The sequence below is a fragment of the Telopea speciosissima genome, chromosome 7 (assembly GCF_018873765.1).
Source record: "Telopea speciosissima isolate NSW1024214 ecotype Mountain lineage chromosome 7, Tspe_v1, whole genome shotgun sequence".
In the NCBI taxonomy this organism is placed as follows: domain Eukaryota; kingdom Viridiplantae; phylum Streptophyta; class Magnoliopsida; order Proteales; family Proteaceae; genus Telopea; species Telopea speciosissima.
In genome coordinates, this window is record NC_057922.1 from 66,138,773 (window position 1) to 66,210,861 (window position 72,089).

At 38.7% G+C, this 72,089-nt stretch overlaps 3 protein-coding genes and 1 long non-coding RNA gene across 6 annotated transcripts; 1 reads left to right on the forward strand and 3 right to left on the reverse strand.

Annotated features, from left to right (window-relative positions):
• The first annotated feature begins 3,168 nt into the window (after nucleotides 1-3,168).
• On the forward strand, nucleotides 3,169-29,655 carry LOC122668018 (3-oxoacyl-[acyl-carrier-protein] synthase II, chloroplastic-like). 3 transcript variants are annotated; one of them, XM_043864537.1, is made up of 14 exons: nucleotides 3,169-3,929; nucleotides 4,496-4,698; nucleotides 4,777-4,980; nucleotides 6,288-6,398; nucleotides 6,502-6,597; nucleotides 7,009-7,054; nucleotides 7,155-7,234; nucleotides 7,969-8,037; nucleotides 8,157-8,241; nucleotides 9,576-9,730; nucleotides 9,818-9,898; nucleotides 27,645-27,704; nucleotides 28,378-28,524; nucleotides 29,306-29,655. In XM_043864537.1, exons 1-13 carry the CDS (start codon nucleotides 3,542-3,544, stop codon nucleotides 28,492-28,494), a joined length of 1,695 nt encoding a protein of 564 aa, XP_043720472.1. In that variant the 5' UTR covers nucleotides 3,169-3,541; the 3' UTR covers nucleotides 28,495-28,524; nucleotides 29,306-29,655. The 3 variants fall into 3 exon arrangements, with proteins under 3 accessions (XP_043720472.1, XP_043720473.1, XP_043720475.1); XM_043864538.1 differs by having other exon boundaries at nucleotides 28,378-28,509; nucleotides 29,308-29,655; XM_043864540.1 differs by lacking the exon at nucleotides 29,306-29,655 and adding an exon at nucleotides 28,853-29,071 and having other exon boundaries at nucleotides 28,378-28,509.
• On the reverse strand, nucleotides 28,655-28,987 carry LOC122668019. The gene is made up of 2 exons (XR_006333890.1): nucleotides 28,846-28,987; nucleotides 28,655-28,773 (listed from the first exon to the last, which is right to left on the reverse strand). It is a non-coding gene; the product is annotated as an uncharacterized LOC122668019 (long non-coding RNA).
• A 3,561-nt stretch (nucleotides 29,656-33,216) lies between the features above and the next one.
• LOC122669032 (pectinesterase inhibitor 3-like) lies at nucleotides 33,217-33,889 on the reverse strand. Its single transcript, XM_043865652.1, has one exon. The coding sequence runs from the start codon at nucleotides 33,883-33,885 to the stop codon at nucleotides 33,247-33,249; it is 639 nt and encodes a 212-aa protein (XP_043721587.1). The 5' UTR covers nucleotides 33,886-33,889; the 3' UTR covers nucleotides 33,217-33,246.
• Nucleotides 33,890-46,434: 12,545 nt separating this feature from the next.
• On the reverse strand, nucleotides 46,435-47,180 carry LOC122669129. The gene has a single exon (XM_043865809.1). The coding sequence runs from the start codon at nucleotides 47,118-47,120 to the stop codon at nucleotides 46,449-46,451; it is 672 nt and encodes a 223-aa protein (XP_043721744.1). The 5' UTR covers nucleotides 47,121-47,180; the 3' UTR covers nucleotides 46,435-46,448.
• Between the last annotated feature and the right edge of the window lie 24,909 nt (nucleotides 47,181-72,089).

Sequence of the window (72,089 nt, forward strand, 5' to 3'; positions counted from 1 at the left end):
ACGTGAAACAACAACATGCTTGGTGCGGTGGTGACAGTTTTGCATTGAACTAGCATTACACAGAGCTGGTGAGGAACATCAGTATTGCATAGAATCAACGTGTTTGGAGTCATGATGAAGCCCTCAACTTGAGGCACGCCCCAATAAGGGACCTCAACTCAGGGCACGACTCAATGACGACAGGAACAACATAGAAAGAGAGGGATAAAGTGAATAAGTTATGTTTCGTGGCCCAATTGGGAACCAAAGAGAAGAAGATATGGTTAGGAGTGCTACAGTAGCACATCAATGAGTCTGGAATATGGGTATGGGTGAGATGGGAAAAGAAAATAAAAAAATCGAAAAAGAAGAATGGAAGAGAAATAAAAAAAAGAAAAAAGAAAAAATGTAAAATCCGTTTCAAAGGGTTGGGTAGCCACGCGAGAGAGAGATAGTGAGTTTTGAGATGTTGGATGGATTTTTGGCTGGAATTAGAGGCAATTTAAGGGGAAAAAAAGAAAAATAATGAAAGTCAATTTGAGAGGGATGGGCGGTTTCAATAAGAGGGAGTTTAGGGAAAGAAAATATATATATGTGAAAAGAAAAAAAAAAAAAAAAAAGAGAAGAATGGGTAGATGGGCTGAGCAAACTAAAAGATAGGAAAAAATAAAAAACGATGAACATGGGTGGGGGATTAAGAAAGGAATAATGGTATTAAATAGGGAAGGGAAATTGGGATTGGGATTTGCGGTGGGACTGACTGTGGTATTCGGGTAGGAATGATTTGCGAACAATTGCAGCGGTGTTGACGATGCGATGAAGACAGCAGCAACTACAAAGGTAGAGGGCTGCGATTACAACCTCAGGCAGGATAGTGTGATCAAGACCAGAAACCAGCAGCAGCAAGTGGAAGACAAAGATCGAAGAGGACCGAACCTTTAAACTGATACCATGTTAAGTTTTGTGATATTAAACATAAACAATGGAAAAGAGTAAACGACGAGAGAAGAACACAAGTTTTATGTGGTTCAGGCCATAAGCCCTACGTCCACGGATCCAAGACCTACACAATCATATATTTCATTATGCTCGAATGAATTTTACATCAATTGGCATCCAAATATATAAAGGGTGAATGCACAATTACCGGAGGTAAGTATAATAGGATATTTTAGGGTATCACCAACAATCTTGATGATCAAATCAGGAAACATATTCGGTAGAATATCTTAGATATTAGAGATAATTAGGGAAGCCTTATCACCAACGAATCTTGGTGGCCCGGTCATAGACACGGTCCACCCTTATCTTCAATATACACGTTAACAGTAGGGAAAACCATGATGTGGATTCGTTACATGTTTGGGAGTGTGTATGTTTGTTTTCTCTATTTGGTGTGGTTCAGGCATGTGCATCGGAACCAAATCAAGTTTGTGGTGGCCAGATAGATGAGGGGAGATGAGGTTGTTCTCATTATTTGTCTTTTGGATAGATAGGCTCCAAGGAAATTTGAACTCAGGTTGTTCTCATATTATTTATCGGGTTTTATCTATATTTTTATTCTTTTCTTCACTTAGAACTGGCATACTTTATTTAAGTTGGATTTTAAAGGCTATCTTAAATTTTGCCAAATCGAACAATTACAGATAAAGAACACTGTTCCAAATCAAGAACATAAAAAACGTTTATGATAGAAAAAAAGACCTGCTCTTGACAAAGAACGTTACCAAACACATCCTAATACTATTGATCCAAGATGAATTCCTAAAATCGGGATACGGACGGATCGAGCTTCCCATCTTTCCCAAGTCAATTGACCAATACTGACCTGGATCAGCTGAGTTTGGGCACAATAATAATGGGTTAATAAGTGTGGCGTTGAAAATAGTTCCAATATCTCGCATCGAAACCAATTAATAAACGATTTTGGTTTGACAATTCCAGCTGTAGAAACGCTCTAATTAACCTTCTGTCAAAAATCAAAATTGTCCAAGAAAATTAGTTTAGAAGTGGTGAACCCATGGTGTCATGGTTTGAGATATTGGTATTGTATCACCCGTATCGGGTGATATGTACTGGTTTTACAAGTGATCTATTATGATATTGTGCCGATATCGTATTGGTGATATGGTACAAACAAGGAGTTAAAAAAACCTATTTCTAAAGGAGAACCAGGGGCAAATATAATCGATCGATCAATCTGTGCTGATATCGCTCTATTATCATATCGGTTTTTGAGTTGACTGATATCCGTTCCGATATCATGCACTAAAACCTTGCGTGATGTAGTGCTCAACTTTGATATCAAATGTTAGGTACTTGATCAATACACCAAAAGCTCCACACCTGGAACATGTTAAAATCAAACCCTTTAACATTTTTCGTACTAAGTTGATATGATATAACACCTATATACTAGATTGAACCCCATTAGGCACATAACATAGTGTTTTGGACAATACATGTTCCAGGGATCCACTAGAACCAGGTTTTCAAGGATTGGTTGATCCTAATCCTTGCACAAAAACTAGGATTAAGACATTAAAATCTAAAACACTAATTATGGGGGCTGATCTTTTGATCCTACTTGGATTGGTACCGTTTGAACTGACCTGGATCCATGTTTTTAAAGGAACCACAATACCATTGTTTCAAGAATTGGGAATCAGATCGGTGAATCGGCCAATTCGGATTAAAATGGCCGATTTGGATTAAAATCAATCCCGATTCGTGCCAATCCGATACAACCAATTCACGGCAAGATTTCCTTAAACCAGCGAGTTTTTCAGATCAAATGACCGATTTTAGGGTTCTTTGTACCAATTCTGATTCGATCTGGGTCGGATTACGTCCCGATTCCTGGTTTTAAAACTGACTGCACAGGATAGAATATTATAGATTAATTGTTTTCTAGTGTTTTTTTTTTTTTTTTTTTTTGGTCCTCTCTCTCCTCATTCCACAGTCAAGAAGATTATGTTGGTATTCAATTCACTTATTATGATCTGATTCTGATATTTTTGTTGTTTGAGGGCCGCCCTCAAGCTCAAGGTATATATTCCCGAATTTACAATTGAATATAAATGGTTTTTTTTTTTTTTTTGGGGGGGGGGGATCTTTAATGGTGTATTGCAGTATAATATCACTTTTTTTTTTTGGGTCTTTACCTTATTGTGTATTTTGTATTTTTCCCCGTCTGTATTTTTGCTGACTTTTTAGAGTTTGAGAGCACTTGGCGTCATTGTGCCAGGACGACTCAGATTCGCAAATACCAGTCGTCCTGCACTGTTTAAGATCGATGAGAGCTATGATTTGAATGATTTCTTTCTATCGTGGGTTTCCATCGGATTCAAGGTTACGATTACCAACCTACTTGTCTACGATAACCAGGAAATAGCGCATCTTTTCTTATCAATGGAGGTGGCCTCCTTTCTCTTGGTCTAGATTGCATTCTTCCGAAGCTGTGACTTTTGTGTCCATTCTTCAATCTCTTTCTCTCTCTGACCTGGTGCTAGTTTCCTGCACTGTTTATTCTGTGTGTCTGGGTTCTTCTCTCTGTCCTTTAATGGCGTCTTCCTCTGTTGCTTCTCCTCTCTGCACATGGCTCGTCGCTGCTTGCATGTCTGTTTCCTGCGACAAAGAGCATTCGTTCAAGCCTTCTGCCTTTCAGTCCCCGGAGAGATTGGGTAGGAGGGCTCGTAGAAAAAGACTTGCATCGAAATGCAGTGCTGGTGGCCACAATTTCCAAGGGGGTTCGATTTCGGCCTTTTGTGGATCGAGTTTACAAGGCCTCATGAGTTCTTATTTGGCGTTCGAGCCGTGTGAGGAGTATTACAGCTCCAAGGGATTGTCTTCTTTGGGCTTCTTTGGTGACAATGGGTTTTCGCTGTTTGGGTCGAGGGATGGATTGATGACTCGAAGGCAGAGACGGATGAATCGTGCTGCCCCCTCAGGTGATCAGTTTTAAATTCTTTTTTACGTTCATTATGTTATAGTTCTGTTAATATCTTATGCGTTTCAGTTTATACACTTTAAGAATTACTTCCCCTTTTTCTGTTGTTTCATTTTATGTGCATTTGGTATTAGTTTGCATAAGTAAGCTTTCAGTAGTTTCTCTCTTCTTTCTGCTCACGTTTGTCTACGTTGTGCTTTGTTTTTAATCCTTTTCCCTGCAACGTAGGACATCCGTGTGTTTATTTAGCTTTGTCTATGAACTACTACTACTACTGTGCTAGTCAATTCAGTAGCGTTTGTTGCATCTTTTACCCTTACCAAGATGGTTCATTTATGCAAATGATTAGTAATTATTAACTCTTTACCTATACCCTGACCGAAATCAAGCCTTTCTGCTCATTTTGTTAGTTTGATGGCATGCTGATACAGAGATCCCTTAATATAGCTGCAGAAATGGAAGGTTAAGATTAATAAATAAGTTGTCATGCATCCAATATGTTCTCTCAGTTCATTTTCTTTTGCCCATCTTTGGTTAGGGTTTGTGGTTAATTTCTTCTGGTTGCAGGGAAGACCATGGCTGTAGCTGTACAACCTGCAAAGGAAGTCATAAGGAAAAAGCCTCTCACAACGCAAAGAAGGGTTGTTGTGACGGGAATGGGTGTGGTGACTCCAATTGGTCATGATCCTGATATATTCTATAATAACCTACTTGAGGGTGTTAGTGGTATAAGTGAGATCGAGGCATTTGACTGTGCCCAGTTTCCTACGGTAAATCTTCTCACTGATCTCTTCCACAGCAATAAGCCTAGCCTAGCCTTGGATTTTGACACATTTTGATTTTCCTAGAGAATTGCTGGAGAAATCAAATCTTTCACATCAGATGGATGGGTTGCACCTAAACTGTCTAAAAGGGCAGACAAGTTTATGATTTACATGCTAACTGCTGGCAAGAAAGCTTTGGCGGATGGAGGGATTACTGAAGAAGTCATGCATGAGTTAAGAAAAGATAAATGTGGGGTTTTAATTGGCTCCGCAATGGGTGGTATGAAGGTAATTTTTAAATCATCAGTATTATCAATTGGGTTTACAACCCCTGAAAAGGGCTTGTAATCTGGTGCAAGACCTGCTATTGTAGGGTCCTGTGAGGGGTGGATTGGTGGTGATTCTTAACCCTTTGGCATTTTCTTGGGGACAATTTCTTAGATCTCCTAGTTAAGAACAAATATTACAAGATAAGTAGGTTTCAAATTTGTTTTACATCCACTACTTTCCATTTTGAAAAGATTTGCTCAATCCCCAAAGTTGGTTAGTATTCATGCCACACAAGAATAAAATTAAAGCAAACTTCCAAAATTGCCCCAAAAATCTGTTTTAAACCACGATGGGGAAAATAAGAGGGAAGGGGAGCGCAACTTTCTCTACCTGTTTTTTTATTTATTTATTGTTTCTCTAACTCTTGTTTTTTGTTTTGTTTTGTTTTGTTTTTTTTGACGGAGTTTCCTTCCATCCACGGTGAATGATATCCCATTCACTGCGGGGCGGGAGAGGGCAGGAATAGGTATCGAGAGGGTATTTTGGAACAAACTAAAACCCTAGGAAGGGTTTGTAAACCCTAGGATGGTGGGTGAACCATCCTCCTTTTTTTTTTTTTAACACGTTTCTATTGTTTTCTATTCCAACAATTAAGGTGATGCTATAGCTTTGTTTTCATTTTTTTTGGATATTTTTGGAGCAATTTTGGAAGTTTGCTTTTATTTTATTCTTGCTTGGCATGAGTACTAACCAACTTTGGGGATTAAATAAATCTTTTTAAAATAGAAAGTAGTGGATGTAAACAAATTTGAAACCTAATTATCTTGTAATTTTCATTCTTATCTAGTGGATCTAAGTAATTTTCCCTTTTTTTTATCTTTGCGTCAAATGCCCACCCTTTGAAGTGAATAATGCTAACCATTTAGAGTTTTTACTTTTAATGACGGATAATGCCCTTGAACAAGTCTCGTAGAAACTTGGGGCTGCTTTCCACTTTTTGATGCTTATATAGAGGAGTAAACCAACATCAAGCCTCTTTTGTTATCTAGACATTTGACAGTAGTTGTATCTATAGCCGGTGCTTCATTTTGGTACTTTGTTTTAATGCCCTGACTTACTGAGTGACATAAAGAAGCTTCCCTAGGAGGTCTTGTAGGACGAAATGAAATTTTAGAGCTTCCTACAGGCATGCCATGTTAAATGCCGATGAAGGAAGCATGAAGTTGGTTTTTCCTTTTGAAGTTCTGTACCATTAAACTCTACATTAGTTGACATGTTTTATTCCACAAATCACTTCTCCCTCTAATTGGTAGTACTTTGACCAGGTGTTTAATGATGGATTAGAAGCTTTGAGGGTTTCATATAAGAAAATGAATCCCTTTTGTGTCCCTTTTGCTACAACAAACATGGGTTCTGCAATGCTTGCGATGGATATAGTAAGCTTAACTTTATATTTGCTGGAAATTAAGTTGCACCTTTGATGGATTTGTAGATTTGAATTTATCCTCTGCGGCTATTTATTTAGTCATTTGAGTGCAGGGATGGATGGGCCCAAACTATTCAATTTCAACTGCCTGTGCAACGAGCAACTTTTGTATACTGAATGCGGCTAAGCATATTATTAGAGGTGAAGCTGTAAGTGCCTCACTTTGGTTTGCCTTGTCATTGAAAAGGATTCTCTCTCTCTCTCTCTCTCTCTCTCTCTTCTGTAGTTCATTTACTATTCTTTTTATTTATTCTTCATTTTTTTTCTGCCAATAAAAAAAATCTAATAATGAAATCAGGTGAGGGGAATGCTTTCTTCTGCTTGTGCATAATATGACAACAGTGTGGATTCCAGTTGTACAGTGGCCCCAAACCAATTCAGGGGTTCCCATTCCAGTGCAGGGATGGGCCCACTGTACAACAGGAATCCACACCATCATCATAATTTGCACATGTTTTGCTAGCTTTTCCCATCAATTAAGATTAGTTTCACCATTGTTACTCCCTTTTTCTGTGTGTGTGTTTTGGGGGGGGGGGTGTTAATTTGTTGAATGCTTGCAGGATATGATGCTTTGTGGTGGCTCTGAAGCAGCAGTCATACCTATTGGTATCAACTTTCTTCCTTTCTCATTCTAGAAATGTCTGGAGTTGTCAACCTCATAAAGTATGTCATTGTTGTTTTCTATTTTGATTGGCTGCTACTGCAGGTTTGGGAGGTTTTGTGGCATGCAGAGCACTTTCTAAGAGGAACAGTGATCCTACTAAAGCTTCACGCCCTTGGGATATTGTAAGATAACTCATTTTGTTTTAAAACTTTACAAGACTTCAGCTCACAAGTTTTGGAATATCTGGGCCAAAATATGAACAATTGACTTTGAAAAATAATAATTTCTTTAATTGGAAATATATTCTAGTTCATTAAATATAAATGTAACGGTTGGGTTATAATGATTGATATCATGAGAATTTTGGTAATTTAAGGCCTAGATCGTGTATAAGAACAATAACTTAGATCCAAAAGCATTAGACTAGAAACCTACATAAATTTAAATTGGGAAAATGATGGGCATGCTACCCACAATACACGCCCTCTCACAATCACTAATACTCTCTTCCCTCTCTCTCTCCTTAATAACTATGTGGGCTCCCTGTATGATGAACTGACACCCACCGAAATGCTCTTTCTCTCCCCCTATTGGCTTGGCATGTAAGATGCCAATTTATCCTGCCCGTGTGTCAATCGCTCTCCCATTTAGATTAATGTTGTAACAAATTAGAAATTTTGGGGAAAATAATAACAGAAATACTTTGCCAAAGGCTCTGCATTGTTGGAATCCATCATGTTTCTGAAATAGGTGATGCACTCTTTGACTCTTTGTAGACCCATGGATCAAGGGAAATATTTACTACCAACCTAATTTGGATATCGAGTTCATCGTTTTGAGGTTTACTTCTGGTGCTTTATTTCAGTTACTTGGATAGTATCATTTTTGAGGCGAAATGTAATGTGTTCATTGCCAGAATCGTGATGGATTTGTTATGGGAGAAGGTGCCGGGGTTCTGCTTTTAGAAGAACTTGAGCATGCTAAGGTACAGTCTAACCAATTCATTTTTGTAGTCATGTGCACAACAAAAGTCCTATGAGGGTTTGTTACATGTGGCTATGAGTATTTCTATTTTAAATACTATCGTTTTTCTTTATTCTATAGGAAAGGGGTGCAAATATTTATGCAGAGTTTCTTGGTGGAAGCTTTACCTGTGATGCCTATCACATGACTGAGCCTCATCCTGAAGGTATGTAATCAAATCCTATAGCTATGGCACTACGGTTGCTAAATATTTGTTGTGTGGACAGTGCTATGTGACACTGGTTGACCCTCTTATTAGGATTTTATTTTATATATTTTTTCTCTCTTTGCAATTTACAAAATTCTTATAGTTATTTAGCAAGGGACTGTGTCTTGGATTTATGGGCAGGAGGAAGAAGTTGAGAAAGATATAAAAACAGGGGAAAAAGGAGAGGGATCTCATTGGGTTTCTCTCCTTTGACATACCTTTTGTTGATAATATTAAGGTTCACAATTAGGCCCTAGTTGCACAATTGGACTTGTTAGCCTAATGCAAACAACACGCCAATAATATCCTTGTTACTCGTTACATACAAATTCCCAGGTTGCTCAAAATACGATGCCAATGAGAACTACTGATCCTTATTAATTTCCATAAATTGATAACTGGTTCTCCCATATTTTGTTCAAATCAACCCTCCTGAACTTCTTATTAAGTGGCAGTGAACTCCACTTCATTGGGAGTAATGCTAATGTGTTTTCACAATACAGATAACATGGGCATGAAAGGACTATGGAGAAAAGTAACTCCTGAAGAATTTGTAGCTTCAATAACCCACATATGGCATGAATCATAGATCTGAAATTGTTTTTTGGGATGAGTATTAGATCTGAAATTTGCTTCTTCACTTGACCTTGTAACTGTAGAATGGTTTTTTCTTCTCTAAGGCAGCATCTTATGAATTGATGATGTCAGTAAGCCTTTTTTTTTTTTTTTTAATATATATATATCAATATATGTTGCATGCCTTCTCTAATATGAGGAAGTTCTGATGCCGAGTTGTATTACAAGAGCTTGTTGTGTCAAGACGTTTCACAAAGGTGAGGAAGAAAAAGAGGAGAAAAACAAAGAAGTGGGAAAAAAGGGAGAGACCTTATGGGGTTGTCTCATCACTTACTTTTTATCAATAAATATTGGGGTTACCCCTAAAAGTAAAATATGGGACTCAGAAGTCCAATACAAAAAACCTTTATTATAATATTACCGATTATGTTCTCGACGTTATTACCCTCCCTAGACTCTGCAGTGTTGGGAGCCTCATGCACTGGGTACGCCCTTATTATGTTTTCAACAGTGTCTAGATCTATTTGTTTGATACATTCTTTTATCTGCTTCATTTGGTTGGTAGTTAATGCAATGATATCTCACCATATGAAGTCAACTACTAGGATATGTGTGTATCTTGGGTTTGCTGGGAATGCACCTTTGAGATGTGTATTTATGCTAGGGACTGCAGATGGATGCACATTCACTATCAGTTTTGTCATTTGAAAAAACAGGGACTGGAATTGTTCTTTGCATGGAGAAAGCCTTGGCTCAATCTGGGCTAGCCAGAGAAGACGTCAATTACATTAATGCACATGCTACATCTACACCTGCTGGTGACCTGAAAGAGTACCAAGCTCTCATTCGTTGTTTTGGCCGAAATCCTGAGGTAATATGAATGCAATAATTTATATATCTAATGACGTTCGCTTTTATGACCATATCCCATGCTTGATGAGATTTCTAATTTCTGCAGCTGAGAGTGAACTCTACAAAATCGATGACTGGTCACCTATTAGGAGCAGCTGGTGCTGTAGAAGCTGTTGCAACAGTGCAGGTAACCAGTTTCTAGCTTTCTTATTTAAATAAATTTGGTGAAAGCATCTTATATTTTTCAGATATATCAATGAGGTGGAATTTCATGCCTCTGTTTTATGAGGAAGGTTTAGATGATCTATGTTTAACTGTTGTTGCGTCTGGCCTTGGGAATAGTTACCAGTAACTCTTTATGTTCGTGATTTAAGCGGATAGCCTGCTTACATAAAGAATGTTTATTATCTTTGTTTGGACAAGTAAGTGATTTGATCCGTTTTTGATGGTTTTGTAGAATAATTTATTATGTTTTGTATATTGTCACCAAGGCTGGGAATGTTGGTTTCTCTTGGTCATCAGGTGTTGCACAAAAATTCTAGCAGTTCTTGCATCACTGCTTATCTCTATGAAAATGAATTTATCTTCCTTAGTTTAGTTAGAGTCCTATTTTGAGTTTGTTTTCTTTATTATTTTACTTTCTTAGTCAATTTAGGTTACTTTATTAGTTAAGGATAGGGTTAGGTCTTTCCTTTTTAGTGTATAAGTTTATTTTTGAGTATTCTATATAAGTTGTAAGGGAGGCTAGCATTGAACACGAATTTGATTAATGAAATATTGGCTTTAGCCTTTGTTAAAATCCTGAAATAGGTTGGGTGAGATGCCCATTCCCTTCCCCATCCCCTTCCATCGGTTATTGAATCTAAACCCTAATTTTGTTCAAATCGAGTTCAAGAGTGCTACAAGCTGCTGGGATTTCTTTCAACTGATTGTTACATTGATTTCTTGAAGATTATTAGATCAAGATTATTGCCGCTTCAACAGGTTACAAATTTGTGGTTTTTTTATTTGTTACTTCAACCAAGGAAATTGTTCCCCCATTTGAGTTTCCATTGTTCTCTTGTTTCCCTTATTCTACTTTCCATTGTTGTCTTGGTTCCCTCATATGATTTTTGTTTCCATTGCTCTCTTTCTTGTTCTTTGGAGATTTTCTTTTTGATCTTGCCTGGGATTAGACCTATTCTGGTCTAGTCTTACATTACTAGAACCGTACTGGACCACTATTTCTTTCACAACAAGAGAATAACGTCTCCGGACTGCCAACCGATATAGACTTTTCGGAGCCCTGGTTGACAAGAATACCCCTCTTAAACCTAAACATCAAAACTCAACTTTTCTGTCATACCTTCTCTCTATGCAAATTGATCAACCTTGGATGCCTAGAAAACCCGCCTAACCCTTTCCTTACAAGGTTCTTTGTAGACCAGATATTCATCCAAAGTCTAAGGCATTAGGTTCGGAGACACTCATAAGAAGGTTATGACTGTGGACACTTACCAGCTGAGTAAGATGGGATGGTTCCTCTCTCCCTACACTAGTCTCATGTGTTAGACATGGAGAATCTGACGACGACATGTTTTCTGATTGCTCCTTCGCAACAAGAGTTCGGTTCCACTTCTCAGTGTTTACGATGGATTGGATGTTCCCTCAAAGATGTATATGAGCTGATGTGGTCTAGACATTACTGCCCCTTTCAGGGCAACGGGGGATTTGTATGGAAGATGTTGGCAGACCCGTTATTCAGAAATGTGGTAGTGGTTTATTATTTAGAAGATGTTGTCATTGATGCATTCCTATTCAGTAGAGGAGGGAGGTGATGTTCTATGGTAAGTCCTGGCCCATCAGTTGTAGGAGGAGTAATAAGGTTTGAAACAATGAAGAGAATATCTTGGTGGAGGCCAATTCAACTTAGGTAATAGCTTGGATGACTTCTAGGCAGGCGGGTGCTTGGAGATTTGCACATGTGATCAGAAAAACCATTTTTTTTGTCTTCATGAGTCAATGCTTCCCCCCTAATGACTTGGCTGACCTTTTTAGGGATGCGTTTTCCTTGTATCAGTTTTTATTTTTTCTTCATCTGTTTTGACCCTTGTCCTTCTTAGTTTTGTTGTATTATATGCTTCTGATGAAGTTGTTTATCAGAAAAATGGATGCCTTTATTGGTGCTACCAAAAGCTCATGCATCAACAGCCAACTCTGAAGGTGTTATTTTTAACTGGTAAAATTTCACAAAAGCGGGGTCAGACTGGAAACTAGAAAGGTAGATGGTACTGGAAAAACCCAGTTTTAGTGGCTGGTCTCTTTCTTTTTTGCTCGTCTTTCTTTTCATTTGTGTTGTGGGGGTGGTGCTAATTATGCCCCAATCCCAAAGGAACTAGGTTCCCTTGAGCAACCAGCTAATTGAGTTTGATGGAAGTCTCTAATGGGCAGACTGTGATCTAAAGTCAGTGAGATGTTTGAGAAGATGGAATCATCTATATAATTGCGCATGGCAGCATTTACTGGAAAGCCTTTAAATATGTCCTTACCCTGGGTGCCTGGTGCACTGCACTTGTCATGACCAACCAGATAATCCCCTGTACAAAACTGCCATCTGTTAGAATATTTTTGTCCCCGACACTTTAAGAATGCAAGGTATTCTTAAGAATACTTTCAGTTGAGTGTCTGTATTAAAGATAAAGTGAGGACAGTCCGGTAGTTACTTAACCCCATTGAATTCGTAGGAGTCTGTTTACTATTAGAAATTGGGGATTATTAATTATCCTCTATGAAGTGGAGTCAGATCTACGATATCTGTATTAGATATGAACATGGGGGAGTCCTAATTGTACACATTATTTGAATGAATTCAAGGGGAATATCTGTTCGTGTACTTTTGAAGCAAGAGGGTGGGGGAGAGGGCCCAAGGATGGAATGAAAGCAAAAGGGTCTTTGAACATTTATGGTTTAATAATCAACTACCATTTCGTGAGTTGTAACTTCGTGAGAATTCGTAACTATTCTTGAATCTTTTTTATGGTACTGGGTCATTCTAGAAGGCATTTTGGATATGTTCTGATGCTTGTTATGTCGTTTTTAATCAAAAGGGTAAGCTTCTGTGCAGGAGGGTGGTTCTCCCATGGGTGATAATTTGATATGGGAGGGCAACAGTTGAGTTTATTACAGAATATCTTTTGCATAATACATTAGGTGCTACATAGAATTTATAGCTTCATTCAGTTACAGTAACTTCAGATATTCTCGGGGATCTTCTGAACACTTTTACGAGGAACTGACCTCTAGGGGTCAAGTCTATCTTCTCCACCTCTGAATTTGCTCCTCCCTCACCTGGTTAGGAAACGTGGAACCCTTATTATTGTAAAATAGGGTGCAGGGGTAGTTCAGTCATTATGGTCATTATATTGTAACCCTAATGTAACCCTACTTTCTCTTCATTCTATTATAAATAAAGGGGCTAGTGTTACTCTAGACACAAGTCACAATTTCCCAAATCCCAACATGGTATCAGAGCTGAGATCCACCTTTGGATCCCCCCAATGACCTAGCCATTTCTCTCTCTCTCTCTCTCGTGCCGCCGTCTTCATCTCTCTTTCTCTGTTTCTCTTCTCTGCCCAGTGCCGCTGACAGCCACCACCACCTCTTGCCTCCACCTTGAGTCGCCACCACCTCCTGCCTCCACCTAGCGCCGCCACCACTTTCCGCCTCCACCTTCCACCTTCCACCTTCCACCTTCCACCTTCCACCTCTCTCTCTCTCCAGTTCCTTCCTTGGAACTGTGAGTTTGTTTCGCCCTTGGTGGTGATTTCTTTGCTCCCACCAAGGGTCCCTTTCTTGTCCTTTCTTGTTTATTTTCTCTATATTCTAGAATCGATCTGATGTTCTCATTCCAGAACTGATTTTTTGGTTGTTCATGCTACACTTTCTATTGTAGCATGCTTTGGTGATATTTTTCTGGCATTGTTTGTGTGTTTTTTTGAGATCAGCAGCTATATCAGATGGTTCGACTGTATCCACTGCTTCGGATGGGGGAAACAAACGTAATGATTTCCCTACGATTCTTTCTTTCTCCGTTAAACTTGATGGGAGTAACTATTTGATGTGGTCGAAGTCTTGCTTCCTTTCAATCGACTCCCGTGGCTATTCCAAATATCTCATGGGTGAGTTGGTGAAGCCTACGACTGCTGATTCATCTCAATGGAATGGGAGTTCTGACAACTCCCTTGTGATGGCCTTTTTGCTCAACTCCATGCTCCCCAATATTGCTAAGGGGTATCTTTTACTTGATACTGCTGCTTAGATCTGGAAAGCTGCCAAAGAAACATATTCTCAGGTGGGGAATGCCGCCTAGGTGTATGAATTGCGACAGAAAATCAGCGGCATCAAGCAGAGGGAGATGCCACTCTCCCAATATTATTCTGAATTATGAGGTATGTGGCACAAGATTTTTATGAAGACTATCACCCTCTTTGTTCCGGGGATGTATCTGCCTTCCAGAAACGGGAAGACAAGCTCTGTGTATTTGAGTTTCTTGCTGGCCTGAACATTGAGTTTGATCATATTAGGGCCCATGTCCTAAGTTGTGATCCCTTTCCTACTCTAGCTCAGGCGTATTCTCTAGTTCAGTCTGAGGAGAGCCATCGTATTGCCATGTTACTGCCGACTACCCAAGAGAGGTCTGCTTTATATTCTGGTTCTCAATCCCGTGGTGGGGGGGGGTTCTTCTACTCATTCCAGAGATTGCAACCAGCCTGTGAAGGAGCATTTAAAATGCGAGTATTGTGGTAAGAAACATCATACTAAAGATTATTGTTGGAAATTTCATAGGTGCCCCGAGAGTGGTGGACGTGGCCATGGTCGTGGTGGTACTATTGGTGGTCGTGGCTGTGGTAATGGTAGGTAATCCACCCATTGGACACGATATTGAGACTACTACTGAGAGTTCTACGGGTTCTACAGAGTCCCCTTTTTCCCAGGAGCAGCTCTCTATTTTGTGACACATGATGACATAGCTTTCTACTCCGTTTGCTGCCCTTGCTGCCTCTGTGCCAGTTCACTCTGAGTCCCATTTTGCAAATTCAGGTATTTATTTCAGTAATCCTAGTGCTTCGATGGTCTCTGTCCCTTGGATAATTGATTCGGGAGCAACGGATCATATGATCGGGTCCCTAAGTTCTTTTTCTTAGTATTCTCTTTCGTTAGGTAAGGAAAAATTTCATATAGCCGATGGCTCCTTTTCTTCTATTTCTGGGAAGGGAGTCGTTCAGGCCTCTGGTTTGTCTTTACCTTCATTGCTCCTTCTTTTCCTACTAAGCTCCTTTCCATTAGTCGTATTACTCAAACACTAAACTGCAAAGTCACCTTTTTCCCTTCTCATTGTTTTTTTTAGGACATGGTAACGGGGGTAACGGTTGGCAGTGGTAAGGTGTGTGATGGTCTCTACTTCCTTGACAGTGCTTACTCACCTACTCAGTTTCATCACACAGATTCTTCTACTGCCGCTTTGACAGAGCTACGTTTATGGCACCAGCGCTTAGGACATCCTCCGTGGGACACTTTATCTACTGTTTTTCCTACATTATTTTCTAAATGTATCCCGAATCAGTTTTTTTGTGATGCTTGCGTTATGCGAAGCAAACTAGAACCACTTATCCCAGTTCGGGTAATAAAAATTTAGTTCCCTTTTCATTAATTCATTCTGATGTATGGGGCCCCGCCCATTGTCTCTGTATCTGGCTATCGATGGTTTGTCTCGTTTATTGATTGTCATACTCAACTCACTTGAATCTACCTGCTGCGTCAAAAGAGTGAGGTTTTTGATTGTTTTAAACACTTTCATCAATTGGTGAAGATTCAGTTTAATGCGCAGATTCAGATCCTTCGTACTGATAATGGCACAGAGTATAAGGAGGGGTTCCTTTCAATCCTACCTTCCAGACATGGATATTATGTTAGAAGTCATGTAATAGGGGTAGTTTAGGAACTAGTCTCATTACTAGTTGCCTTATTATGTAATTCTGTTTTTCTTCTTTATTTCTCTTGTACCTCCCTAGGGAGGTGGATGTAATTCTCTCCTTATTATGTTTGAATTAATATAGGTGTATGGAGAAGTCCCTCCAACACAATCGATTACAACCAAAACTATTCCCTTCTTCTCTTCTCTCTTCTCTTGCCTTCTTCTTCCTCTAAGTTCTTCCTCCTCTTCTACTTACTTCCTTAACCTAAAATCTAACTTGGTATCAGAGCTACTTGGGGTTTGAGAGTCGAATCCAGCTTCTTGTTTCCATTTTTTCCTTCTCTTTGAAATCCTAGGGCACAAAGGGTTTCAAGGAGAAGCTTCCTATGTAAAGAATCTGTGAGAGCACTATGAAATAGGTTCAGAATAACCTCTTTTAGTTATTACTACTGCTGTTTGAGCTTTGATGCAGCTCATTTGATGATTTGAAGTTCTGCTAGCCTGTGCTAGAGTTACCGCCAGCCTTCCATTGCAGTCCCTATATCTCCTTCTCCTGGCATGGGTTTGAGGATTGGAATGGCTCACTAGAGTGTTGTTTAAGGGCCTTGTGCTTCCTCTTGCTGCTTGAAGAGTCAATCTGAGCATAACTCTTTTTCGTGGTGTTCCTTTTCTGCACAGGTAAACCCGATAATATTGTCCTTGCATTTAGGGTACATTGGACCCCTTGTTTGGTTGAGAGAGGATTATGAATATCTGTATTTGCAATCTTGAAGCTTGTGTAAGCTATTTTACTCCGTAGAGAGTGTTAGGGTGAAGCTTTCTTCCTTGCTGGAATTTTTGTTTTGTATTGGGAACCTCTATTTGGGTTGAGTTTATACTCCCCACTTGCTGTTTTTTATCTGGTTTATGGTCAAGTACCATTTCCCTTACATGATGGTTGGTACAGAGTCTTCTGAGCTTGGTTCGGCTGATTCACAGCCCCCCTCAACAGCTCCTCAGTTGGTTTATGAGAGTACTCACCAACAGATTTCCTTTGTGAAGCTTGATGGTACTAATTACTTGGATTGGTCACATTCTATGAGAATTTCCCTTAGGAGTAGGGGAAAACTTGGATATATCACAGGTACTATCGAGGCTCCAAAGGCTGGTTCACCCACTTTTGATAAATGGGAGACTGAAAATTCCACAGTTATGACATGGTTGATCTTCTCCATGAAGCCTAAGATTGGGAGAAGGTTTATAAGGAAAGAAACTGCCAAAGTTATCTGGGATAGTGTCTCTGTAGCCTTTGACAGAGTAAGTGACACTGCCAAAATCTATCAGCTCCATAAAAAATTCACTCATTGAAGCAAGGTGACAGAACTATTTTTGAGTACTACAGTGCGTTTCTTAGTCTTGTGGAGGAGTATGACCACTACAGGGACCTTCATTTGACCAACCCAGAGGATGAAACTAAGGTGTATCGGACTCTTGAAAAGGAGCGTGTCTTCTCTTTACTTTGTGGTCTGAATCCTAACTATGAGCCAGTTAGATTCCTCCAGCTGTTAGGCCTGTCTCCCCTTCCTTCTCTTAGTGAGGTCTGCAGTCACCTACAGAGTGAGGAGACTCGGTGGCTTACTATGGCACCACCACCAGCATCATCGAGTTGGTAGAGGCCAAGGTCCTAACCGTGAAGAAGCCAGTACTGTGGAGACAGTTGGTGCCAATGGAGTTGGGAGAGACAGATTTAAATGTGATCATTGTGGACGAACTGGACACACCAAGGATAGGTGTTGGTCTCTCCATGGTCGTCCTCCTGGTACACGTGATCGTGGTGGCTGTAGAGGGGGAGCTCGAGCTCATTCCGTGATGACTGAGGCTGATGCTCCACAGGATGACTCTACCTTTATGGATGCAGTGGTTCGCAGGGTTGTGTCACACTTGAGCACATCTTCTACATCTAGTGTGACTGGCTCCTCATCATCCTCAGCTTTACAGTTTTCCACCTCAGCTTCTTCTGCCGGCCAGTCTTGGGTCATTGACTCTGGTGCCACAGACCACATGACTGGTACGTCTCATTATTATGATTCCTATACCATTTGCTCTGGTAAGGATAAGGTTAAGGTAGCTGATGGCTCCCTTTCCTCCATTTCTGGTAAGGGTAATATCCTTGTGACATCATCTATTTCCCTCACTTCTGTCCTTCATGTCCCTAACCTTAGACTGAACCTTTTATCTGTGAGTCATCTGACTAAATATCTCAACTGTTGTGTCACATTTGTTCCTTCTCATTGTCTTTTTCAGGATTTGGTAACGAGGAGGATTATTGGTAGTGGACGTGAGGAGTAAGGCCTCTATCTTTTTGACCCTTTTTTGCCCATAACCCAATCCTATGTGTTTGGCCGTAATGATAGTAGTTCTGTGGATTTGGTTATGTTATGGCATCATCGTCTTGGCCATCCATCTTTTGTTGTAATGAGGAAACAATTGCCTCACTTATTTTCTTCTATTGCCTCTTCTCATGTTTTTCAATGTGAACCATGTATGTTTGCCAAACATTATCGGTCTTTATATCCTTGTCATGGTAATAGAACTGCTGCTCCTTTTCATATTGTGCATACTGATGTTTGGGGTCCTTCCCCTACTACTTCTTTATTTGGCTATCGTTACTTTGTGTCATTTGTTGATGATTTTTCATGTGCCATATGGACTATTCTTCTGAAGCATAAGAGTGATGTTTGTGATGCCTTTCAGAATTTTTATCAAATGATTCTTACTCAATTTGAGACTCGAATCAAAATTGTTCGATCTGATAAAAGGGGAGAGTACATGTTTGGTGGCCTTCAAACCTTCTTTACTACTCATGGCATTATCCATCAGCTAGCGTATGTTGACACGTCCCAACAAAATGGGGTTGCTGAGAGGAAAAATCGCCATTTACTGGAGGTCACCCGTAGTCTCTTGTTTGGCATGCATGTCCCAAAGACCTTCTGGTTTGCGGCTCTTCTCACTGCCTCCTTTCTAATCAATCGTATGCCTACCATGCTTCTTAATTTCAAATCTCCCTTGGACATCTTATCTCCTAAGGTCTCTGCTTTTTCTCTTCCTCCTAGAGTCTTTGGCTGTGTTTGTTATGTGCATGTTAACAAATCTGCTCGCACTAAACTTGACCCCAAAGCTCTCAAGTGTCTCTTCCTTGGGTACTCTTCTACTACCAAGGGTTACAAGTGTTATCACCCCTCTTCCCACCGCTGTCTCATTTCCAAGGATGTTACCTTTCCTGAGTCTGTCCCTTTCTTTGTCCCTTCTCAGCATCCTCTTCAGGGGGAGAATTGTGGGAGTGAACAGGCTACTGATGATTTCTTCCTTTCTCCACTATCTACATCTCCTTTTATGCTTGACATTGGAAAACACAGGATTGTAGATGTGGCTGAGATTGATGATCAATCAGGGGGGAATACAGAATTGGTTGTTGAAAGTGGTTCTGGTAAGGAGAAGGATTACCACATTACATACAAAAAAGGTGAAGGCTTGCATAATACAGGAAAGAAGACCTACCAACAGTCCTCCTCAGATCCAGATCCAGATCCACATCCTGAGATTCATTCTTCTCAATCAGGTGACACTCCTTCTCCTCCATCTGATTTGGACCTTCCTATTGCTGTTAGGAAAGGGAAAAGAACTTGTACTAATCCTATATCCTAGTTGGTTTCCTATGATGCACTTTCTCCTACAGGTCTTGCCTTTATTACTGCTCTCTCTACTGCTTCTATTCCCAAGAATGACATTGATGCTATGTCTGACCCAAAGTGGAGACAAGCTATGTCTGAGGAGATGATGGCACTTGAGAAGAATGGCACTTGACAACTTGTGGACCTTCCCAAGGGACGTGTCCTAGTTGGATGCAGATGGGTCTACACAATCAAGTATAAATCTGATGGCAGTATTAAGAGATACAAAGCAAGGTTGGTGGCCAAGGGGTACAGTCAAGTCTATGGAATTGACTACTAAGAGACATTTGCCCCTGTGGCCAAGCATAACTCAATAAGAGTTCTTTTATCTTTGGCTACCAATAAAGATTGGCCTTTATATCAGTTGGATGTAAAGAATGCCTTCCTTTATGGCGACTTAGAAGAGGAAGTGTACATATAAACCCCTCCAGGCTTCAAGATGCCTTCAGCTGAAGGGAAAGTGTGCCTCCTCCTTAAGAAGGTTCTATATGGTCTCAAACAGTCACCAAAGGCATGGTTTGAGCGCTTCTGACAGGCTATTCTGAAGAATGGATATTCCCAGAGCCAAGTTGATCACACTCTCCTTACCAAGCGGAGTAATGGTACCATCACAGCTCTCATTGTCTATGTTGATGATATCGTGGTCACAGGAGATGATACTGCTGAGATAGGTAATTTGAAGAGCTACTTGGCATAGCAATTTGAGATCAAAGATCTGGGTCCCTTGAAGTACTTCTTAGGAATTGAAGTATCAAGGACCAAGAAAGGAATCAACATATGTCAGAGGAGGTTTATTCTTGATTTGTTGACAGAGACAGGGATGTTAGGCTGCAAACCAGCAAGTTCTCCTATTGAGCAGACTCACAAACTAGGAGAGGACTATGGTCCTTCTCTTGTTGATGCGGGGAAGTATCAAAGGCTAGTGGGGAAGCTTATCTATCTCTCTATGACTCAGCCAGATATCTCTTATGCAATGGGAGTGGTCAGCCAATTCATGCATGCTCCCAAGAGTGGCCATTTGGATGCTGTGTATCGCATTCTAAGGTATTTGAAGTCCTCTCCAGGGAAAGGACTGTTGTATGCAAGATACAATCACTTGAGAGTGGAAGGTTTCACAGATGCCGATTGGGCTGGTTCCATTACAGACAGGAGATCTACCTCCGGCTATTGTACCTTTGTGGGAGGTAATTTAGTCACATGGAGGAGTAAGAAACAACATGTTATGGCCAGATCTAGTGTCGAGGCAGAATTTAGAGCTATGACATATGGGGTGTGTGAACTCATCTGGCTAAAAAGACTTGTTTAAGAACTGGGATTTGACACTGAAGGACCTATGAGGCTGTACTGTGACAACAAGGCTGCCATCAATATTGCTCACAACCCTGTTCAGCATGACCGGACTAAGCACATTGAGGTTGATAGGCATTTCATCAGGGAGAAGATTGACTATGGCTTTATTTGTACTCCTTTTGTGAAGACTGGTGATCAGTTGGCAGATATCTTCACCAAGGCTCTTGGCTCTCCTCAGTTTAGTACTCTTCTAAGCAAGCTGGGAATGCATAATATATATTCTCTAGCTTGAGGGGGAGTGTTAGAAGTCATGTAATGGGGGTAGTTTAGGAACTAGTCTCATTACTAGTTGCCTTATTATGTAATTCTGTTTTTCTTCTTTATTTCTCTTGTACCTCCCTAGGGAGGTGCATGTAATTCTCTCCTTATTTGTTTGAATTAATATAGGTGTATGGAGAAGTCCCTCAAACACAATCGATTACAACCAAAACTATTCCCTTCCCTTCTCTCTTCTCTTGCCTTCTTCTTCTTCCTCTAACTTCTTCCTCCTCTTTTACTTACTTCCTTAACCTAAAATCTAACTTATTATCCATCAGACCACCTGTGTTGACACCCCGATGCAAAATGGTGTTACTGAGCGAAAGAATCGCCACCTATTGGAAGTGGCCCGTTCCCTTATGTTCGAAATGCATGTCCCGACTCAAATGGGAAGATGTGCTGTTGATTGTTCCTCTTGAGGTTGGTCTAGTAAATCTAGAGGCTCCCCGAGAGGCCCTTGGTTGAGATGGGACGACAGATAGTGTGCTTGAGCAGCTTGAGCCTGAGCCTGAGCGTCCTATTCAAGGGTTGCCCAGATTATTACGAGTTTTTTTCAAGGAAAAATACCACTCAAGCCAATACCACCACCATTGCGCCACTCGAATTGCCCTCTGATCCAACGTCCACATCTTCGTTTGGTAATCTCTCTCCTCCTAGTGGTAATGATGAGTCCCTTGATTTACCTATTGCTGTCCGTAAGGGAACTAGGACCTGCACACAACATCTCATTTCCCATGTAATGTCATATGATTCCCTCTCTCTTCATATCAAACTTTTGTCTCCTCCTTATCCTCTGCTTCTATTCCTTCAAATTGGTAGGAGGCTTTTGCAGATTCTAGATGGAAGGATGCTATGCTTGAAGATATGAGAGCTCTTGGGAAAAATGATACATGGGATCCGGTACCACTTCCTCCCACTAAGAAGCCTGTAGGATGCAAGTGGGTGTTTACTGTTATACAACATGCAGATGGGACTACAGATCGATAGAATGCCAGATTGGTTACTAAAGGCTTTACTTAGACGTATGGCATTGACTACCAGGAGACATTTGCCCCTGTCGCCAAGGTGAACCCCATCCGCGTTATTATTTCATGTACGATGAATTTTGGATGGGAGCTGCAACAACTTGATGTCAAGAATGCCTTTCTTCATGGTGAGCTGCAGGAAGAAGTGTATATGGATATCCCTCCTGGTTTTTCTTGTCAGAAGACTCAAGAGAAGGTGTGCAAGTTAAAGAAGGCGTTTTATGTGTTGAACCAATCTCCACGTGCTTGGTTTGGCCGGTTTCATAAAGCTATAGTGTCAGTGGGATACAAGTAGAGTAATGTTGATCACACCTTATTTTTTAAACAGGTTAGTGATCATCTCACTATCTTAATTGTGTATATTGACGATATAGTTGTTACGGGGAATGATCCTACTAAGATAGCTACTTTGAAGGCCTACTTAGGCAGGGAATTTGAAATCAAAGACCTAGGGAAGTTGCGGTATTTTCTTGGCATTGCAGTGGCCCGGTTTGCTAGGGGTATATTTCTCTCTCAACGAAAATACTCTAGATCTTCTTTCAGAGACAGGTATGCTTGATTGCAATCCTACAGATACTCCTCTTGAGGCTAATTCCCATTTAAAAGCTAAGGATGGTGAGCCGGTTGATAAAGGAAGATACTAGCGGCTGGTCGGACATCTTATTTATCTGTCTTACACTATGCCGGACATAGCCTACACTGTGAGTTTGGTGAGTCAATACATGCACGACCCTTGCGTCCCTCATATGGAGGCAGTGTTTCGGATTCTTCTATACCTGAAGTCGGCTCCAGGAAAGGGTATCCTTTTTTCGCCCCATAATGGCATGCGTGTAGAGGCCTTTACTGCTGCAAATTTGGCTGGTTCACCAAATGATAGGAGGTCCACGTCTGGATATTGCACTCTTGTTGGTGACAATCTTGTTACTTGGCGTGGTAAGAAGCAGGCTGTGGTAGCTTGGTCCAGTGTAGAGGCTGAATTTTGTGTTATGGCACATGATGTTTGTGAGTTGTTATGGCTTTAGGGTCTTCTCCATGACTTGGGCTTGCCTATCTGTGTTCCTATGATGTTATACTGTGACAACAAGTCTATGATCAACATTGCACACAATCCGGTTCTTCATGATTGCACCAAACATGTTGAAATTGATCGCCACTTCATCAAGGAAAAGCTGGAGCAAGGCCTTATTTGCATTCCTTTTGTGAAGTCCAGTGAGAAGTTAGCGGATGTCCTCACCAAAGGACTTAGCAGCTAGATGTTTCATCTGATTTTGTGCAAGTTGAGCATGTGTGATATCTATGCTCCAACTTGAGGGGGAGTATTGTAAAATAGGGTGGGTGCAGGGGTAGTTTAGTCATTATGGTATTATATTGTAACCCTACTTTCTCTTCATTCTATTCTAAGTGAAGGGGCTAGTGTCAGTCTAGACACAAGTCACAATTTCCCAAATCCCAACACTTATGTATGGGTTTTTTTTCTAGTGCTGTATATGCTTTCTCAATCCCTACAGTGATCATAAAACTACATATACCAAGAGTCTGGCCCCAGTCAATGGCCTTTTACAATGCAGCTCCAAGCTCAATGGTCATGGAGTCGTTCACCTGGGTTAGCAATCATTCTGCCTCTGCTCTGAATATCTAATTCAGGTGGAGCTAGAGGTTAGCAATGCTCTACCTGATTTCTCTCATCCTAGTCTGATGCAGGAGTGCTTCCGAGAATCGGCCTGAATCCGTCTGGGAATCCAGACGAAGATGAACCGGGTCCAATTTGGGTTCTGGTTCAATAGGATATTTAAGATAGGTGTAATTTGAAATTAATTTTTATTAGTATAGTTCCTGTCGTTAGGAGATTGAGTTAGTTCCCTAGTTTGATAATGTTTCTACTTCTGTTTTAGATTACATATAGGGTTTCTTCTCTTTTATTTATTTATATGTATGTAACATGATCGATTAGAAGTACAATGAGAATAAATTGAATTTGATTTGTGTCTCTGTGGCAGTGTGTGCGATCCCCCCCCCCCCCCCACCCTCTTCTTCTTCCTCAGTTCTGTCCAGCGGTCCCCTAGCCTTCCAAGACTGGTATCAATCTCCCTCTTCCCCCTCTTTCTTCCTAATCATTTGGGTATGAGCTCTCCTATTTTAGGCATCTCAAACGTCAGTTCCTTGTCCATAATTTATTTTCCATCGTAAGATTTAAACCATAAATTAGATCTGGTTCTGAAAATACCGCCCAACCCTATTCGATCCTATTTTATAAAGGTACTACTTACCTGTTGGAGTGGTTCTTGGCCGCTTCTAAGAGACTTACAGGTTATAAATCCAGCCTCAAAGTTTCACTTGATTTGGAGATTTAGCAGAGGAGTTCTGTCGATTTCTTCAGTCTGGTTCTTCCGCCTCCTTGCTTTGGCTGGAGGTTGAAGACAAACTTCCTTCTTCAATCCACGATAGACCCCATGATGTAGATCGATGGGTGTTTGAGAGAAATCAGCAAGAACCTATCCAGGTTCATCTCCCCCCCCTCCGCAATTGAACCAACATACTTGGGAGATTTTCTTCCAATTTGGTGGGCCCCATAGCCACCTCGCGTCAAGATATATTAGGATGCCAGGCTGCTGTTTGCGTAGTAGAGATAATTCTGGAGAGTTGCAGCCTTGTTTGGAGATCATTTTAAGAGAATATTTTTTCAGATTTCGAGTGGGCCCCATGGCCAATACATGGAGGAGGATATGGACGAGAATTGACAGCTTTATTAGTCGTAGATTTTAGGGAGTTTTTAAGCTATCGCGTGGAGGACTTGTTAGGATAGATATTTGTTTGTATTTAGGTTTAGGGGAAATGTTCTCTGCACTGGGGGCGCAGGATGCGCCCAGACACATGGGGGGTGGGCGAAAACTACCCCGCCCCCATATCTACCACAGATCGTGAGACAAAATAATGGCTTTACCCTTCATCAATAAAAACATAGCAAGCTTTCCATTGGGCAATCGAACTCGAAACTTGAACACAAAGTAATCCATGGCCGGAAGAAAGTACTCAAATCAAAGAGTTGATGGCAATCCTATAAATAAAGTGAAACCTAAAACAAAAAATGGCAGAATTGTAATTTTGGGAAACACATCAGAGGAGAATCACGCATAAAGGAGGGGGTAAACTTGGGAACTAAGGAAAATTTAGGATAAAGTGGAAATAAGGGGCATCAGAGGGGTAACTTGGGGAAAAAGATAAATTAAAGAAAATAAAGAGAAAAATGACAATTTAGAATATGGGTAGACAGAGGCGCAATTCTGGAAAAAGGAATTTAAGCCTTAAAACAAGTAAGACATTAGAAGGGAGGGGTAATGTTGGAAAATTGGTGAGTAATAAGAGAACTTATTGTAGGGGGTAGAAGACGTTATGGACTTGCATAACTCGCTTTCTACCGCTGGAGAACCAGAGAGGAGATGGTGGGAGAAGAGCTGCGAGCTGCAACCGAGGAGCTCGAATCAACCCAGCAGTGGAACTTTGATGACCAGTGATGCACGCTGGAGATGAAGTTTGAACCACAGCTGCTGAAATCAGGTACGATTTCTGTCTTTTGGTTCTCAGTTCTCTCGCTCTCTCTTCTATTCTCTTCTTCTTTGTTTTTTTTTTCCCGTTTCTAGCGGAACAAAAAAAAAAAGATGGTGGGTTGGGGTTTTGGTTAGGGAATCGAAAGAGATGGGATTGGGGGTTTGTCGATGGGAATCGCAGGGGTGGGGCGGGTCGCTGGACAAGTGAGTCTTTTTTTTTGGTTTTCTTTTGACCTTTGTTTCCACAGAGACTACTCTTCTTTTTTTTTGTCGGTCATGGAGGGGGAAACGAAGGGAGGGGTTGTGGAGGGGAGGGGTTGTGGAGGGCCGGTTAGGAGAAGGGGAAATTGGGGAGAAAATCAGAGTTACAGGGGGGAAGAGAGAAGAAATAGCATAATAAGAAGGGGGGGGGGGGAGGGGAGGAAAGAGGGCACACGCACATAGTCCTCAGGCTACTCAAACCATAAACTCAATTCATTCTTCAAATCTATTTCCAACGATGGGGAATTACATCATATATAAAGAGAAATTAAAGACTCCTAAAAATAAAGACTAGCTTTCTAACTAGGAAACTAATTCAAATAAGGAAACAAAGAACAATTGGGAAACCAAATATCCTACGTAGCTAACTTCTAAAATAAGCAGAATAAAATAAACTAAAAGACATTATTTCCCCAAATAACATAAATTTGCTAAAATCCTACTAAATTCCAAAAACTCAATTTGGACCCGGTTCATCTCCATCTGGATACCCAACTGGGTTTGGGTCGGTCCAACATAGTGTATCTACATCAAAACTACTGTTGCTAGATCTAGTGCTGAGGCTGAGTATCGGGCAATGACATATACTACAGCTGAGTTAATGTGGATAAAGTCTTTGTTTCAGGAGTTGGGGTTTCCTATCACTCAACCTATGAAGATGTTTTGTGATAATCAAGCTGCTATTTATATTGCAAACATAGTTATCAAGGCGGGAAGGCGACCATGGCGTTTTAGAGGGTCAAAATTCAAGGCGACACCGCCATGGCAGCAAGGCGCCTGCCATGGCGACGCCTTGATAACTATGATTGCAAGCAATCAAGTGTTAGTCTAGTCCTAGTCCTAGTTTGGTTTCCTATTGTAATTGTGCTTCTCATTTAAGATTCCTAGTAGGATTAGGAATCCCTTCTTTGTAGTCTGATTCTAGATAAATAAGGCCTGTGGGGGGACTGCAAGTTCGATCTATTGTCTCTAGACAGTCCTCTTTTCTCTCCTTCGTCTCCTCTCTTCTCCATCATTCTCAGTTCTGGTGTTTTAGGGTTCTAAGAAGTTACACATCAGTTACGTAAAGTTTCATTCCTTTGCTTTTTCTTGTTTCTTTTCTTTGAACTTTTAATTAATTACGGTAATGCCATCTTTTATTACTTCCATTTATTAACTGCTGCATTGATATAGAAATTACATAGTTGCCATTACTCTTGCAAATTGAGCCTTTACTATCTTGGGTGGGCCCATAAGCGAATCCAAGAAGGATTGTTGACCCGCGTTCCACATCATAGTCTTAATTGTGGGCTTCTGTTTAGTGCCACCTGATTAATTCAGGGCTGTTTTCTTAGGGCAACTTGTTGGGCTGGTATTTCTTTTCTGTTGTCTAGATGTGCTTTTCTGGGCTCTTCATCCATTGATTTTCTCTTTGTGTTTTTTCCTGATAAATTATGTTATTCAACAAAATTAAAACAAAAGATAAAATTAACTTCTTCCAGAGACTAATATTTCTCTCTGAGGCTTGTGAGGCTCAAGAAAACTCACTCTTACTCACTCTTAGTTATGGAACTTGGTTGCAATTAGGCCAAGCCAAGGCCATTTTAAAGCCTGTTATGTCACTGCTACATTCATGTTCTATTGGGATTGTTGCATAGACTTATCCAAGGGAATCCTATTAATTGAACTGTCTTGCTGTGGGTAGTGCTGATGCCATAGTTGATGTTAAATGAATGCAATATGCTCCTTTGTCTGTTTCCTTTCTTTCTTTTAGCAGCTTTTATCTCTCTTCATTGTCGTATGAAAACTGAATGTGATCTTATCATTTATCTCTCTGGTCATAATTTTCAAGGCAATAAGGACGGGGTGGGTCCATCCAAATATCAATCTCGAAAACCCTGATGAAGGCGTGGTATGGTTCTTTATCCTGGTTTCTTTTCATATTCATTAAACACTGTTCACCCCCCCCCCCCTCCCCCCAAAATGGCTTTATGGTTTTGTAGCTATACTTTTTCCGTACTTATATGAGCCGTACATTTAACTCATCAATGAAATCCTTAATACTGTTATTATTACTTGGTACTTAATACTCAATACTCAACCCAACTAAGCCTTGTTCCAAACTAATGGTTTCAGTTACATGAATCCTAGTCCGCCATTCAACTCTTGTAGTTAATGATACATGAAATCAGAGGTCTCAGTGCTGCACCTTTCATTTCTTGTCTCGTTGATTTTACCCCAGACAACTGAGAATCAGCTTTAGAGGGGGTGTAACATCTAAGTGCAACTGATCATTTGATTGTAGCTGCTAGATTGGTTGACTATTTGGTACAATCAACTTTCCTCATCCCCCGACAGGTTTACTGTTCCTCATGGGACCATTGATAGCCCATGGTAAAAGTCATTGTTGTCCCAACCAAAGTTAATTTTTAGGCTGTGGACAATTAAAAGGGGATTTATTTTCTGTTTGGTCGAGATTTATGTATTAAGTGCTGCATTGGCAACACATTGTAAACCATGCTCAACATTCCATTGCGGGGTTATATCACATGTATTTGTCTGACATTGAAAAAACTTCAAATTAGGATATGAATGTGCTGGTGGGCCCCAAGAAGGAACGGCTGGACATAAAGGGGGCACTATCTAATTCATTTGGCTTCGGAGGTCACAATTCCTCCATCATATTTGCTCCCTACAAGTAACTTTGGGAGGTGTAGGTATGTTTCCCCAGCGTTGGCTTAATGTTGATTTTTTTTAAAAATTTTTTTTTTTTTTTTTTTGAGGAAAAAACCGAGCTGAATTTTAGGTGTTGTACTTGGAGGCGTGGAGAGTTTATGAGGTTATCTTCCCTATGGTTGCTTGATAATTCTTTGCATGACAATGGTAGAGGCTACTTACTGGTAACATTTGCTTTGAATTCCTAAGAACTAGCAAGGAAAGAAAATTTGTACAAAAACTCTCAAGCTGCATGTGAAATGTATCTTAAACAAATAACACCTGATTTATTGTCATGTGGGATGTAATTGAAAATAAAAAAGGTTCTTTGTGGAAACGTTATAGTTTTCTGCCTTGGTTTGGTGGTTATGATCATTTGATCTGGACCAACAAATTGATACTCCATTCTTTGGATTGTCTGGTACCCTGAGAATTGTCTCGGCAGACAGTCAAATTGATTGGATTCTGTGACACAGCCAGAAAAATGCAATTTGTTGGATGGTTGCTGATCATTTAATCAACAGTACTATTGGAAGATGTGAATGAGATGGTTTACTGATTGGATGGGTTCTATGAGCTATCTGAGATGCTGCACCTGTTTCTTGTGAGGTTAATAATTATTTCATAGGCAGATATGAAGCCACTTCTATGTTCTAAATGGTAGAATCTGCATCTTTCTAATGTACGCAGTAGTTAATTAATTGCGTGAACCTTTATCTTTAAAGATGTGTGAGGATCAGCTTTCTACTGTTCAGTGGTCTTATGGATGACTGATAAGTTTATGGTGTATTGGACCAGAGTGGCTGGTGACTCCATTTGTTGCAACTGCCGCTGGTACTGGTTTTGTGCAAACATCGAATCTGCGGTGATGGTTGCTGGTAGTCTGTCTTAGCTGAACTTGGGAGTATGGGATGGGAACTTTCCATTCCTCTTCCGGCAATCTTTACAAAAGTTGAATAATAGCGTTTCTTGGAAACTTTTATTTTTTTTTGGAGAGAGAGAAAAGGGGGAATGGTTTGTAAATGTTGAGTTTGGCTCTGAAATCTGAGACATTACCAATTTGGACATTGATCTATACAGTCAATGATTACAATGGCCAACTCTGCAGTCCAATCTGAAGGAAAGATATAAATGAGCCTTTGGGAATTCTATCTATTTCTGTTTTTACCTACTCATGCCTAAATCGGCAGAACACTGAAAAGATTAAGAGGTGGGATATCCTGGATGGTAAATTGAGGTCTTCTTGGATGAGACCCAAATTTTGTGGAGAGGTGGATCTTAAGGTCTTCCTCATATCATGGACCATGGGTTTGAAACTGCTGTCTATGCTGTGCCTTAGCCAACTCTTTGATCAAGGCTAACTAAACATTATTCAAGCCATTCTAGCATTTAATCAACCACGCCTTTATAAGAATCGAAAGGACATGACTTGAGCACAAGCCACATGATAAGTTTACTCACAGCTTGACCATGCCAATACTGTCACTTCATTGCATCACTACAATGATGATACTACTACTACTACTACAACCACTACAACAACAACAACAACACCACCACCACCACCACCACTACTACGACTACTACTACGCATACGCAGCATTATAATTATGGATAGGAAATTCTCCTTGGGTTGATCCTGTATGGACAAACCCTAGATGCTTAGAATATGTCGATTCCAAGGCTGATCCGGATCCCCATTCTAGGTTTTTAAACCTTGAAGATACGTTACTAAACAAGTAATCAAAAGAAATTGATTTCTTGGAATATAAGGGGGTCGTGGGAGTGCTATAGACAATCAGGAAGCCAAAACTTGATATTGTACTGCTTCAAGAGACAAAGTTGTGAGATTTTTGCCTTTCATGGGGGTTGGGTGGTCATTTCGGGCCTCCTGTGTTTGGACATAGGGGCCATGCTCTCTTTCAAATTATTTTTCTCAAAAAAAGGGCAAGAGATCATTGTCTAGTTGTAGCAGCGTGGAGTCAATGGAAGTCCGTGTAAAGGGGTCTCTTGAAATAAGAATTTTAATGTCACTGAGGGCTGAATGGTAAATTCATGTGATCATGTGCCTAGACATAACAACCACACTATCGGATAGCGTTTCTTTTCCTTTAAAAAGCAAATAACTATAAAAAGTGGAGTCAGGTTCACGTTCATGTATGAGAACGGCTCAGCCATTGAGATGGAATCCACCCTGTGGGACGCAGATTCAGATCCTTTATCTTCGAGCCGCCTGACAGGACAAGGTTGCCAAGACATGGTGAGGAGCGCAATGTCCGCCTTACCCTTGGCAGAGCACCTTGCCCAAGTGAGTGTAAGGCGAACATTGCATGCCTCACTGTGTCTTGGCAGCCCAATCCTGCCGGACAACTCGACAGTAAAGGGTCCAAATTGGTGGGATCCATATGAAGTGGATTCCAGTGGATTCCATCTGAACGCTGAGCCGTTCTCGTACGTGAGCCCAATTTTAGAAAGTGTGGTACGCAATCTGCCTGTAGTTATTTTCCAATGACTTTTTTTTGGGTAGATTTTTCCAGATGATCTCGTTGAACACTGGGGGGTGAGGTTATGGTGAGCACGTGACAGATGAGCCGGTGGAGGTGGGTCATGCCTGACACAAATTTTTTTATGTTGTTGTTTTTGCTGTCATGGCTGACGCATCATTATCGACCACTCAAATAATAATGCATTTAACCATATCCATCTGATTGAATCTCTTCCTAATTGATAGGACAACTACCCCTGTTCTTGAGGGTTTGGTGTCTCACGTCACGTGACATTGATTGTCGGACGGATCCACTTTCACCCGGGTAGACCCAAAAACTATCATTCCTTACTCACTTCTCACCACTACCAGTCAGGTCTCAACCACGGATTAGTTCCTGGCATCGGGCATCCATCACCCCTCAAACTACATCATCGATATGGATCGATTGTATCGGGTTAGCTCCAACGATTTTCCCTCCTAAGATTTTGATATATATAAAAAAGGTAAATTACATATGGGTTGTCCAATCTTTTATAAAAAGATTTTTTTGGGTATCTCATCTTTTAAAAGCGATATTTGAGGTTCTCTATTAGTAGGGCTGTAAACGGATTGGATTTGATTTGAATAGTGTTATATCCGCATCTGCATCCGATTAACTATTGGACGGATTCGGATAATATTAAACGGATACGAACACGGATACGGATCGAATATTTTATTCGTTTACATGTAAATATAACTTTTCGGATAACTATAGTCTATTCGTATCCGCATCCATTTAACTTTCTGACGGATTCGAATAGTGCTAAACAAATATGGACACGGATGCAGAAACGTATTTTGACTATTCATTTACACCCCTATCTATTAGATCAATCCTACCTTAAGCTGAGTCAATTTCCAATTTTACCCTTAATAACTCCCACATGCCATCTCCGCCCGTCTCGCCCCCACCGGCCCACCCATCGGCTCCATCTTCACCTCATCAACACCGTCAACCTCTTTGTGTTTGTTGTTGGAGGGATTTTGTCCATGGTTTTATTGAGTTTTAGAATGCCATTTAGATGTGCTTAAGAATGGTCCCATTGAATCTGGCTAGATCTCTTCTAATACAATCAATAAACCACCAGCATTGCCAAGGAGCTGTCTTGGTCCCTATTGATATAATCAATAGCACTCCGTGAATCGGAACGGATATGCATATAATCATATCCTCTAATAACCAGCTCTTTGACACCAATTAAGAAAGCCTCCAACTCATGGTTGATGAGACAGCCGCTGCAATTGCAAAGATGACTTGACCGCTACTGTCTCTAGCTACGCATACAAGGCCCACTTGTCCTTCTCTAAGAGAACCATCCTAGTTTAAGCTAATCCAATGACCTAACGAGGGCTCCTAACAGCAGCACCATTGGCTAGAAGGTGCTTGAAGATGGCATGAATGTTCCAGGATCTACAAACGTCCCTAACCGTTGGGCCATCTACAAACATCCCACTCTAGGGTGCGGGATCCATTCCCTATGATGGGGTCACATCTATCCTCATCCGTTCCCATGTGAGTAGTTGATCCGGACTCGAGAGTGAGATTTTCTAACTGGTCTTTAACATCATTTTAGATTATGTAGATGATGTGTTGATAAGAGAGATGATTACCTTCATGGATTCTTTGATTTCTTCCATGCCAAAGATAATAATCAATAATGGTCTCAAAACCGTTTGTCATTAATGAGAATCATTAACAGTTTGAATTAACTTATTAAATATTTAGAAAACTAAAAGAGATACGTGTGAATAGTGAAAACAAAAGATGGATGCAACTGTAATTTAATCAATACCTCAAGGAAAGCATGTGTAAATTTACTTATATATTATTGGTAAGAAATTAAGTTATACTATTAATGTTAGAATTTTTTTATTATTATTTTTTTTTTTGGTTGAAATTGTTAGACATGAATCTTCAGGAAATCGTCAGCTAGTTTCATATCTCCTCTGCCACCCCATGTGCTACTACTTATTCGCTTTCTATAATTCTCCTTTCCTCTTTGACGAAAATATAAATAGAATCCTTTATTAACTATCAGGAACTATTATGAGACAAGAGGTTACTTGTTCCCAAAAATAAAGGGACCACACACGGTAAGAAACACATTACTAATAGCATTCTTTTTAAAGTATCCACAAAATACAAATTAATATTTAACTAGGATTAAGAAGTAACCAGGCATCAATTGCCGTCAATTCACGTATTTAATCAACGGCCACGAGCATCGTCGAGGCGATTGATAAGGTAGAGCGCATTACTGGTTACCTTCGCGACATTGCTCATCTTGCGCTTAACATCTGACTTCACATTCTTCCCAGTCCCACTGGACCCACCCACATCCTGAAACCCGTCAAGACACGTGTCCTCGTTGGTGAGTGCAGCACTCACCCACGTTTCCGCGTTACTCATGTGCATCCGGAACTTTCCGCTCCGGTCACGCAAGTCCCGGAGCTCCGACAGAGTCTTACTCAACTCGTCCACCGAGTCGGACAGTTGGTCGACACAGTCAGTCACAGCAAGTCGTTGCTTCTTATTGCTACCCTCACCACCCAAACTAGTCGCCAGTCGAGATAGATACTGGGAGACCTTTCGGGCACGGGAGAGGCTCACGTTGACGGCGGCTTGGGCCAGATCGTTCGGGGTCTTGGCCTGGGCACCGTAGGTGGAGAGTGTTCGAAGGCATAGATCTGGGTAGCTGGCATGTATGCATGAGTTCCGGACCAGATCTTCCGATGAACCGGACTTCCCTGAACTTCCTGCAGTAGTAGAATGACGCAAGTCTGCTGCTGCACTGGAAACGTAAAGGAGGAAGAAGAAGAAGGAGGAGGTAGGGACCCAGCTTTTCATGTTTTGGCTTTGGAGTTCTTCTAAGTTCTAAAATCTAAACTAGGAAGTAGGAAGTAGAAGAGACTGACAGAGACTCTGAGAGAGAGAGAGTGAAATTGAAAGAGTTGCAATGGTTGGTTGGTGGTGGAGTCAGTAATGAACTAGTTGTGCTCTGCCGCTATATATATATATATATATATAGGGATTAGGTGGGTAATGAGAGTTGAGAGAGTCACTGGAACTGGAATAGTTAGTTGAGTAATAATGATGAATATGTTTGTATGTAACATGAGTTTAGATAGGTAGGTTAGTAGGTAGCTTGTCCTGAAACTTAATCTCAAGAATTACAGAGAATGCCATGGGACTGAGACGCAGTGGGCATTACTACTGTAAAAGTAAATTTGTTTCCCATTACACACTACCTTCGGATACGAATGAGTTCAGATCTGCTACAAAGGAGACTCGGGGTACGAGCGATGACTAGACTCCGGGTCCATACTGACAGTCTGTGTTTGATATTCCACAAGCAAAACCTGCTACTACTGTACAATTCCACGAGCAAAAAGCTGCTAAATACATGGATTTAATTTAGGTATCGGTATCACTGGTGCCCAAAACCGATATAATTGAAAAACAAAAATGGGAAAAGGTTTTGTTTTTCAAAATTTGTGACTGATACTCCCTTTGTTTTTTGTTGGTAAGAATTTTGTGCCTGATACGAAATGCCGATACCGATACCAAAAATGATGATCCCGTCCATACATATCAATTTTTACTCATCTACATAATTTCAATCAAAATGTTTAAATTTTTATTTTTTTTTGTACTCTGAATATTATTTTGGACACAGGGAACCCCTTACATTATATTAATGATTGTGGAAAAACAGAACAAGGAGAGACTTAACCCGCCTTATCCAACCCAGGAGAAGATAAACACTCTCAAGCTCAAACCCTGAAACCCTTACAATCAATGCCAAAAGCAATTACGATTACCTTAAACACTGGTAAACCTACTTTGTCCTCCCGAGTGATGTGACGAATCTCTGAAGGAACCTCCTGCTCCATATAGAAAATAGAGTTGTTGGTTATTTCACAAGCCAAATTAACTAATAATTCCGCTTCTCTATTACTCTCCCTAAATGAGAAGGAGATACAAGTTCGAAGATATCCGCAAAGAGATAGAACTTCCTAAAACTAATACTAGCAACTCTAAAGATTGCAAACCTTTTCAAAAACAAGTTTCCCAGTGATAACTGAAAAAGAGTTAATATAGAAATCTAACAAGCCCAAAGTAGCACACAATCTCAAAGCATCTTTGAGCGCTCTTAATTCTGCCACAGAATTAGTACACTCATCATAGAAATTCTTAAAGATGACAAGAATTCTATCATCCTTGTCTCTAATATTTTCACCACCTCCCCCTAACCTAAGATTCCCTTTGCAAGCATCATCCACATTAAGTTTTACTGAATTAAATGGAGGGCACCAGTAAATCGGAATGGGGGATTCATTAATTTTAATATTTACTTATTACTAAAAAAATCATATTTTTTGAGTATTTTTGTCACTTAATATATTTAATTTTTTCTGAATTTTATAAATTTAATTTAAAAACTTTACACATTTATTGTAATTTCGGATTTTTAGTTGTATTTTATGCAATATTTCACAAACAAAAAATTTAAATATTTATATTTTTTTCTGTTTTTGACCAACTTTATTATTTTTTGGCCAATACTATAGCATATAACCAAAAGTGACTTTACCCCTTTATTGGGTCATTACAGTTTGAATCGAACTGATCTATATCGAGAATCAGGATCGATCATTCTTGCTTTTCTAACATTATAAGTTTATCACAAACAATGATCCAATGATCTTTGTAAGATTGCAGTTGATTCTCATGCAAACACCAAAGAATGAAGAGTTTCTCCAAAATGAAGGAAAAAAAAAGAGACTCAAGTATAATAACCAATGTGGCTGTTTACTGTTTACATGATCTAAATATCTATAATGTGCATTTTGAAATGGATTTCTTTCGAAATAGATGAAATAAATTTGTAGTTATTTTAAGATTGCTATTGAAATTGATTTCAATTTCAAGAAATCAAAGTATAAATTATAGTAACACCTTCTAAAATTGAAATCATCCTTTGAAATAATGCTCGAAGTCGTACTAAAGTGAGCCTTAATTAGTTGTACTCAAATGTTTTGAAGATGTCCATTTCATGCACCGTATATGCATTTCGAAAGTCTTTATCCCAAAAAAAAAAAAACAAATATGCATCTCGAAAGTAAATGCTAAAAACATATTTTTTTCTTATCTAGATGGGAAGTAGTTTTTTCTACACTAGCACTCTCATGGGTCTATCTTTCTCCTCCTCAAAACAAGGGGCAAGAGTTGTTTTTTCATATGAAAAAGGAGAGAGATAGACTCATGGGAGTGCTGATGTTGGTCACATTCCTGGGTACAGATCTTTTTCCCTATCTAAATATAGGGGTCCTTATCGCCCCCAGTACAGGGGGGGTGTTGTGTGCATCGTGTGGCGCAGCACCACCCATGTGTGCACGGTGGAGCCCACTGTGCACACATGGGTGGTGCTGCGCCGCACGATGCTCAAAGCACCGCCTCAGTACTCCCACCGTGCACACATGGGTGGTGCTGCGCCGCACGATGCGCACAGCACCGCCTCAGTACTAGAGGTGATAATTTTAGACCCTTTAAAATTAGTAAAATTTAGTAGAGGATGATATGTAGTAGTAATTAACATCAAAGTATGTAGGATTATGGTTGGTTGGTAAAGCAAATTAAGCAAGTGTATTACAAAAACCAGCCACAGTTCCATTGCCAGTTGCCACCTCCTCCGCCTTTATTTTGTTTCATATTATCTCTTTGTCCCCTCACTCTTTTTCCTTATTTATATATATAAAAAAAGTTGGACAAAGACCTTTGCTTTGGTAACGTCCTCCCCAGGGCAAACCTGTACAGAGGAGAGTTCTTCAGAATTTTCAATCATTCTATATAGATCCGGAATCTGGATCCGGATCCCTCTGGATCGATGGATCTCAAGATCGACGTATTCTAGGTAGTTAGGGTTATTTTTTAAGATCAGAATCAATCGAGACCAATCTAAATACTGATTCCAGATTTTTTTAATCATGGTCTTCCCTTATTAGGAAAATCTGGAAAGAAGAGAATTCTTTAGAATTCAATCATTCATAAATATAGATGTATGTATAAGGTGTTGGAGGCATTGAATTGTATAACATGGAGGTAGATCCTCCAAGTAGTTAGGTTTTGGGCCTTGATAATGGATATTGATTCGAAACGTAAATGAGCTAAGCTGGAGGCATTAAATAAGTAACGGCCCACTGGGCCTCTTTTGGTCACAACTTTTTGGAACATGTAACTCAAGGACCATGTCCCCATTTTTGGAATGACAACTAATATCGCAGCAACCCTACTTGTCATCTGTTATTGCTGCCTTCAAGTTTTAAACTTTTATTGGCGGTTTCCGACCCACAACCCACAACCCCACAAACACAACAAAAGGTGGAAAAGATTACTTAATAGCCTTACTATTCACCCCCCCCCCCCTTCGGTTATTACAATGTAGGACAGAGTTTTCCTACATTGTGCGGGAAGGGTTCAGACACTACCCTAGGGTCTTAAACATCCCCTTATTTACGAACATAATCCCTCCACATTTGAAAGTTGTGGTCAAGATTACTCTTCACTATATTAGTCTAAAAATAAAAAAAATAAAAAAGATTTCTCTTTACTATGGCTTAAGAAAAAACTAAGTCCTACAATGTATGTGATGGAGAAAGTTTTTTTCTTCACCTAGGGATCATGGTGATTTGACATTATGATTGAACTCCTGAAACAATATGTATCTCATCATTAATTCTTATTTCCTTACTAATGAAGGTCTGAAATATCTTTTTAGGTTCAATCAAAGGGTCAGATTATGTGGTTGAATATATATATATATATGGGAAGTAGTTTTCTGTTTGGTGGCCTGCGCTAGCATTCCCATGTGTCTATCTCTCTCCTCCTCAAAACAAGGGGCAGAGGTGTCTTTTCATATGAGGAGGAGAGAGATAGACTCATGGGAGTGATGGTGTAGGCCACACTCCCGGACAGAGAACTTTCTCCCTATATATATATATACTAGTAAGAATGCATGTGTGACCATACGTACGTGTGGATTCTAAGTAGAGATACCTTTGTTATGTTGTAAACAGTGATACAGACTACAGAGATAGATATAGTTTTAGATATACTTTTTCTCTCATTTTTTTTCAATTTTGAAACCATGAATTTTAATTTTCTGTATCTAGTACAATGAATAATGTATAATCAAAATTAAACTGTTGACTTAAAAAAAACACAATTAAACAAGTTATATAGGGATCATATCAACTCTGTTTTCTACTCACCTGCAAATGAGAAATGGATAACAAACCAAGCAAACAAAGCAAGCTAAGCAGGTGTATCAAAGCACCCACAAGATTCCTTGGAAAGACAAGGAACCAATATATCAGATTCATGTATAGATGAGCTGATTTGGCTGGCCATGGTGACGACATGGGCGTGCATCGTTCATACTTCTCCTCTGTACCCATCAAGACTTTTCCTTCTCGCAATGCCAATGACCTTGAAGGTTTGATCAGGGCTAATTCCAAATCCAAATTAAACATTGTTCTACAAGAAGAATAAACTAAGAAGTAGTACCTAGAACCCTTCATATTTACTGTATTTGGTACTATTATTTAAGTTTTCATGAGAGTCTGAACTAACCAATGAGTAGAAGAAAGAACACAGACAATTGTGAGATCAAAACAAACATGAAGAACATAAAATCAAAATGACCGAAAAATAATTTGATCAATCTACCCAGGTCAATTGTGGTTAGGGGCATGCTTGGAGGAGGTTAATAGTAAAATCAATGGAGATGTGGGCATGCTTTGAGGGAACTGATTAGGGAATCTTTAAGGGGTAGGGTCATGCATCACCAAGAGACAGAGGAAAATGTAAGGACTCACCTGTTAAGGGGTAGAGTCATACCAAGAAATAGAGGAATAGGTAAGGACTCACATGTTGAGCGATTCCGGTTGTAGCAGAGTTGTAAATCCGATTGGAGATGTCTCCGGCGGGATGTTCTCGGTAGGAGATACTGTGATTTCCCTTACAAGAAAGCTCCAAGTTCTCGGACAGATAACCGAAACCAGAAAACCTTCTTGCTGGTTTACTCTGCAGAGAGCTCCGACATCTCAAACAGGATCTTGAATGGTTTCCAAAGAAACAGGGAATGAATGGACATGTCTTCTAGATTTTGGAATGTGTGTTCCGTAGAGAGAGGGGGCTGGAGATAAACAATAAACACTAGTTAAAGAAGAAATCAAACAGTTTAGGGAGGAATGAAATGAGTACTTGGTTTTCTTCACGGAAAATGAATCGGTAAATTTTCTCTTTGGAGAAAACGAACAATTTTTAAATTTAAATAATAATAAATATTATTAGTTAAAAATAATTATTAATACTAAGGGTACCCAAGATTAAGAAATTATAAAAAGAAATGACCTATAGATTAAGAATAGAAAATTGGAATTTTAAATAAGAATGAAGGATAAAAGAGGTAATTGAAAGATTTGCTTTAAATAATAATAAATATTATTAAAAATAGTAATTAATACTAAGGGTACCTAAGATTATGAAATTATAAGAAAGAATGACATAAAGATTAAGATTTGAAGAATGAAGTTTTAGATAAGAATGAAGGTTAGAATAGGTAACTGAAAGATTTGCCACTAATTAAAAACAATAATTAATACTAAGGGTACCTAAGATTATGAAATTATAAAAACGAGTGACCTATAGATTAAGAATAGAAAATTAGAATTTTAGATAAGAATGAAGGATAAAAGAGGTAATTGAAAGATTTGCTTTAAATAATAATAAATATTACTAATATTAATATTAATTAAAAACAATAATTAATATTAAGGGTACTTAAGATTATGAAATTATAAGAAAGAATAACATAAAGACTAAGATTTGAAGGATGCAATTTTAGATACGAATGCAGGGTAGAATAGGTAACTGAAAGATTTGCCACTAATTAAAAACAATAATTAATACTAAGGGTACCTAAAACTATGAAATTATAAGAAAGAATGACATAAAGATTAAGAATTGAAGAATGGAATTTTAGATAAGACTGAAGGGTATAATAGGTAACTGAAAGATTTGCCACAACGTGCTTTTATATAATAGTACTATATATATATATATGCACACTACCGTTGCAGTTAGACACAGGGGCACACGAAATGACCGTTGCACTCCTAGTCATTTCCATCTTTCTAAGAGGTGTAGCAGTCATTACCCATACCCCAGTATCTGAGCACAAGAGTGGCATGCGCTGCACGACGTTGGTAGTCTTCCTTCATAATATATTCATTATGAATGAAGGAATACTTGGAAACTAAAAAAGTATATGAAGTTCACCCTCTTGTGCCAATTATTTTCCATCTTATGGAAACTATCATGCTTGGCAGCTGGTGAGTTATTGCCAACAATTTAAATCATGATATTGGGATCTGTAGCGGTTGGGATCGATACTGGGAGTGCAGGGAATGTTCACGTACGTGAGCATATGTGAACCACATACAGTCGTTCAGATGGAATCTATTCTATGAGAATGTTTCATCTGAACGGCTGTGAGTTGTTCACGTACGCTCACGTACGTGAACATTCACCCCCCTCTGATACTAGGATACTGGTACCGAGATCGATCCTAATTGCAAGTACAATCTATATCGAACAGTTTTGCCCTCATTGTTTGAGAAAAAACAAATCACTTCTCAAACCATTTTGACCTAATTACAGACCAATACATCGCATCGGTACCAGTATCATATCGGTATCAAGTAACAGTGATACCGATAGGACCGATACGATACCAATATCTTGAACCCTGGTTGTTGGACAAGTTGATACAAACTTGAAAATTTGGAGGTGATGCACGGACTATAACTATTGAACACTGCCAACATCCTTTTTCCTTTCATTTCCCCAGTTTGTTTCCATGTGTAATGCTCAGGTACCTTAATTTATATTATTGTGTTTGGATATTATCCAATAAGGTGGTTTTTTCCTAAATATCAAAAAAATATTTATTTTGCCATGCGAACAGAAGATGTCCATTTCAACCATTAGATAGAGAGGACATGGTCTAGATTATTCATTTGCCAAATTTTACAGTCTAATTCAATCAAGGGGCACTGTTCTCTGTGTCGCAGCGCAGCCTGCGCCCAGGCACATGGGGTGGGTGCAATGACCACCCTACCCCCTGCATAGGCTGCCCATGTGCTTGGGCGCAGGCTGCGCTGTGGCACAGAGAACATTGTTCCTTCAATAAAATACTCCCTTTTGTATTGACACACATCTTGTGCATATCTATGCATGTGTTTGCAAGAAATAATAACCGTAAGCATACGGATCAATCGTAGCTACGGGTCGAACTCAAGGAGATGTACGCCAGTCTATTTACTCACTTTAAAGCAATGCAAAGTGAACCAAATTAATTAAATTGTTGAATTAAATTAACGGATCCTCACTCACAAGCATTTATGTCCTACCACACATCCATCTAACCTATGTTGCATTTAACGCGGATTGACGAAATTGGAGGAATTAAATTGCCACAACCACACAATCAAAAAATAGAAATCAAAGAAATAGAACTAACTAATTGAAGCTTGAACCGGATTGAAGTTGATATTACACTTGAAATAGCGTTACCAAATCTGAAAAATAAAACAAAAGTAATTAAATTAAGATGTTTAACTTAATGCATGATGATGATGATAAACAATAAAATAAAATTCAAAAGCATGGAAGAATTTAGAGAGGTAGAGAATGAGAATAAAATAAAAATAATGAAAAATTAAAATTCCTAATAGAATGGAGGGATTAGAGGGGATGAGAGTGTGATTAAAATAAAAACAATGGAAGAAGAAAGAGATTACGAAGAAGAAGAAGAAGAAAAATAAAAAAATAAGAACTAATACTCCCTTTTACCAAAGTTGAAAGTGCATGAATTAAGGAAAAATTACTTGATTAGACAAAATCAGGTTTATCCTTACAAAACTAACCACCCAATGTTTCAGTTAACAAAAATATATTGTTTTGACTTTGGGTTTACAAAAGTAACCAAAATAGTGTTCTTCTGTCAAATAAAGACCTATTTTGACAGTTTTACCCCCCTCCTCCTCCTCTTTCTTCTTCTTCCCCTTATCACCTCATCTGTCATCCTCCGGTACCCACTGCCCACACACTACCACCCTCAATTGCACCCTAGTACCGACTCACCATCACCCGCTCCTACCCCACTTCCTCTTTTTCTTCTTCCTACCACCCACCCTTCCCTATCCCCTTCTTCTTGCTGGAATCCCACCCTCCGTTGCAACCACACCCTCCGCTGCAACAACACTCCACTGCCGCTACTCCCCTGAAATGACATTTTTCGACGGTGGTTGTCCCACGACAGGTTCAACCGGTATATCCTCCCTTCGCACCCAGTCTCAGATCGGAACCAAGTCCTCTCCTAGAACTTAACACATCCTCCTCTGCAACACCATCCAAACATCTGTATCCTTCCCAAGCCTCATCACCTCCTCTGCAAACCCTGTCCCAATCTGAGCACCTGCAACCACACCTCTGACTGTTCCAATTTACAATAATACCATGATTAAATCAGTTAATGATGGACGAAACTTATCACTCACTAGAACAGAGATTACATAGAACAAAGTTTTATGGAACCGCGGGCGATGCACAAGTTGAATGGATGTGATTGCAGGGCTATAGAGAGGTGTTGCGGATGATACGTAGAGTGATGGATAGGGCAGGGTGCGAAGGCCAGCGACTGATGCTACAATGGAGGCTTACAACGGCATGGTAGCAACAAGAAGGCAGCAATAGTAGGGTGCAATAGTAGGACAGAATCACCACTGCTTTGCCGTCAATTCAGACCATCGCTGCACACTCATGGTCATCGTCTGCGTCGTCTGAGAAATCTCCTCCGATAAGGACCAAGAAGAAGATGGTCTTGGATGGTAATGGAAGGCAACCTCATAAGGACCAAGAAGAAGATGGTTACTCCGACTCAATTCTCACGTCCCCAAACCGTCGGCCGTCTCACCAACGATCACCACAGCCTTGGCGGTGGTTTTATTTATTTATTTTTTTTGAAGAAGACGCTTGGGGAATCTAGTATACAGTGGACACAATGATCGAGGGGAGGAAGAGGAAAGGGTTAAAATGTCAATAAATGTTTGTGGGTGAGGGTAGCCACTGTTTTGAACATTTTTGTAATACCCAACCTAGTTTGACTAATTCTGTAAACATAAACTGTGGATGGTTAGTTTTGTAAATCAAAACCCAATAGTAGATAATCTCATAATTTTTTCATGAATTAATTAGGCCTTGCATGAATGAAATTGAAGAAGCTTGAACACTTGAATAATCCTTGCATGGCTTCTTCTTCCAAGTCTCTAATTCTTCTCACAAGGATTAGAAGCCTAGACTAGAAAGCTTTAAAACTAAACTAGAATTAAAGGATTACAACCATATTGCAGACATAATTAAATTAAAGCTTGAATTAAACCTATTACAACCATTGAACTAAACTCATAAATCAAACTAGAAACTTAGAAAGCCAAAAATATAGAAGAAGAAGAGAGAAATTTCACTAATTATTGAACTAAAATTGCATAAAAATTGATCTAGAACTAACTAAAAACTAACTAAAAATTAACTAGTTACAACCCAAAGGGCAAAGAGTATTTATAGGGGGAAGGAGAGGAGAAGGGAGAAGACAGAGGAGGTAGGAGAAATATTCCCTAAGAGAAGAGAATATTCTCTTCTTTTTCCTCCTTTAAATTACTTGAATCCCAAGAAAAAAGAGAAAAATAGAAACTAAGAGAGATAAAAATCCTAGCTACATAAATCTTCTATTTTTCAAAAAGTAACTTTCTAATTCTAAACTTGTGCTTCCTTTTCTTTGTAGGTGTCTTCTCCAAGCAATGAGATCAAGACATCTTTGACTTTCAACCTTCCATGGATGAGAGAATATTTTTTCAAAAGAAATCTATCCAAAGTAAAATTCCTATAATGCCCCTTGGAAATTTGGAGGGGAGAGAGAGTGAGGGTGATGACTAGGATTCCCTTCAAGAATTAATTAAATTTTCATTTTGTCTTTTAAAAAACATGGAGCATGTGATGCTTATATAAGCCTCACTATTGCGTTCCTTACGAAAAATCACCCAAAATAGACACAAATTTCGTTCAATTTGGAGTTCGGGAGCCCAAGATATCTCAAGTTGAAGTTGGACTGCTCCAGAGCCTTCCAAATAGAATCTTTCGACTAACAGAAAAGATAACATCTGATAATTGCGCTATGATCTCTCAAATCCAAACTTCTGCTTCACTTTGTCCCCATCCGATTTTCGATAATTACAAACAAACTCCTGTCATAAAAATTGAAAACAGTGGCATGCCTTTTTTGCGCGTCGTTACGAAAACGGTCATAACTTCTTCGTTTCAACTTGGAATCAAGTGCCGTTTGAATCGTTGCGAAGCTGACTTGACGAGCTACGCATCCATACTATTAACAGCTCAAAATTATGCTAAAGGGTCCACTATACTCACATTCAAATTTGACTGATTGACATGATTCTTTCAGTGCTTAATCCAAACTTGATTTTCTCGACTCCTGGGCGCTGCCGGCTACTGCCAAACACCACTAAACAGCTTAAAAATGTTTCCTTAGCATCATTTGTTCCATTTTCACAAGAATTCACCAAAAATCTAAAAATACAAATAAAAACCTCGAGTAACTCCGTTCCAAGTATAAAAATGCATGCTCTATGGCCCTAAGATTTCACACATAAATGCGCTCATTAGCATGTGTGCAGTACTCTAGAAATTACTTTGCATTCTCCAACTCTAAGTGGAAGTAGACAATTTAAATTAAAGAAAGCATAAAAATGGATGGTTCAAATTTGTTTTGTGATTTTTAGAAATAGTTAGAGAAGCCTAAATTTTAATGACAAGTAGGCCCCAATATTATCTTCTTATATGCCAACTTTTAGATTTTAGTCTAGTTTTATTTTGCTCAGTGTTATAAAAAACAAGGATTAACGTATAGTTTTTTGAGTAATTTGAAATTCTGAGAGGACAAAAAGAAGTTGCAAATACAAGGAACATGTGTCTTTTTGTTTTCATAAATATCTTTCCATGGTGTCATTAAGTGGGTTTGTAAAGGCATTTGTAGAAGAAAAAGAACACATGTTTCACAAAATCATCTATGAAATTTGCACGCCAAATTTGGGAAGCTGATACGGATTCAAATAAGGGATTAAAAATCAAGTTGAAGAAAGATTCCAGCCATGCAAAATTTAGACCACAGTTCCAAATAAAAAGGGTTTTATATGCATGAGTGAATAATAAAAATCCTTTTCAGCTCTAATTTTTTTCTAATCACTCATTATCCAATGGCGGGGAGGATTTGAACACGTACCCTCAAGTATTGACAAATATTGAGTAAAAGAAATGTGGGTTTTCGAGGACCCATACAACTTTCCAGAACCTTAAATTCTTGAATGACTCTAAATTAAAGCTGTGTTTGGTATGCATTATTGGAATGCGGCGTAGGTGCTATTGTCATATTGGTATAATGCATTCCAAGAATGCATAACAAACACAGCCTTAGGTTTAGGGATTTTGTTAGACAATTTTCACCTTATATATTCTGACCATGGTTTGAGGATGGTATTCGCTCAGCCGGATTGACCAATTTGTATCGGTATCGGTGGATCCATATAGACAAGGGCAAAAATATTAAAAAAAATGAAAAAAATATGACTGATTACTAAAACCGTGATTTTAACTGTCGGGACCGATTCGAGTCCGGCCGGATTCCAGGTTTTTAAGCCCTGCTCATTTGGTGTGCTTCCCAATGTTCTCTGCCCTTAAAATAAGAAGAAAAAAATTTTAAGTGGGCCCTTTCTGGGGGTCCCGGGAGAGTTGTTAACCCAACGCCTGTTAGCAATGACGTGCTGCAAGTCGCTATGCTGTCATTGCTTGTAATTGTAGTAGTGATATAGCCGCCACCAGTTAGTTCCTGGTACTACTGGAGTAGTGGAGTAGACTGTGGGCCCCATTTTTTTAATAAGTTGTGGACCCCAATTTGTTCTTAAATCTTAATTAATTGATGGACCCACTCACCACTCACCACTCACCGTTCACGGGTTAAATTAATGAATGTAACACAGTAGTATCCACACCAGTGATCATGTACAGACCCATGGCCTACTTTATGTGGTGATGATCAAGTCAATCGGACGGTCGTGATCATACAAGTTCTAGAGAAAGAGAGATTAAGGAAGTAAATAAAAATCTATATTCGAAATGAAATCGAACATTTCAACCTTACAAAAATAAGTATTTACAATTACTGGATTAATTACCCCCCCTCCCTTTTCTCATCAAATCTCTCTCTAATCATTAAATCATAGAGCCAGGAAGTAACCGGACGGCGATGAGCATCTCCGTCTATGACAGTCCCACAACCTAACGACGCTACCGTTAAACACCGTTAAATCTTGAGAACTGTACCAACCCAAATCACCCTCTCTCCTCATCATCCTAATTCCGTCGTAAGACCAACGCCCGTCAGAGCAGTAAAGCTCTTCCCTGAAAGGGCAGACGACATCAAAGTCATCGCCGTCTTCGTTGCCGACGATAGGAGGAATAGTATTATCCTCTTCCCCTTGATAATACAGTGTGAACTTTTCTTTGATGACCCTGCCGTTGTCTTCCTTGTCATCATATTCGATGGCTCCAACGCCAACCAAAGCAGAGCAAGTTTGTTCTTGATGAAATGGCTCCTCTTCCTTCTTCTCCTTCTCTGATTCGGGCTCAGACCAGGTGGAGATTACTTGTATCGGTGGAGAAGACAGATTTGGAGTAGAGCAACAACGACCATCCAAGGACGAAGAAGGAGAATCACCGGATGATTTGGTTCGATGTAAGGAATTGGAGCTTACGGCTCTGATTCTCCAGAAACTGATAGCGGCGGTAACAATAGCGATACAGGTTAAGAAGCTCTGAACGCTGGCTAAATATTCGAAGCTCACGTAGTTGAAGGCAAGAGCTTCCAAAGGAGATTGAAAGACGTCCATGGCGGCGAGCGAGATCCCGAGAGAGCAAGCAACAAGGACTCAGGAGCTTATTTTCTCTTATCTTTCTTCTCTCCCTCTTTATGTTTTTTATTCACCTGCTTCTGTTATCTGTGGTAGTGTTGTTGTTGTCTTTGTTTGTTGGAGAAATGAGGGAATATTGTAATTTATGGGGAAAAAGGGAAAGATCTGGATCGTTGGATTTTCTTCAGGGGGTTGGGTTGGGGGAATCTGCTAGAGATGCTGGGAATCGAGAGAGATGCTTAGGGTAGATCCAAAACTTATGCCGAATTTCACAAAAACAAAATGGGTGGTCTCTGTCTTGCTCTTGTAACCAGGGGGTTGAGAATTCGGATCGGATTGAGGCTAATCCGGATCCGAATTGGCTGAGGCTGTTCTGGATCGGATTGATCCTTTACGAAAACTAGGCTTTAAGGGTCTTTGTTCCTATTTCCACCGATTCTGATCCGATCCAGATCTGAATTGGCTCGACCGATTGAATCTCGATTCGTGGTTTCTAAATCTTGCTTATATCAGGCTAAGAATTGTGATTAACTCGTCAATCCGATCCCGATTCTAGCTGATCCAGCTCTCAAATCTTGTACAGGAAGAAAAAAGACCTAAATGCTTAGAATATTATTATATCCATGATTGGGATCATGGATTAAGGTATCGGGATCGGGTTGGCCATGGCCGGTACCATTACTAGATCAGTGGTATAAAACTAGGGAGAGAAAAACAATCTGATATCAAAATCTTGAAGGCGAGGTTGGCTTTGGTGTCTGGGATATGTGATGCTACGTAGCGAGCTTTGATGTTGTGGGTCCGATTGTGTAAGGCTTAAAACAATCCGTGCCCTGGACCACGAATCCTTTTCTCTCTCTCTCGTCCACAATAACAGTGACGACAGTTGGGTGCCTGTCCGTTCTCTACTCTAAGTCCTAACCTTTTCCTACCCATGTCACGTGGCATATTATCATTGGCTGTTTGCAGTAAATGACGATTACAATCTGAACCACTTACCAGTGTGGGAACATTTCCTCGACGATTTGGTGATACTATGTATGGTTCCTGCCCATCAACGGAGACGCGTGGGAAAATATCACCCTACCTTCTTATGAAATGAAAAATCACATCTATATTGATATTCTTTCACGTGCTTTCATTGTCCCCGATATGATGTAAATGCCACATGACAAGACAACAGTCTCTTGCGTAATATTTTGATATGGAGTTGGGTTGATACAATCGATCGGATCACCGTCACTGATATTATGAACTAAATCTATGATGATACATGTCCTTTTGCTTTTACAAATATGTCCCTTTAGGGAATAGGAAAACGCTCCCAGCATCCAATCGGCATCCCATCGGAATCCCCGAGGATTCCATGGCAATATGCCATGCCTAACAATAGCGGAAATACATCCATCTGTGCATGTAAGTTAATTCTTGATTGAATCTTGTCCTTAATGTTGACTGGATATGTAGATATAGCATGGGAAAGAACAAGTATCATTGTGCTCTAAGATATCATGAGATCCGATAGAATATTCCAATAGTTCCTTTTGAAGATATACTCTTGGTAGTGTTTTATTGAACGTTACACAGACACACTCTCTCTCTCTCATGTTACAAGTTCTGAATCTTTGTATTTTTGAAAAGCCAATATTTCTTGTAAGCCTACCTTGTATAAGTCCAATGAGCTGATCTCTTCATGTAAACTCTATACATTCTCCAATTGGAATCAATTTAGTGTGTGGAATAACCGAATAATACCAATAATTTCAGATTTATTATGTTTTAATTATTTTTTTTCGGTACTAAAAATATCTAGCTAAATGATACTATTTGTTTTGGAGGTATATTTTTTCCTCTTTACTTTCTAATTTATATATATTTTTATTTTATTTTGAATCATATGAACTTGATATCAAAATAAATTTTGATTCCTGAACAACATACTGAGAGGTAGAGAATGAGTTGAAGAAACATGATCATAAGATTTGGACGAAAATGACAACTTCAAACTCGAGAACGATTTTTTTTTTCATGCAGAGGAGACTGATGATATGAGCTTGTCCAATGACTCTATTTCAACGGTTCTATTCCAAGAATTTTATTACAATTGTTCTTTATATATGGGAGAGGAATGGTTATGCTAGTGGTGTATCGTATGCTAGTACCTTATGTGTCTATCTCTCTATTTTTTTCCCTTTGAAATGACTCACTTACCCCTCTAAGTAAACATACGGTATATCGCTAGCATACCCAACCTTTTCCCTATATATAATATCCACACGACTTTAGATTCTAGAGTAGTTAAGTTGTCTTTTCGGTCTTCTCTAACCCTTATTATCTTATTTTTTATTTTTATATTATTGGAATAAAAATAATAGTATTTTTTATTTTGAAATGAATCAGATATTATGAATGTGGAAAATGGTAGACAAGATTTACCAAATATATACTTATTAATTTAATATATTATAATGGTCATTGTTAATTATTTTATCAAAACCTATAAGCTAATTTTTCCTATATATCTGTTACATTGGATATTCTCCCGGATCATGCATTTATGCCTCTTCTCTTAAACCATTTTATTAGTTTGAAATGTTTTCTTTGCATTCCAATTGAAATTTTAAATCATTCATTGGCACATCCAACCATAAAAATCCTAAATTTACATAACATCCCAAACCATATGACATTAACCATCTTTCAAAGTTTCAATTGGAAATTACAGAATAACAAAATTCTAACATCAATTATGTATCTCAATTGCACAAACACCTCCTTGTGCCCATAGCTTGACCTCAGCCTTGAACTACCTGCACGGATGCCTTCGTTTCCTTGCAAAGTGAACATTTAGTCAATCTATCATGAAAGATTAAAAAAAAAAAAGAAGAAAAAAAAAAAAAAAAAGAGAAAAAAGGTAAAACAACCCTGTTTTGATTGTATCATATAACTGAATTGTTAGAATTTTAATTCCATTAGGATTAATATTCTAATTTATATGGATTAATATTAAATATCTTAAACCAGGTTAATTAGAGTTTTGGTCTAATTAGGGAGGTCATTAAGTTGTATTAGAAGTCTAATGTGGATTGGCTTAGTGTGGGCCAGATAGATTCCTACTGGGACTATGATGAGAGAGACCCTTTAGGAATTACTATATAAAGAGAGCTAGGTCCCCCCCTCTACCCATCACAATTATTAGTTCTCAAATGTTCTTGAGGAGTGCATTAAGAAGGGGAGATATTCAATGTTCATTGTCCTTGCGCATTCATCAGGCCAGTTACTTTGGGAATAGAGGGGAAACACCTAGATCTTGTTCTTTATTTTTCGTTGCGATCATAATCACTATGGATACGAAACAAGGTTAGTAGTTCTATCCCTGTTTCTATTATTTATTTGGTTGTGTTCTTGAACGCCCTATGGAGATCCTGGCTTTTGGGATTTTGTCCCTATTTGGATCGATTTAATCTAACATGTGGTATCAGAGCCTCCATAGATCCGTTCTTGAACCTATATGGATTCAAAATAATAAAACATGCTAAGAGAATCGAAAAATTTTCGATTTGAATCAAGGTTTTTAGGGTTTTTTAAAATTTTCAAAAACCCGTACGGACATGGCACACTGCCGATTTTTTTAGCCGACGAAAACAGAATCTGACCACATGGGTGCGTAGAGCACAAAATTTCAAGAATTTTGGCTGGTGGATCGCTGCCGGCCGCCGCCAGACGCACCCTCACGCGTCGTCGACAGCGGCAGGTGATCTCACTCGCCGTTCAGGTTTATATAAAAAAATAAAAATAAGAATCTGGGGTTTTGCTATCGTGCGCCCCTGCCAGATACATAGAACTGCTAATGTGTGCCGGCAAGTCGGGTCGACCCGGAGACCGGAATTGTGACCCGATCAAACTGGACTCGAACCCAGTTGGACCGGGTCTGAACCGGTTTGCTCGACCGGGGTTGAACCAAATTGATTTGGTTTGCCTTTTCGGACCGATTTGACCAGTACAGTCAACCGGATTTGGGCTTGAACTTTGACCGAGCTTTCTGGGGGCTACGAGACTCCGTTTGGGGTCCCTTTTTTGCGTTGGCTCTGTTTTTCTGTGCTCTACATAGTGGTGCTCTCTGTTTTGATTAGATATACATATTTTAAATATTTTTTATATTCTTTTGATCCATGCTCTTTTATGTAATTTATCGATTTGTTCTATTGGGAACCGAACTAATTTCTAACTTGCTGGAATACCTACCTTGATAAACAGAATTATTTTTTTTTTGTGTTAGTTTTAAGACATTTAAAGTCCCTTGTCATAAATTATAAAACAACACATTGTTTAAGGATGTAAGTAATTTTGGAAAATCCCGAAAGAAGGTTTCATGGGTTCGACAGGATGCAGCCGCCAAAGCGATCTTCCTTGTTAGATTTGTGAAACACCGGTCTCATACAGTTGTGGGATGTCCTTCAACTCTGATGTGTGGTCATACACCCAAAGGTGGTGATCATGTATTGATACTTGAAGGGGTACATATACAGTATGCATGTGAATAGGCTGACCCTAGAATTCTGCACACCCAAAGATGGTGGATTTTAAAAGTTGAGTTGTATTCCCATGGCCACTAGTATGTAGGAATTTTTACAATTGCATATTGAGAATTCAACCCAAATGTATTTTCACAATGATGTGTGTAAAATTCTCATTAGCTTATAAAGTTTTCAAACTGTACTTGCATCATTTTAATTATTGTACTGTTCATTGTTTAAATTTTCAGTCACCTTCTCTGTCAATAATAACATAGTTACTATTGAGCTTCTCACTAGGTCAAACTTTAAGAAGTGGAAAGAGGACATTATGTTTGCTATGGAAATACAGATGTGCACACGTCCCTTGTTATGGATACACCAATGGATCTAACTGCTGATAGTACTGAGGATGAAAAGTCTATGCATGTTGGATGGCAAAAGAGTAATCGACTCAGTATACTATCCATAAAGAGGTCGATACTGGAACACCTAAAAAGTGGTCTACCTGAGAAATGTACTGCCAGGGAATTGTTAGATGCAATCTCCAAGAGATACAAAGTTTCATCGAATGTTGAGATTGGGACACTTCTGCAAGGGTTATTTAATATGGAATATGATAGTTCTGGGGGTATTAGGGATTACATTATTAGGATGGTTGATTACCAAACTAAACACAAGGCTTGACATTCCTCTTCCAGATGCCCTAATTGTCCATCAAGCCTTAAATACCCTACCTTCTGAATTTGGCATTATAAAAATCAACTATATTTCCCAAGATGGAGTCTGGAGTATTAATGACCTAATTTCTAGGGTTGTGTCTGAGGAAGAGAAACTGAAGAAAGAGAAAAAGTCTGCTGCCTTGTTTACTTCCAAAGCCCATAAGAGTAAAAAGTCTAAAAATCATACTCATAAGTCTGCCAATAAACAGTCCGATCAGACTAACAATTTGGGACCCAAGAAAGACTCTTTGAAGAAAGAGCGTGATCATTGCTTCTTTTGCAAGAAGAAGGGTCACATGAAGAAGGACTACGACAAAAACAAGGCTTGGTTACTCAAGCCCAAGCAGCCATCAGGTAATGATTCTTTGGCTTTTGTTTGTGAATCTAATCTATCAGAAGCCCCATCCAGTTCTTGGTGGCTAGATAGCGGTGCAACTAACCATATTGCTTTTACCATACAGGGATTCATAAATCTGAGGAGGCCAAACAAAGATGAATCAAGGCTGGTCGTAGGAAATGATGGACATTCTGACGTAGAGTTTGTGGGAAATGTCATTTTATTATTAGATTCTGATTTTAAATTGACTTTAAAGAACACTTTTTATGCACCATCCTTTAGGCGAAATTTAATTTCGGTTTCAATTTTGGACATTAGTGGTTCCTATTTTGAAATAAAGAATACTATGGTTAATTTATTTTTTAATTCAACTAAAGTTGGTTCCTGCTTTATGTCCAATGGATTGTACAGATTGTGTTTGTCTCCCATTGATAACTACGTCTCCTGTAATGTTGAAAGCGTTGTTTCTAAAAGACCCTTACCTAAAGAATGGTCTTTCACATTGTGGCATAAGAGGCTAGGTCATATTTTAAGACAAGAGTAGAAAGGCTGATAAAGTCTGACATCCTACCTACTCTCGAAAGTGATCTAGAAACTTGTGTAGACTGTTATAAGGGAAAGATGACCAAAATAAAGAAGAAAACTGCAGTCCGTAGTTCTGACCTGTTAGAGGTCATTCATACTGACATCAATAGTCCCTATTTAGCCACATTATGTAAAAAAATTTATTTCATCACTTTTACAGATGACTATTCCCGATATGGATACCCGTACTTAATTAAAGAAAAGTCTGAATCTCTTGATAAGTTCAAGATTTTTAGGACTGAGGTTAAGAAACAGTTAGGAAAAATTATTAAAATTGTTAGATTTGATCGTGGGGGTGAGTATTATAGCAGACATGGCGATGCTGGACAACTTAAGGGCTCGTTTGCCAAATACCTTGAGGATTCTGGAATAGTTAGTCAGTTTACTATGCCAGAAAATCCTGAACAAAATGGGGTCGCTGAAAGGCATACCGCACCCTTATGGACATGGTGAGGAGTATGGTTAGTATGACTAGTTTACCTAAGTTCTTATGGGGTGAAGCCTTGAAAACTGCTCTTTATATCCTTAACCGTGTACCTAATAAAGTCGCTCCTCTTACACCTTTTGAGTTGTGGATCGGCCGTAAACCCAATTTAAACCATCTTAGAGTTTGGGGGTGCCCTGCAAAAGTGAAGTTATATAATCCGACTTTAAACAAGTTGGATCCCAAGATTACTCGTTGCTACTTTGTTAGCTACCCAGATCATTCGAAGGGATATAAATTTTGTAATCCCTGCGGAGGTACTAGGATTGTGGATTCACAGACAGCGAAGTTTCTGAAATTTGATGTGGTTGAAAAGAATGATTGTTCTCAAACTGTTGAAGATAGTCATATGGTTGGTACATCAGTACCTATTCAGACGGATGTGGGGCATACTGTGCCATTGGTTACACTTGCTGGAGTTCAAGAGCCTGATATTGATACCGTCCCTGACATTCATGTAGCACCTGATGAGATTCCTCTTATTCAGGATGCGGTTGAGGATCCTATCATTGATGCAGTTCTAGCTGAGATTCCTCAGATTCAGGTTGAGGCAGTAGTGGCACCATTACGGAGATCCACCAAGGAGAGAAAGTTAGCTATATCACCTATCTATGAGGTCTATCTGGGAGAACATGACTATGACATTGGTTGTGTGGTTGATCCAGTTACTTATTCAGGCGTTGTTTCTAGTCCTCAGTCAGATTTATGGTTAGATGCGATGAGAGATGAAATGCAATCGATGAAACATAATGATGTTTGGGAGCTTGTTGATTTACCTAAAGGTTGTAAGCCCATTGGTTACAAATGGGTATATAAAACCAAAAGAGCTTCCAAAGGAAAAGTTGAGAGGTTTAAAGCCAAATTGGTAGCCAAGGGATTCACTCAGAGAGAGGGAGTAGACTACAATGAGACTTTTTCTCTAGTCTCCTATAAGGATTCTTTCAGGGTGATCATGGCATTGGTAGTTCATTTTGATATGGAGTTGCCTCAGATGGATGTTAAAACCGCCTTTCTCAATGGCAATCTTGATGAGAAAGTCTATATGGTTCAGCCTGAGGGTTTTGCAGTGGATGATTCAGATCATCTTGTGTGTAGACTCAAGAAGTCTATCTACGGTCTCAAACAAGCTTCTGGGCAGTGGTATCTGAAGTTTGACAGTGTTGTGACTTCGTTTGGTTTTATGGAAAACAAAGTGGATCAATGTATATATCACAAGGTCAGTGGGAGCAAATTATGTTTTCTCATTTTGTATGTGGATGACATCCTGCTTGTAAGCAGTGACCTAGGGATGTTGTATAATACAAAACAACTTTTATCTAGGGAATTTGACATAAAGGACCTTGGTGAGGCCTCTTTTATTCTTGGGATTGAGATCCATAGGGATCGTTCTCATCGTTTATTAAGTCTTTCTCAGAGGGCTTATATTGATCGTGTTCTGGAGAGGTTCAATATGCTGGATTGCAAACCTAAAAATGTTCCTGTTCTCAAGGGTGACAAACTGAGTTCGACATAGTGCCCGAAAAATGAAACTGAGAGGGATGAAATGAAGAAGGTGCCTTATGCTAGCACACTTGGTAGTATCTTGTATGCTCAGGTCTGTGCCAGACTAGATATTGCTTTTGTGACGGGACTTCTTAGCAGGTATCAGTCAGATCTTGGTCTTAACCACTGGGCTGCTGCCAAGAAAGTATTGAGGTACTTGAAGGGGACAAGAGATTATATGCTGACTTATAGACACGTTCATGAACTCAAGTCAATGGGGGTATACAGACTTTGACTTTGCTGGCTGTGAGGATGACAGGAAATCCACATCAGGTTATGTTTCCTTAATGGCAAGAGGGGCAGTATCATGGAAGAGTAAAAAGCAGACATTGGTGACTACTTCGACTATGCAGGTAGAGTTTGTAGCATGCTATGGGGCTACTACTTAGGCTAGTTGGCTCAGAAATCTCATAAAGGAGTTGACTATTGTAGATTTTGTGGATAGATCCATCCAGATATACTGTGATAACAACTCTGCTGTGTTGATTATAAACAACAATAAAGGACTTAGAGGGTCTAAACACATGGAGGTCAAGTATTTAACCATAAAGGAGAGAGTAAAGGAAGGTGACATTGCAGTGGAGCATATTGGTACATATGATATGGTTGCAGATCCCCTAACCAAAGGTCTTCGCCCTTGTGTTTTTGAGAGACATGTCATGAGCATGGGCTTAGTTGCATCATGGGATGTGATTAGTTAGTGAAAGTTTGTTTTATTTTGCTTCATTGTAATTTAAAGTTTCTTTATATTTGTATTTTTACCTTATGGTAAACTTTGATTTATATATATATCAGGTGTCATTGCATATAGTTTCTTTTAAACACATGAGTGTTTTATTTATTGACATGATTAATATATTTCTGATTTTAAAGTCTTAAGGAATGTGTTAACCTTAAGCAAGGCTGGGGCATTAAGTTGTTAGCCTAAATGTATGTCTTGTAACACATAAAGTATAACTCGAGTTATTTCTGATGAGACATACAGATTCGTTAGAATCACAAAGTTTATTTCTCTAGTGAGCCTGTGCCACTTAAAGAAGAGAAATTTTGGACTGATAAATGGATAATACATAAGGAATCATTACGTGAGTATTATCTCGTTGCCACACTACCACATTGCATCCATGTTAGTAGAGTTGAGGGCTCTCGTGACCATGGAAGGCTCTGTGTCGCTTGATCATAGATGCAGTTACAGTCATGATTCGGTGTCTAAAATTTTATGGGACATGATTGATTTTCTAATACGACCTCTAGACCAATTTGTTTTTTAAACAGTGCACACAAAGTTTTCCTAAAGGTTGTTAGCCTGTGATTTGTTTTGGTCAAAACTGTTTTTAAATCTCTTTAAAAATAAGAAATTTAATATAAGTTCAAGTAGGAGAATGCTAGAATTTTAATTCCATTAGGATTAATATTCTAATATTATATGGATTAATATTAAATATCTTAAACCAGGCTAATTATAGTTTTGGTCTAATTAGGGAGGTCATTAAGTTGTATTAGAAGTCTAATGTGGACTGGCTTGGTGTGGGCCAGATAGATTCCTACTGGGACTATGATGAGAGAGACCCTTTAGGGATTACTATATAAAGAGAGTTAGGTCCCCCCTTCTACCTATCACAATTATTAGTTTTTAATTGTTCTTGAGGAGTGCATTCAGAAAAGGAGATATTCAGTGTTCATCATCCTTGTGCATTCGGCATTATCATCAGGCCAGTTACTTTGGGAATAGAGGGGAAACACCTAGATCTTGTTCTTTATTTTTTGCTGCGATCATCATCACTATGGATGCGAAACAGGTTAGTGATTCTATCCCTGTTTCTATTATTTATTTGGTTGTGTTCTTGAACGCCCTATGGAGATCCTGATTTTTGGGATTTTATCCCTATTCGGATCAATTTAATCTAACATGAATGTCCTCTTCTTATGCATGTAGAAATGGGAAAAATAAATCAATAAAATTTCTAGAGACTTCGTAATGTGCTTCTTTAGGAGTTAAACATCTATTCGTCCATATTTTGAGAAAAGGAATCTCATGTTTCTGGTTTCCATTCCCATTCTGTTAATACTATTGCGATAATTATTTTCCATTCCTTCCACAATCCATCTCGAAGCTCGAATGAAACTCTTGTTCTAGGTTTTGGCCACTCTGCAACCCACCCCCCGAGTATATGTTTCAATAGGAATCAAACATGAGTAGATTGATACAATAGAAACCATTTTATATTTGTGTGTATTTTGTATAGGTTTGGATCCACTCAACTGATCTTGCAAGCTCCACCACCTATAACAAATTGCTTCACAAGTATTCTTCCTCTCCACAAATGTGTATCCGTTATGTTTTCTCACATCTCCAAACTCCCTTAGGTTCGCATAAGGAGATGATGATGATGAAGAAGAAGAATTTATTATTATTATTATTATTCTTTGGTGAAAAGAACTAGACAACCCCTTCTCCTCATGCAATCTCCTCTCCCTTTGTCTTTTTTTTATTTTTTATTTTTTATATTTTGGGACAAAGTTTTCACATAGGTCTATTCAACCTTTTCATTTCTCTTAATGAAATTTTATTAAAAGGCAATTACCAAAAAACACAAGTGATTCGGGTGCAAAAGCTTAATTTATCAATTATTAAAATTTAATTGAAGGTTAGTCTCTTAAAGGTGAAACTTTTCCTTCACTCACAATGAAGGTGAAGGTTTATCCACAAATTTGTCGTCATCATTACTCTCTCTCTATTTATTGGAGGTTGAAAAAGCCTTTCACTGTTCCCCTATGCCCATCCAAATACAAGGATGGCCATCGGTCCTTCGACGTGATTTAAAGAAAACCCAATCCTTTGTTACAAGCAAAAACTAATGATCTCGAATTTTTATATATTTTTTTAGGGGAAAGGTTCTTTGAACAAGTGGAATAGAAGAACGCACTGATGACTGATGAAGCGCATTAGAACAGTAAACTTAGGTCTTCAAACTGAACACCTCCTGGCTCCATCTATCCACACTTTGCTTTTCCAACTCCTTTCCTTTATATCCCATGTACTAGATAAGGACCTCGATCTTGCAATAGCTTTGCCAGTATTTGCTATTTTCATTGGCTAAGTATGAAATAAATTGTTTAATAATCATTATCAGCCCAACCCACATCGAATTTTATCTTATGTAGATTGATTAATGGATTTCTGAAAATAGTCCCCCGGCCAGGTAGTTCCCCAGTGTTGTCTCGCTCCCAATCTGACATTTTGACACTCACAAGGCCCCACTATTCTACACTTACTTGTCATAAAAGTTTTCTTGACCATTTAAGTGAGGTTGGAGGGTCTTCTATATTAATATCCAACAATTCTTTCACTATTACTTGTATGAATTATGGATTATTTATAGAGAATACTTAAGACGCAAAAGCAAGAAAAATGCTCCAAGAATTGCAAATATAAAACACAATGTTTAAGCATCCGCAACATCGACATTGGGGTGGCTGTTTAAATACACTTCTCGCTGATCTTGAGAACTCTTTTATGTTTTTTTTTTTCTTTTGTCTATATGTATAAACAAGATTGTGTTTACATCAACTAATGAACTTGCGATTACGGTTAGGATAACTAAAGTTCACATGGAAGTACTAAACAGGATGCAGATCGTCTATGGCGTAGCTGCCCGTCCTGCCTATGCTGCATAGATATGGGGCCGCATGTAAAGATCGTCTTACCCCTACTCGGGCAGGGATAAGGCGGTCTTTGCGCATGACGTTGTGTCTACACAGTACAGGCAGGACGGGCAGCTGTGCCGTAGACGATCCAAATCCTACTAAACAATGGTATAGATGTTATCCAAAAAGGAAAAAGTGCATTGGAACGGTTGGTTTCGTACTTAGGAGGACAGTAAAATCATTTCAAATGAAAAGAAGAGAGATGGAAAGAGTACCATATATAGGGAGGGCACGAAAGACATTTCAAGTCATTTTGTTCATTCCTTACACGAACTTTTTTATTATTTTATTTATTTTTTTATGGGATACGAATATATATGGCTAGGGAACACACCAATAAGGATTGTATATTGGAGAGCCTTTTCCATTTTTTTGAATACAAGACGATTTGATTCGATTTGATGTACTGTGTCAAATTGACTTAAAGATATAGGCGTAAGCCGCGTAACACATTAGGATTCAAGAGTGCACCCTTCTTCTTCTTCTTCTTCTTTTTTTTTCTTTCTGACGAGGACTCAAGATTGCTCTTGGGTATTAGATAGTATCATGGTTTGAGGTATTGGTATCCTATCGCTTGATATTTACTAATTTTGTAAGTGACCGATCTCAATATTGTGCTGATACCATATTGGTGATGCGATACGGAGAGATAAAATAGTAAAAAAAAAGCTCATTTTTAAAAGAGAATAAGAGATAAATTTATCTGTTACAATCGATCTATGCCGATAACAATTTGATATCATATCGGTTTTCCAGTTGACCGATACCCATTCCGATATCATGCACTAAAACTGTGACAGTTGGATTCAAATGTCCATGGTCATCACTATCATTATCTTCATTTGCTTAAACGGGTGATTAATGGTCATCAAACTCTGATGCATCAACAAAAGAGATGTATGAGCTTCTAAAGAGGCAACTTAGCGTCCACTTCAAAGGAAACATTCTTGAGGGGAGAATATCAGAGATACATATTAGATGATATTTTAAAACTAGTAATGACAATACAAGTGCATTGAAGGCTGGGTTTTTTTTCTTGATTTAGTTTTTGCAAGGATCAGATTTTCCTTCACTAACGGTGTAGGAGGAATTCCTTCACCGTGGCCATTGATGCCATCATATTGCATCAAAGAGGGATAATTTGAATTTGGTAAATAAGACCAAGTAGGTAGGGGTGTAAATGAATAGTCGGAATCCGTTTATGTATCTGAGTTCGTATCTATTTAGTAATATCCAAATCTGTCCGAAAGTTAAACAGATGCGGATACAGATAGGCTATAACTATCCGAAAAGCTATTTTTACATGTAAATGGATAAAATATATGATTCGTATTCGTGTCCGTATCTATTTAGTACTATCCGAATCCATCCGAAAGCTAATCGAATATAAATACGGATGCAGATATAGTAGGAGAGTAAACGGTGACACAAGAATTGAATCTCAAAATCGCAACAGTAGTAGAGAAGGAAATCAAATCTTAGTCCATTTTGTAAAATTAACCTTGAAAACATATCTTAGAATTTCAAGCTTTATTGATCAATAAGAGGTTTATCATACCATATACTAAAACTTCGCTTCTAATCCCAAGAATTTCAAGCTTTATTTTTTTATCCAATTGGCAAGCTCTACTTGAACTAAAACTTTACGTGTTGGTGGGGACCATGCAATCTACGTACCCACCCAAAAAATTCGAGGTCCATCCAATCTGTCAACTAGCAGTCATTTGGGTTTTGTTTAATAAAAATAATAAATTAGATTAGGACTAGGTGTGCATAGCTTAGGTAACAATGCAGAATCTTTAACTTTTAAGTAGTGGAATTGTAGAGTGGAAAGATTGGGTAGGGGAGGATGAGAAATAATATAATTTAAAGGAGAAAGTTTTCCTGAACTGGGGATGAAGGAAACATACACTCCACAATGGTCATAATTGTTCTGCCCCTTATGGTATGGAGTCAATAATACCCCTATACTGTTCCCCTAACTCTCTCAATACCATCTGAACGTCTCGATCAGGGATAAAACCATGAAAGATTGCAAGATTCCACCCTAATTGTGTTTCTTTATAGAAGTGATGTTTTCTGTGCCGCAGCGGAGGCTGTGCCCAGGCACATGGGGTTGGGCATAGTGATCACCCTGCCCTCTTGAATGGCAAGCCCATGTGCCTGGACACAGCCTAGGTTGCAGCTCAAAGAACATTCTCCCTTCTTTATATGTCTTTTATTATTGAAGGGAAAACTTTTTCATCATAGAATCTCTTTAGTCTCGGTGATTTCATACTATGAATGGACTTTTGACACATCATTAATCCTCGTCCCTTATTTATGAAGATCACAAATGCCTTCCGTTGATTCAATCAAAAGGTGGGATCTCATGATTGAAGAGATTTTTCAATGTGTGTGAAGGAAAACTCAATGTCACGAGTGGAAAGTTTTATTTTTTTATTTTTTCATTTTTTTGGTACAATCCCACTTGTAGGAAGATTTATTAAGCCTCTAATGGAAGAAATTGGTATACAAGCTATAGAAGATCCACAAGAAAAGAAGATTCCCATCGCCTCTCTTATGGGGGTAATTTTTTTTTAGCTAAAGGTCAGCAATGTGTGTATCAAGATGTAAAAAAAAAAAAAAGAGTTACAAAGAATGGCTGTATGTCAACCTAAAGAAATACTCGGGGATCTTACTAGTTACCTTCGGCAATGCCATCAATAACTCGTAGGACCCTAGCAATCTTACCCAAGAAAATAGAAAAACAAGCTAAGTGAATCTATAGGAAGGACGTCCCAGCACCTCCCAAAGAACTGTCTGTGAAATAAAACGAGGGGGAGCACTCCAGCAAGTTGTGCTTTTTGTTTTCGCCGTTTGATTTGCAAGGGCATCCGCAGCCGAGTTTGCCTCCCCTAAAGCAATGGGTTATACGCCACTGGATATGGATTCAAGGAAAGTAGAAGCCGACCACCATTCCTGTAGTAGGCACCAGGGTGTCTTGCGAGAAAGGATGGATGACACTACTGCTTCCGAGTCGCTCTCAATCCATAGTTTGTCAATATTCAATTCAATAGCTTGCTTAACCCCAGTGAAAAAAACACCCATTTCTGCCATGAAGTTCGATCCCACTCCCTTATACTCCGCAAAGCATCGTTTCACCACTCCGGTGTGGTCGCGAAAAATTCCTCCTGCTCCCAACGATCCAGGGTTGCCCAAGGAAGAGCCATCAATATTCAATTTCCACCAATTGGCGGAGGCTTCCTCCATCTCACTTCCATTATTCATTTTGCACGCGGCCTTGAGGTAGCAATCTTGAGTTCTCTAGCTATAGTCTTATGGGGGTAATTCAAAACCCATCTACGTACTTTCGGATCTTTATCACCTATGGTTCTCTGTTCGGTACAGTTTCTGTGATTACCTAACAAGGGGAGCAAAATGACCATTCCGCCCCTGATCAAACACTCTGCCTGAATGGGGTCCATCCCTGTCTTATTAGAGGCACTAGGGAAACTATATACCGGTCAGGGAATCGTAGGAGATATTTTCCTTCTATTTTCTACTCTAGTAACAAAAGAGAAATAGAAGAAATCAAAACTTCCCTAGAGCAGCTTTATATCTCTGATAATGGTGGAGACTTTACTTGGTGGTTGATAGCCATCAACCACCTTTCAGCATTAGGAGAAAGCGAAAGTTGGAACATTAGGAGAAGGAGAAAACTTCTCGATCTTCACCCTCAGGGCTCAATGGACATCCTTCTCTCCGGTTCTCCCAACTATTCTTGCGAAGTCCTCCACCCCTAGAGTCACATCCAATCATGGTTTTGGGAATTGGTATTGGATGAGCCATATCGGCCATGTCCGATACTGATACGGTGATACCAATATGGCAATACCTAATTGATATGGATCGGACAATACAGCACAGATGTGATATTTTTAACAAAAAATAAAGTTTTGATCTAGAACTGATACTGATACGACCTTACACGACTTAAACGTATTCATATCGGTACTGACGGCAACCGATACCTTGAACTAAATCCATGGATACAACGGAGATGAAGATGAGGAATCTGTTCACTGTCTCTACTATCATATTCTGCATCGGTTTGAAATTTTATTCGAGAAATGGACTCAATGGCAATTATGGGCTTAGCAGAAGATACGAAAGAGCCCAGAGAAGGTGATGGTCCATAAACCAGAAGTTGGGTGGTTAACGGCCCATCACAAACTCATTTAGAAACCAATGGATCCCAACTCAGTTAGCAAAACTTTTTACAAATATTGTTTCTTTTATTAAAATTTTCAACAAAAAACATGTTTTTCAAGCTAAAATGATTTAGATTTCTTTTAGGACTAGGGTTCACAAACCCCTCCTTATGTTTTAGTATCTTCCAAAATTCCCTCCCAATACCCTTTCCTGCCCTCTCTCACCCTGGGTGAAGGGGATCCCATTCAACGTGGGTGGAGGGAAACTCGGTCCTTTCTTTTAAAATATTATAAATATTAACAAAAAAATGTGTTCAAAATTTCGTTTAACATTGAATTAACTATTCAATGCATTTTTATATTTTTCTTTTCCTTTAACTATTTTTTACCTCTCTTTTTTAGTTTAATTTTTATCAAATATAAAGGAAAAGGCTAGGCACACTGCCAGGGTGTCCAACATGTGTTATTCTCTCTCCTCCCCCTTTCGAAAAGACTCCCTTGTCTTCCTATGTCCAGCTTTGTGATTGGTGTAACTTATCGAAAGTTGGTGGCATATCTAACCCTAAATAATTATTGTTTCATATTTTGCAACCTTTTTCGATTCGTGTGGTTTCTTATTTGATTTTCACATTTGGTCATTATTTTCTTCTTTTAGTCAGTAAAATGGTGGGAAATCAATGAAACTTATATCAGGTAACAAGATCCCCAAAATTTATAGAATAAAAAACTCCAAAAAATTATAAATTTTGGGAAATCTTTGCTTCTTTCTGATTTCAATTTTTAGGGTTTAAACTGATTCAGAATTGAAATCGACGGAAACCAGTCGTGTCCCTGATTTCGTTCATTTGAACCTTGTTATAGTGAGTTTCGGGAGGGGGACATAAGGGGATAATACAAATATTTTCCTTCACTTTCCTTCCTTGTTCCTACTTCCCTTACAACCAAACAGAGCGTCATTTCCATGGCCAGAAATCTCAAAGGACGACATATATATCCTCATATAGCTATTACATAACTTCCTAACCTAAAACCTGGTTGATTGAGAACCCATGACACTTGCCACAAATTTTATCGTTTGCAGTGCTAATTAAGTTTTAACCCCCCCCCCCCCCAACCCCACCAAAAAAAAAAAAAAAAAGCACTGCTAATTAAGCATTTTTTTCCTTAAGAAAAAAGTCTTTTAAGAACTGCTACTAAATAGGGCCAGGATTTGAGTAGTTGTGGGCTCATCAGTGGGCTTATTATTATTTATTTTGTAGGATTGGGGGTGGGCTTATAACTTATTTTTTTGGACTGGAGTTGGGCCTTCCTAAAAACCCAAATACCAGCACCAGAAACCTACAAACTGAGCATTACCAAAAAAACAAAACAAAAAAACAAAAAAAATCTACAAACAATTCATAAGTACTAGCCAATGTTTTAAATGTTTGGCCACACTCAAATTCTGGATTGTCAATTGACAATCTAATTTTCCGATCTTGGGGTTCAAGTTGAATTAATTAATATAATTAGAGTATGCTTCAAAATGTAGTATTTTTATCATATAGAGTTGTGCCATTAAAATTTTTTTTTTGTTGGGTAAACAGTTGTGCCTTTAATTAATATATGAAATAGTGTTGCATTGTGGTAACATGTTGACCTGTGCTTTTTAAGTCTTAGATTATTTCCCTTTACAAGTATGTTAGTAAAATGACATTTTTTAAAATGAATACTAGGACCACTAGGTTAACTAGCTTGTGGCCCTATTACCTTTTAAAAAAACAAACAAAGAGTAAAGGCCCAATGTGTAATTTATCTCATGGAATCAATTAGATTGCAGTTTTTGAAATGAATATGGATGGTGGAATAATCAATAGTTCTCACAGGATAGCACAGGATTATTTGAATTTGGTAGGGTTTTTTTGGGAGGGTGGGGGGGGGGGGGGTGGAGGAATGCATTTGGTCCTTCCTATTATCTATATAATAAAATAAAGAGGAAAAGAACTCTATCCAGGAGCGTAGCCTATGCCAGCACTCCCATGAGTCTATCTCTCTCCTCCCCATATGAAAAGACATTTTTGTCCCTTGTTTTGAAGAGGACAAAGATAGACACCAACAGTTGCCTAGTGCAGTTGGTGAGGTGTGGTGCGCTTCATGCCCATGCTCACCAGGGGGTCTCGAGTTTGAGTCTCCTGATTGGTACCTTCCCCCTCCCTATCCCCCTCCCCCCTTTAAAAAAAAAGGAGAGAGATAGATATATGGAAGTATTGGCGTAGGCTATACTCCTGAATAGAAAACTGCTTCCCTAAAATAAATAAAAAATATATAGACCAAATACCTCAATATTTTGTATTCGATTGGCATATCCTCTATGTTAATTTGATTTGATATTTGACAGATATTTCATATAAGCATGCAAATATAAATTTACCAAAGATTTAGGTACCCAAATTAAAATCCAATAATATCTTATGAAAATTTTTAATATAAATATAAATAAAACTGATACATAATTTTTTTTCCTCTTTTATGAAAATATAAATTGTATAATATCTATTAAGTATACATTCTCAAATAATGGTATATATTATCAATTTATGAGGCAATTATTATCACTCCCCTAAAGGTACCCTATATATACTCAAAGTCTTCTACCAAGAAATTATTTTCGGATTCTCCCAAAAAAAGCAAAGTTCCACCTCTCCTTCTCCCATGGTATTTTAAAATTCATATATTACTCCTCTATCTTGGTAAATCCGTAACCAGCGTCCCCATCACATCATGTCTTGGTGTGAAATATTTTGGTGAAAACTTGATAATATGTAAGAAATACATTAATATTTGAATTTGTCGTTGATTATCTTCTAGATACCATAAGTAGAAGGCATCTGAATTCGTATACAACATCCAATTATCTAGATAATCAAATTCGGATTTTCGACTATCCATCTATATATCTATTATTAACCCTTTTACTCCCTTTGGTTTGTGAAAGGGGGCATCCAACCACAACTTTGAGTGTACAATTTGTATACACCTTGAGATTTAGCCTATAACTTCTTCTCCATTGGCAAATGCAAAATCACATATAATGGAAAAATCATAAACCTTTGATGAAATATCCCCTAAATATTTGATCAAATACGAAAAGAGGACACATAAATCGGATTTGGATATGGATATGGATACTTATGCATGTCAGCCTGTGCTTTAGTTTGCTCAAATTATATCCATAATCATACAATATGTTTAGTCCTCTTACAGATAATCAAATTTCCGGTAAAGGATTTCACACCAGCACATGATGTGGATAGTTTTTCTTTTTTTTTATTTTTTATGATATGATGTGCATAGTAGGTTTACGTTAATTATCATTTTATCCATCAATTATATTGCAGTAGGTAAATAAATCCAAAGATTATGATTTGTGCTAAATTAAACTAGTTTATTCGGGACGCAGACAAAAGTAAAGAATAATCAAAACTATTAATTTGAAAAGATGTACTTTATTTATTTATTTATTTTTTCTTGAGAGTAGGTTTCAAACGATCTCAGAGTGCAGTTTTACAATAATAGTGGGAAGGATAATGAATCATTCAATAGGGGGCATTTGTTGAAAAAAAAGTACATGTTCATGAGTGAGATGAGAGAGATTGGGACCTGTCGAAAAATCTACACATTAGCATCATATTAATTATTACATTAAAACGAAGCAAACAAGGATTAGAGGTCTCCATCATGGATCCAGATCCTCTACTGCCGAGCTACCCGGCAGGACCGTGCTACCCAGACACGGTGCTAGGCGCAAAGATCGCCTTACCCCCACTCGGGCAAGGCGTTTGGGTAGGGATAAGGCAGACATTGCACGCAGCACCGTGTCTACGCAGCACGGTCCTACCGGGCAGCTCGGCAATAGAGGATCCAAATTGCTCCATCATAGCAATTTGGATCCTCTACTGTCGAGTTGCCCGGCAGGACCATGTTGCCCAAACGTGGTGTTGTGCACAATGTCCGCCTTACCCCTGCCCAAACGCCTTGCCTGAGTGGGGGTAAGGCGGTCATTGCACGCAGCACCGTGTCTGGGCAGCACGGTCCTGCCGGGCAGCTCAGCAGTAGAGGATCTGGATCCCCATCATAGTCTCTTGCCAGCTTTTCAGAATTGGCTTTTACAGGCCAATTTATCCTCTAGAGGTATCTAATTAGTATCTTGCCCCGGCCTGTGTAAATGTTTTAAAAAGTACGACAACCCAGTCTCTTAAATAAACAATGAAAAACATAAATAAAATCAAGGGGAAAGGAATGCTAACCAGTCACGCTCCACCTAAGTGTTGGAAATGGGAGCAAGGCGATCAGTTTTAACATGCTTAGACAGTTACTATGTCTAGGTGTTGGAGCCACGGCTAGAGCACAATCAGTTAGCATTCTTAGTTCCCAAAAGTCATATAATAAAAGAACTTGAACTTTCTTGAGAAAGTCTGTAAACAACACCAACCTATCAATCTTTGAACTCATCAATGAGAGTAGTGAGGCTCAACTCTATCCCCTTCAGTTGTGGTTCCTTTTGCAAAGCCTTTTATCTGACCATCTCCATAAAATAATTGCATACCAATTAAAAGATCTGTTTGAAAAATAACTTGCAAACAAAATTATCCATCAAAGAATAACACCAATCTAATGATACTTGCAGTATTAAATAGATCTGGCTAGTATGGAATAAACTAAACTCCTCGGTAAATTTTTTAACCCATAAACAAAATTTGAAAAAATATTAAAAAAACATAAATTCATGGTTAACCACACCTAATCTTTTCATATAATTAATCCCCGGCCATATATGTTTTGTTAATAGATTAGTAAGCAAGTGTTTCAATTCTCTTATTTTTCTCATTAATTAGTATTGACTTTTTGGGGGTATATATATATATATATATATATATATATATAAACCAAATAAATAATGATCGATACCGGGACAGAAGTCCATTGTCCATTGTGTGTAAGCCTTGATTCACGTTGAGAAGTGTTCTTCAATGCACAATGTGAGACATCATAAATTGCAATCTTAAATGAGTCAAAATATATATATATCGATCATTATTTATTTGGTTTGTTAATGAATTTATGAAGAGAGAAAGCAAATCAAGTTAAGTCAACTTGGTTACTATGTGACCCATTTAATGTGTGTCAAGTCATGATGATTCTAACTCTGCCTGGCATCGTACCCCTATGCCCACACACACACGCTAGAGGGACATAAAATCCCCTCCTGTTGGATGTCCTTGCGCACCCCATCATTGGCCCTCATACTGGTATAGGGCCACATCGCTTGGCAACAAACCCTCCCCCCTTTGATTATTAGATATGCTCATTTTCTTTTGTAGTTTCAACCAACCATTTGCTTTCAAATCATTTCTTCAAAATGATTTTTTTTATTTTATTTTATGGAAATTTCAAAACTTTATATGCAACACAACCAAATCCATTAACATGTGAGAAAGAGATCTTAGAGTCTAATTGTTAATAGAATTTGGATCCCATTTTCCTTGCCTTGGAGCAAATATTAGGCCTTGTAGAATGCATTTTTAAATGGGAAAATCATGGTTTGATTCCTCTATATTTAATTAGAGAGAGTTCTCTGACCAAGCAATATGAAGGAGCATACCAATAAAGTGCAACAGAATGATTTCATGCATAGGAGGATAGCGAGGTAATTTATGTGAAGAGGAGAGAGAGAGAGAGAGAGAGAGAGAGAGGGAGGTTGCATGCTAGCATAACCTCCCTCCCTTGGTGGTTCAGAGAATCTTTTTTCAATTATTTATGGGAAAAGATATATCTAAGCTGTTTTATTTCATTTTTTTCTCTTTCCTCTAAAAATAAACAAAAAATTATCTATGAAAAGATGAAGGGTACCCTGGCGGCTCAGAGGACCCTTACCCTTTAAATAATTCCTTACTAATGGGAACATACATTTAACCTTGTTTTTTGGAAGGGTTATAAGAAATAAAGACTAGCCAGAATTAAAGTTATTGTTGCGGTTGCACTGAGAAAGCAACTGAAGTAGCAATACAAATTTTTTTTTTCTTGCTCATTCATTGAATCTGATCTATTGGAGCAAGCTGCCAATTCGGTTTATGTAGCTCTCAAATCTTTTTAGATTAGAACATGCATCATATCCATGGCCATGGAATGGAAAAGTAGGAAAAAAAATCTTGAAAAATAATAGAAAGACAAACAGAGATAAATATGAAAGGTTAGGTGTCTTTCATTAAGCTTTGGGTTAACAAATGAAAATAGGCGCCACCTTCCACACGAGCATAGAAAATAGAGAACAAAAGAGAAAGAGAAAAAGAGAAACATTTTGAAAATGTCTGAAACTGAAAGGTTAACCTTTTCAATAATGGCGAAAGTAAGTAAGAATGATGGCAGTTGTTGATAGGTCATTCCTAACTGGGGCCGCATGGCTTGGCTGTGCAATCCAAAAAAGTTTAAGAATAATTTTTAATACTTCCATACGTAAGAAGAGAAGAAGTCAACGACCGTTGCTTAAAAGTAAGAAGTGTGGAGTGGACTTTGTGAATTTCTCCACAGCAAAAAGAAGATTCAAGACAACAACCAAAGCAATTATAGCCAAGAGATAGGAAGAAACAGTGGGCACAGCTGGTTTGGCATTTTCTTTTCTTTTTTTCTCATGAAAGGGATCCGAAAGACTCTAATCTTAATTCTAAGGGGTGTGCGAATGGTTAGTTGATCTTAAATTCTATGTGATTTTTACAATCTATTTTGGAATTGGTCATGAATATGTTGTGAACGGGAAATCTTCACGTACGTGGGCGTATGTGAACGATTCATAGTTGTTCAGATGGAATTCAATCTGTGAGAATATACCGTCTGAACGGTTGTGAGTCGTTTACGTACGCTCACGTATGTGAAGATTCACCGGACTCGAATATGTTGGGATATTCATACATAAGGCAAAAAGAATAGTCTCACATCAGATATGAAAGGGGATGTAGGTGGGTTTATAGGTACTTGAACACCCTCTCCTTAACGACTAGCTTTTTGAGGATGAGACCCAAGTCCTTCAATCCAGATCCTCTACTGTCGAGCTGCCCGGCAGGACCGTGCAGCCCAGACACAATGAGGCGTACAGTGACCGCCTTGCCCCTGCCCAAACGCCTTGCCCGAGTGGGGGTAAGGCGGTCATTGCGTGCCTCACTGTGTCTGGGCTGCACGGTCCTGCCGGGCAGCTCGGCAGTAGAAGATCACGATCCCAAGTCCTTAACAGAATACTTTTTTATCTTTATTTTTAATCGTTTATTTATTTATTTATTTTTAAAACAGAAAAAAAATTAATGAAATTTACCTTTTATAATTAGATCTACACGATTTTTAAATACAAACTTAGATAAATAACAAATCTAAAGAAATCTTTGTATATTCTCTTCGATTCCAATTTATGATTTCTACTTGACTCTGGTTGATTTCGATTAATTTTGATCTAAAGATGGAGGCCAATTTGTGTCCAATGCCAAGTATTTAAACCTTAGGAATGCACAACTAGATCGATACTTTAGGAAATAGGATTGGAAGGAAGATATACTAAATGAAAGAAAAGAAACAACTTGATCCATTTAATTATGCTATGTGAATGGGTATATAGCAATTCTGATCATTGAATATCTAAAGAACAAGGATCTGGATTAACCACTTATCAAATTTCATAATTAAATTTAGGATAAAAGCGCATACGCACTTAGGTGTACTTTCCTCTCATTTTTCCTTATTAAATATCTAAATCTTTTGTATAAGATTTCCTAGTCCACCCAATTACGATCAAATACACTTTTTCAGTGTTGTTGTCTATTGACTAGACGCATAAGATGCCAATATAAGCCGCTGATAGTAATCCTGCAATTGGTTTTTTAAAAGCATAGGTAGGCTAGAAGGCTATCTGGTTCCAAAGTCAATACAAATATAGAATCCTCCACACATAAAAATTAAAATCGTCCACCACTCAAAAATTCAAATATCAATTCTGATTCTATTTGCGGAGGAGAGTTGCTATCATGTTGGGACATGGGGCAACAGCATATAACAAGTGGAGTGTCACTTCTAGATTTGCAAGGAAAATGAATGGTAAAACATATAATATATATATATATATATATATATATATATATATATAGAGTAAGAATTGAAGTGACCATATATATGGGCTATTATCCTCTTCTTCTTCTTCTTCTTCTTCTTCTTCTTCTCATATCTTGTGGCCTGACATCAGGGATGAGGTAGGCTTCATGTGAATGCAATTCCATTTTTCACACACACTCTCTTTCATATTCTATATTCATTTAAAAGGGGAAAACAAATTAATAGCATTTGATAGTTGGAAAAAAGATATCTATCCTCCATGAGTCTATCTCTCTCTCTTCCCATGTGAAAAGACATCTCTGTTCTCTTGTTTTTTTCTTGTTTTAAAGAGGAACGATAGACTCATGGGAACTAATGCACACTCCCATACAAAAAACTGTTTCCCATATTTTATTTATGCTTCTTTAAATTCGAAGTGTTCCCCAATATTGAAAATTATACGGTTCAACACTTCATTAATCTTCCTACTATGAAGCATCGAATTTCCATGTCCCCATTACCAGAAAACATGGATTCCAACTGTCGAGACTATGGAAATCAATGTAAGAGAGAGAGTTGTTGAGGTTGGTATGAGGTTGGTAGAAAAAGAAGCAATGTAATTTGGAAGGAGTTCTATATAGAGGGAAAAAAAAAAAAGCGTAATTGAGAAGGGGCAAAAAGATCCCCACGGCCCTTTAGCACAGCCCCACCCGTTTTAATGTAGCACTCCTTTGAAATTGGTGGTAATCCGACA

What these genes read in the sequence shown, in the direction of transcription:
- LOC122668018 (XM_043864537.1), top strand. Translation starts at nt 3,542, where the DNA reads ATGGCGTCTTCCTCTGTTGCTTCTCCTCTCTGCACATGGCTCGTCGCT. An exon ending in ATATTATTAGAGGTGAAGCT is followed by an intron (nt 6,598 to 7,008) that starts GTAAGTGCCTCA and finishes GAATGCTTGCAG; the next exon opens with GATATGATGCTTTGTGGTGG. An exon ending in AAGAACTTGAGCATGCTAAG is followed by an intron (nt 8,038 to 8,156) that starts GTACAGTCTAAC and finishes TTTATTCTATAG; the next exon opens with GAAAGGGGTGCAAATATTTA.
- LOC122669032 (XM_043865652.1), bottom strand. Translation starts at nt 33,885, where the DNA reads ATGAAAAGCTGGGTCCCTACCTCCTCCTTCTTCTTCTTCCTCCTTTAC.
- LOC122669129 (XM_043865809.1), bottom strand. Translation starts at nt 47,120, where the DNA reads ATGGACGTCTTTCAATCTCCTTTGGAAGCTCTTGCCTTCAACTACGTG.